This window comes from Cajanus cajan, chromosome 7 (assembly GCF_000230855.2).
Source record: "Cajanus cajan strain Asha chromosome 7, NIPB_CcT2T_4, whole genome shotgun sequence".
Classification (NCBI taxonomy): Eukaryota; Viridiplantae; Streptophyta; class Magnoliopsida; order Fabales; family Fabaceae; genus Cajanus; species Cajanus cajan.
The window spans coordinates 12,758,447-12,830,535 of record NC_138523.1 but is presented as its reverse complement, the minus strand read 5'-3'; the positions used below and the strand labels follow the sequence as shown (position 1 = coordinate 12,830,535).

Below are 72,089 nucleotides of genomic sequence, written 5' to 3'. Positions count from 1 at the left end.
GAAAAACGACTGAACGCCATATGCCATGGTCAAGCCTACCAAAGGAAGATCAAAAAGGCTTTTGACAAGAAAGTCCATCCTCGAATCTACCATGAGGGAGAGCTGGTGATGAAGAAATTGCTACCAGCTCAAAAGGACAAAATCGGAAAGTGGGCCCCAAATTACGAAGGACCATACGTGGTGAAGCGAGCTTTCTCCGGAGGAGCATTGATTCTCACAGACATGGACGGAGAAGAACTTCGATACCCAGTCAATGCTGACGTGGTAAAGAAGTATTATGCTTGAAGACGTTGCTTGCATCAGCCCGCTAGGATGAAAACCCAAAAAAGGGCATCCTAGGCAAAAGTTAGGGCAAAACGAAAAGCCCGCCAGTACAAGGGTACTAGGCAAAACAAAGGCAAAATTATCCCCGCTAGGACATGTCCTAGGCAAAAAATTAGGGGCAAAAGAATAAAATGCAAAAAGTAAAGCAAGCAACGATCACTTGAACCGAAAACCGAAAGGCGGTTCAAGTGATAATCTTCTAGAAGCAAGCGTCTTGCAGTATCTACACTCCTAGCTCAGGCATCTCACCCGAAACAACTAGGGAAACGGGAAGAGCGACAATTACAAATATAATTGTTTAAGCCAAAAATGTATAGCCTACCCTGGCCAGCCATTCTTCAGAAATTTCCTTCTGTATATCTTTCTGTAAAAACACTTGTGAATATCAATAAAAATATCCATTTGTTTCTCTTCTTTCTTGACCATGTGATTATGCCTCTGAATTGGTTTTTCATAAAAATTGTACGAAATTCCATTAATAATCGGTCAATAAAAGAAAATTGGAGGGGTTCCTGTAAAATCCATAATCTCCTGCATAAAGGCTCACAAAAATACTCCCTCGCGTCAATGACAGAAAGTCCTCCAAGAAGAAGAGGATAGGGAGAGCCACTCACTTTTCTAAATAAATGAACAAAAATAAAAAATTGTATTGCATTTGTGCATCACACACACATTAGTTGCACATTCAAAGACCTTATCATGAGGCAACTGCATAAAATAGAAAAATAGAAAATTGCTTGTGTATGACAGCAGCAAGCAAAATACAAAGATTCAGAAAATCAACAGCATCATACAGAATAACTGAGCCTGGAGAGGCTCGCCGAAATAATACTCTCTCAGAATAATTGAGCCTGGAGAGGCTTGCCGAAAGAATACTCTCAGAATAATTGAGCCTGGAGAGGCTTGTCGAAATAATACTCCTTCAGAATAATTGAGCCTGGAGAGGCTTGCCGAAAGAATACTCTCAAAATAACTGAGCCTGGAGAGGCTCGCCGAAATAATACTCTCTCATAATAACTGAATTTAATTTCTTTAGCACTTTTAATTTCTGTACAGCAAAAGCCAAAAACATAAAAAAAAAAAAGGCAAAATACAGAAAAAGCCAAATCAGAAGAAAAGGAAAAATACGGAAAAAGCCGAAAATGAAAAAAGGCAAGGATATAGAAAATCCAACAAACAGTTTGTACAGAATAACTAAGCCTGGAGAGGCTTACCAAAATAATACTCCACATCCTCCACAGTATGCAGAATAACTGAGCCTGGAGAGGCTCGCAGAAATAATACTCCCCAGAGGGAACCTCAGCTCAAGCTCACGGGAAAATCCCCAGCGAGAGCTATCAAAGCAAAATCGACGCAATCCCCAATGGAAGTGCGATCATCCAAACAGTATATACAAGTCAAAGGACTTAACACTTCCTCAGTGAAGATAGCTCTCCAACTCAAGTGTCGAGTGAGGCTAAGCCTGTAGAGGCTTCCTAAATAATACTCTGGGATACATAAGATCCCCAAATCCCCAGTCGCCTACTCAAGAGGCATCCCTGCAAAAGGAGAAAAATAAAAAAAATCAATAATCATTCCCCAAGTGGAATCTGGCTCTCAGCCAATCATTGAACGTCAAGCTGATATGCCTAACAGAAGAGGCTAATCAAAATCAACGACAAAATCCCCCAGTGGATAACAGCCTACACAGAGGCAGCAAAATCAGAAAACCAAAAGAGACACCCGAACAAGGATAACCGGGATACTCCACCAACGTCGAAAGGACGTCAGCCAATCATAAGGCACCGCTCACATCAGAAAGAGCATCTTTGTGTCTGCACCCCAAAGGAATCAGAAATTCCCCAGTGGGCACCGACTACGCAATGAAAAGTTGGGGCACAGGAACCTGTGAATGACTGCACATCCCCTAGACGGATCCCTGCGTTATCCAGCCCTCAGTGGCACAAAATCAGAAACAACCGTCGAAGCAGCATCGTGGACTGTGGAGACAAAATCATCACAAATCCCTGGAAAGGAGATATTCACGCTACCCCGTCGTCACAAACACGGAGGTATGCAGCTTCCGGCTCGGGCAATGAGCGAAGCTATCTCTGGAAAGGGGGTACTCACCGTTCACCGTTGTCACAAAGGTACTTAGCTTCCGGCTCGAACAAAGAGTGAAGCTAAGCCTGGAGAGGCGGGTACTTACAGCTTCCAGCTTGGGCAACAAGCAAAGCAAGGCCTGGAGAGGCAAAACTCACACTGCTCACCGTCGTCACAAAGGTGCTTAGTTTCCGGCTCGAACGAAGAGCGAGACTAAGCCTGGAGAGGCGAAACTCACACTGCTACCGTCGTCACAAGGGTACTTAGCTTCCGGCTCGAACAAAGAGTGAAGCTAAGCCTGGAGAGGCGGTACTCACAGCTTCCAGCTTGGGCAGCAAGCATAGCAAAACCTGGAGAGGCTACTCGACAATTTTCCACCGGAAGACGCTACAAGTCAGAAGGTCGGCGCATCACCCGGACAATTGGGTCAACTCCTTTACTTGTCGGCCGGTATACCAAAAGGCCGTCCGACTAAGTAAAGGGGGGGCAGCTGTAGACCCCTAAAATTGTCCGGGTCGGAAATAAAGCTTGAAGACTCTCGAAGACTGAAGTAAAATCAGCCAGAAGGACTCCTGGAAGGCCCTAGGAGGGTTCTCTGTAGGTCTAGAGGTCTTAGAATAGCTCAAAATAAGGAAGTGGAGGGAATGAAGCCCAATACGGCCGTACTGAACTTAATACGGCCGTATTGAAGCTTCAATACGGCCGCAGTGAACTCAATACGGCGTATTGAAGTTTCTGAAACTTCAATACGGCCGTACTGAAACCAATACGGGCGTATTGAAATTTCTGAATTTCAATACGGCCGTATTGAACTCAATACGACCGTATTGAAGTTCAAAAATTTCAATACGGCCGTATTGCTCCTGTAGGCCGTATTGCGCCTATTCCCTATAAATATGACGTCAATTGGACGTCATTCCACACTTTTTCACATAGTTTTAACCCTCTCCTTGAGTATTCTAGGGTTTTTGAGCAGTGTTCTGCCCTAGAAATCACTCGGAGAGTTGATCCGACGAAGTTCTTGAGCCCCGAGCCATTTTGCTTGAGGATCGAACCTAGTCGAAGGGAAATCCTCCGGATTTCCATAGTTAAAAGTTTTTAGAAGGAGCGGGCGAGCTTGTAGAGCGAGGGAACGCCAAAAAGCTTCCCAGTTTTACTCAATATATAAAAGCGCGCTTCAAGAGGTTTCTTCTTAAATCCTTCCTTTTACTGCTTTCTGTGTGCATATTTAAACTGTCATCATGTAGATAGTTAATTTATAATTGCTTAGAATAAATAGGGGTAATTTAGTAATTTTACGCTGTTATTTTAGAAAATAATCTGTCATAGGGAACCCGAAAGGGGCGCTGTGGGGTGCTAACACCTTCCCCACGCGTAACCGACTCCCTTACCCAACTCTGGTTGTAATGGCCAAAGTTGATTTATAAAATCAATTGCCTTATCCCTTTTTCCAATGTTTTGAGTAAAACATTGGTGGCGACTCCACGAACCCTCCTTTTACGAAAACCACTAATCCATGGAGGGTCCCGCTTGGGATTAATATGGATTGGTGAGCCTTTTAATAAAATTGCTCGTTTGACGAGGTCTCAGTTTGAGAATAAGTCATTCTAGCAATCCACATTTTTAAACAAATAAACGAGTCCAACCATCCTTCGCGAATGCCGAAAGCCCGCTTCGGGCCGGTGGCGACAGTCATTAGTGTGGGGAAACACATCGCAATCACATTCTTAATCATGTCCACACAACATCTCATCTCATATCACGATTCCTTATCACATACACAATTTCATATCACATACTCAACAGATAAGTCTAACGAAATAAGGGTTTCATACACCTCAAGCAATTCACATATAAATCATCAATTTTTATCAATTGATATAACAATAATATTCATAAATTAATATAATACTCAACAGAATTACCAATTTAATATAATTTCAACATAATTGTAAAACCCCCAATTGTTCCAAAACCTGGCTCACAGACACGTTTCTACAGTTTCGTTCTCCCTCTCAGATCATCATTCTTACAAAGTAAATATATATTTCTAATCCTCAACACATACAGAATCTAATGGGATCATCAATGCCTCAAACAGAAATAATCCAATTTTTCCAAAACCTAACCTACAGGCACTTTTCTATAATTTCGTTCTCTCTCCCAGAGCATCATTTTTACAAATAAATCATATATTCATAATCCTAAATTCATACAGAATCAAATAAGACCAATAATTCTCCAAACAGAAATAATTATAAAATTGCTCATAATCCTAAGGGATTCTTCCTCTACCCAATTCCCTCATGTAACTCTTACATACAAATAATTTCATTTTCCCCCGTACCTGGATAAACAACAATTGAACTAAAACAGAGATCTCTTGGTCTCCTCCTCTAAGTGCCCCTTGGTCTTCAGAGAGAAGAAGAGCGAAAGAAGAGAGAACAGAAGATAATAGGAAGAGAGAATGAGAGATGTGTGAAAAAGACAGGTGAGGGGCGCTATTTCTAGGATTTCAGGCTCACCTACCGGAACGGCCCGTTCCAAAAGTGGAACGCCCGTTCTGGACCCTTCAAACCTACGCAAATTTCTCAACTGGAACGGCCCGTTCTAAAACCGGAACGGCCCATTCTCAAACCCAGCAGAACGGCCCGTTCTCCCTCCTGAACGTCCCGTTCTCCCTCCAGAACGGCCCGTTCTCCCATCCAGAACGGCCCGTTCTCCAAACCAGAACTGCCCGTTCTCCAATTGGAACGGCCCGTTCTCCCACTTCATTTTCTAAGCATTTTCTTATTTCGGAACGGCCCGTTTCACTTTTGAAACGGCCCGTTTCGGGCAACGAATTGGGCCCTTGGCCCAGCGAAAAATTGGGCTGTTACATGCTTGACTTGGAGTAGTACAAGGATGGGTGACCTTCTGGGAAGTTTCCCAAAAATTGCACAAGTAAGGATAAAACACGCTAAACAGTGAAATATCATGAAATAGAACCCTTGAGAGGCCAAATATGAGGATTGTTACATTAATAAATTTATTAAAATTAAAATAAAATTATAATTTCCGAAGGGTAAAAAAAGGGTCGTAATATTATATTAGAGGCAGTTGGTGCGACAGTTGATGAAAGGGTCGCAATGTTAATACAGAGGCAGTTAGTGCGTCGGGTGCTTCAGGGGTCGCAATTCCAATTTTGCGACGGTTTGTGCAACGGTTCTGATATCCGTCGCAAAATTGCCTGGTGACGGACAATTCTACGACGGTTCCCCAACCGTCGCAATGTTGTCTTTGTGGCAGTTCTAACCGTCGCAATGTAGGCCATATAACCGTTGCAAAATCGTCATTTTCTTGTAGTTCTTCTAAGATGGGTTTAGGAGCGGGAGTGTTAATGCAAGAGGGTAAGGTTGTAGCTTATGCCTCTAGAGAGTTGAAAATCTATGAGAGGAATTACCCTACTCATGACCTTGAGTTATTAGTTGTAGTGTTTACACTTAAGATCTGGAGACATTACTTGTATGGTTCTAAATTTGAGGTGTTTAGTGACCAGAAAAGCCTTAAATACCTTTGTGACCAGAAAGAATTGAATATCAGGTAAAGAAGATGGTTAAAGTTCCTTAAGGACTATGATTTTGACCTTAACTATCATCCGAGCAAAGCCAATATGGTGGCCGATGCCTTAAGTAAGAAATCCCTCTATGTGTCTTCCCTTATGATTAGAAAGATGAATTTTTTGGCTTAGTTTAGGGATTTAAGTTTGGCTTATTATAAGGTTACACCTTGTAGTGTGAAGTTAGGTATGACTCGAGTGACAAGTACATTATTGAAGGAGATTATAGAAGCAGAGTTGGTTGATTCATTTTTTATAGCAAGGTGTGAGGCTATAGGACAAAATAGTGGAGGGGAGTTTTCCTTGGGTGGAGATGGAGTAGTGAGATTTAGAGATCGGGTATGTGTACCTAGTGATCGTACGCTTAGGCATGTGATTTTAGAAGAGGGTCATAGAAGTAAGCTTAATTTTCATCCAGAAGTAACTAAGATGTAAGAGGACCTGAAAAAGATGTTTTGGTGGCTTGAGATGAAAAAGGACATAGCAGAGTTTGTTAGTGCTTGTCTTGTTTGTCAAAAGGCTAAGATAGAACACCAGAAGTAAGGAAACAACCAAAAGTAAGGAAATTCCTCAAGTCAAGGTGATTTAGGGAGGAGTTACACCTGAGTGTGTTACTTGGGAGTTAGAGAAGAAAATGAAGGAGTCATATCCAGTCCTCTTCATTCAAGTGATTCGGGGACGAATTTCTTAAAGGGTGAGAGGAGGAGAAATTATAACATCCTATTTTTTAATAATAATATATTGTTAATATTATTATATTATAGTCAGAAGAATTATTTATTTTTACAATAGGGAAATTATTTTATTATATTTATTTATTTATTTATTCTAGTTAATGGGAGAAGGGAAATGAGTTGGGTTGACCTAGTTTAGTGGACTTTTAAGAGAGGGGTTAGGTAGAGTTAACCCATCTGCTTTTTTTTTTTTACATTCTTAATGATTAAGAGAGAAAAGGAAGAGAAGGAATGAGCTTTGAGGAGAAGTGCTCAAAATCATCTCAAACTGCATCAGACTAATCTTATCAACAGAATAAGGTACGGGGAGCAAAACAAGTGATTCATGTGTAGGATTACAAGAGAGAATGGGTAGTGGGAGAAATCCCTAAATTCTTAAGATTCTTCCATTTTCTTTTTGAAGCTGAAATTGACGATCCAATTAGATTTTATATTGAACTGTGAACTTGTTTACTGTATTATTTGGTGAAATTAATGTTCTAATAGATAATTGAATCCCATTGGAATGTATCTGTGGGTTAGGGTTTGGTGAGGGATTTGAGTATTGTTAATTGATACGTGATTTCATGAAATTAATGTTGTATGATGTGTTTTTGTATGAAAATAAGTGTTTTTGACGGATTGAATTAGTAAAAGGATGATTGTATGATTGATCTTAAGTTTTGGGATGTTCTATTTGTACTGCATTTTTTTGGAAAACGTGTTTGGCGTCAGATGTGAGTTCTTGGCATTGGGCTTGAATTCATACTGATGAATGTGAAACCCAAGCAAAATCACATCGGGCATGATAATGTAGTGAGCTCTCTATGGCTTCTTAGCATCAGGCATGATTTCTTGATGTTGGGTGCGGGAGTGACCTGGTGCTTTTTGTGGTTCCTTAGCATTGGGAAAAATTATAATTTCCCCAAGCATGGAATTGTGTGTGTGCTCTTTGTTGTGCTTAAAGCCAGGCGTAGCTTAGTGAAGCCTTGCGTAGTCTATAAATATGTTATGAGTAGTGATGTGTTTGATGTTGATTGTGAGTTGTGTTATGTCCATAGATGGCTATTGTGTGATTAAGTATGGATGGTGTTTGTATGGATGAATTGATGTACGAATGTGGTCAGATGTGGCTTATTATTATTAATTGTGCATTGGCATGGATAGAAAGAATGAAAGTATGAGGTGACATGGCATAAGCATTGTTGCATGTTGCATGCACATTTACCCTCGCTATAAGTGGTGATTAACAGGGGATGTATCTTTATATATTGGTTATAAGTGGTGATTAATAGTGTGACATCGGTCATAAGTGATGTAAATGATTTTGGATGCAATTATTTATACACCAGCCATAAGTGGTGATTAACAGTATGACACCGATCATAAGTGATGTAAACGATGTTGCCATGCACGACGGTGCTTGATGAGATTGATGAAGTTCGCCCATTGTGCGACATTCTGAGTTAATGCTTCTTAGGAGGTTGCATTGCATATGCATTGATGTGAGCATGAACATGACATTGTTGTGATTGAAACGTATGTGGATAGACTATATGTTGGGTGAAATTATTTTCTTGTGTTTTGTGTAACGAACCGCTATGGTCCCTACACTTAGTGAAATCTCACTCTTAGTAGTGAACTAAGATAGATAATAAAATTGGATAACTCATAAATAGAGAAATATGGAAAATATATGAGAATAATTTAGTTTTTAAATACAAAGTATTTGTACAGTTATCCAAAACTAATATCTCTTAGTGTCGGTCAAGCACAACAACTGTTACCCAAGGTGGTAACTCTAACACTAGAAACCAAAAATTCCACTTCTAGCAGTGGACGCAGCCAAGAGCTCCAACCTAGCCTTGATCTTCTCCCACACACAGTAAGATCATGGCACTCCATCCACATGGAAAACAGAAGGATAAGCTAGAGTTCAATAAACTACCATACAAGTATAGGGTAATGTTATACTACTCATTCATCTAATCATCATCACGTCTAACATAGAAGACAAACAACACATGTACTACACATCTTAACATCATTTCAACTTAGTTCAACACATCAACACAAATCAACACAATATGAACACCTCAACGCAACTATTCGACAACTCATCATAATAGCAAGAACATTTTCAACACATCGTACTTTACACAAATTGATCGCTTGTAATCGGTATAGCTCGGCCTGGCCCCTATACCGTGGTTAATTCATACACGTGTGCCTCGACCTTGCCCACACACGGGACCTACTAAGTCCTAGAGGAGAACAACACATCAATCACTCCAAGAGACTGTTGCAACCCAAAAATTTTTGATCTTGCGACCTATGGTTTCAACATCCTTTTAAAGGTCTCATCAATTAAGGAATGTCCAGACTCCAGACTAATCCTTAATTAATGGTTTTTGAAAATAGGTTCATGGAGTCGCCACCAATGTTTTACTCAAAACATTGGAAAGAGAAAATATTGTTAAAAGGTCCAATAATGGCCTTGATAACCAGAATTGGGTTTGGGGGTCGGTTACGTGTAGGGAAGGTATTAATCACCCCTACAATGCCCTAAATCGGTACCCTATGATGAAGTTAACGTGATAATAATTAATAAATTAAATATTTAATCCCCTTTATTATTTACATGATTGAAATTTAAATTACACAATTGATTCTAAAATGTCTACATGATTATTTTTATTAAAACAAGATTTATAAAAGATAAGAAACAAAAGGAAGAGAAAAGAGTGAATGAAATACCTCTTGAACGAGCTCTATTGAATCTTCAATATGGAGATTTTTAGACGCTTTTTGGCTACCTTTCACACTACAATATGCCTCACAAAACTCAAGAAATACAATAGGAGAGAGAGAGACAGAAATTTTGAGCTCTAAGGAGTCTTGGACGAAATTTTGGGGCCCCGAGAACTGTGCCCTAACTGTCTATTTATAGAAATCAAAAAGTTTCCAGAATGGCCCGTTCCAAAATCGGAACGGCCCGTTCTGGATCCGACCATTCTGTGTTAACACTGGAACGACCCGTTCTGAAACTAGAACGACTCATTCTAGAGATAAGATTAACACATAATTGGCTAGGCTGGAATGGCCGTTCCAAACAAGGGTTTTTAGGCCTTTTTCATAACTTGGAATGGCCCGTTCCAGTTTAGGAACGACCCGTTCCAGTTAAGGTTTTAATCTTTTTTTAGGAGCTTGGAACGGCCCGTTCCAGCTTGAGAACGACCCGTTCCATTTTAGGAACGGCCAGTTCCAAACTAGGTTTTAGGCCCTTTTAGGAACTTGGAACGGCCCGTTCCAAATTGGGAACGACCCTCTCCGATTTTGGAACATCCCGTTCTGGGCTACTAAAACCAACTAATTTGGGCTTTAGGCCTTTTGATGTCATGTCCTATTATTTCCATGCTTGGGAGCTCCATTTCTTTGATGATAGACGTCCATTTCATTGCTTTTGTTGGTCCGAACGAAATTGGGTGTCTACAGCTGCCCCTCTTTACTTGTCCTTTGGAATAGCTATGTGTTGCTTTTCCAAAGGCAAGTAAAGATGTAGACATTTTGTCCGGGTCTTCTCTTCATCTCTTTGGTGCTGGTGCTTCTGCGTTGTTTCCCTTGGATAGGTGTATTTGCTCGTATCCTTGCCATTTAGAGCAGTTGAGTGTTGGTTGAATACTCTATTAGGTAACAAGGCTGACAAACTGTACACTTGATCTTCAGTCTTCGAGTAGAAGCTCCATTGTTTCTCTTGTAATAGTGAGGTGAAAACTCAGATCTTCACTCTTGTTTTGACAATAGATACCTTCACGTTGTTTCTTTCGGGTAAACGGTGTTCCCTATATCCTTGCCCCTTGGAGCAACTAAGTGTTGGGTTGTATACTCTGTTGGGTGTCAAGGATGGTAAACCGAAACATTTAGGCTTCAAGATCCATGTGAATGCCCTATGTCGCTTGCTGTGTGATGAGTCATTATTTTCCCTTATTTTCTTACCTTTCTGTACTTATTTTAATCTCTGATTTGTGCTTAATTGTTGATATTCTGCACTGTTTTCTATTTGGGTTTTAATTGGACCCGTAATTCATATTTTAGCTAATCTGATTTTTCTGAATCTAATTATTCCAATTTTTATTTTTAGGGCAGTTTAATAATTATCTGGGCTTGGAATTAATTTTTGGACTTCAAGAGGAGCTGCCACGTCATCTGCCATGTCAGCGCCACATCAGCAACATACTTACATTTTTGTTAACCTTGTATTATTCATTTTCGGGCCAAACACATCCAGATGGGGGCACAATTTTGTTTTAGGTCATAGGAGTCTAGGTTAGGGCTGACTTGGCAGCCACTAACATAAACATCCTGATGTGACCACGTTTGGGTGCTGGCTTCCCTTTTGTTGTTTTTACGTTTTTTTCTCCTTCTCTGTTCTGTATCTCCATTATTATTCACGTTTTCCTTCCCAGCCACGTTTTTGGGTTTTGCTGGTTGTATTTTGAGACTGGATATTGAATGAGATTATTAGTTTCATTTTCTTCTCCTTCTTCCTTGCATTTTTGTTTTCATTTCTATTGAATGGAAAGCTAAAACCCTTGGGTTTGGCTCCTTGAGTAGATTGCAATCTCTATTTGAGGTTTTATTCATATTTGTATCTGTGTTCTGCTTGGTTCTTCTTCATTGAACCTATGAAACATTTTTAACACCTATTCATGCTTAATGAATCAAGTGCTCACATGTTGCTTAATATTGTGGGGGGTTTGATTTTGTATACGTTTACTTAATTCGTGTAGGGAAATCCTGAGTTAATCTTCGCTTAGTTGCTTCACTCAGATGAAACAAGGATTAAGTTATGAACAGAGAAATCTTTTGAGAACCAGGGATAAAAGAGTTGCAATCTGAACAGGGAGCCAATCCGTTTTTTATTTGTTGTGCTACCTGCGTTTTATTGTGTTATAAACTAAAAAATCTGAAACAAACCCCCCCACTTCGTGTTTAAGACTTTGATAGAGAAAAATGGTCCTTGGGAGACGACCTAGGACAACTTCCTAGTACTGCATTTAATTATTTTATTTGACCGGATACGGCTTTGATCACTGTGTCTGAATCTTTTCCTTTATTTCAATAGTGTAGATGCCCCCACACCATTTCCTTCGGGTAGATGGTGTTTACCTGTATCCTTGTCCCTAAGAGCAGCTGAGTGTTGGTTTATATGCTCCGTCGGGTGATAAGGATGGTAAACTTGTACCATCTAGGATTCTGGCTTTGATGTCGATGCATCCTACTACTTCTACTTGCTTCATGATAGTTTGTTCCTTTATTTGTAGCTTGTTAAAAAGGAAGTATATTCTGAGCTCAGCCTTTCTAGGCTGGACTGATATTTAGGGCTTCAGCTGGCCTACTACTAGTTTTGGGGTCTAGCAACCCTTACTGATCTTGTACTAGTTTTGGGGATCTGGCAACCCTTACCGATCTTGTACTAGTTTTAGGGATCTAATAACCATTACCGATCTTGTACTAGTTTTAGGGATATAGCAACCCTTACCAGTCTTGTACTAGTTTTGAGGATCTAGCAACCTTTTCCGATCTTGTACTAGTTTTGGGGATCTAGCAACCCTTATTGATCTTGTACCAGTTTTAGGGATCTAGCAACCCTTACCGATCTTGTACTAGTTTTGAGGATCTAGCAACCTTTTCCGATCTTGTACTAGTTTTAGGGATCTAGCAACCCTTACCGATCTTGTACTAGTTTTAGGGATCTAGCAACCCTTACCGATCTTGTACTAGTTTTGGGGATCTAGCAACCCTTACCGATCTTGTACTAGTTTTGGGGATCTAGCAACCCTTACCGATCTCATACTAGTTTTAGGGATCTAACAACCCTTACTGATCTTGTACTAATTTTGGGGATCTAGTAACCCTTTCCGATCTTGTACTAGTTTTGATATATGATCTAGCAACCTTTACCGATCTTGTACTAGTTTTTGGGATCTAGCAACCCTTTCCGATTTTGTACTAGTTTTGGGGATCTAGCAACCCTTTCTGAGCTTGTACTTGATGTCTTCTGATTAGTGTTGTTGGATGAAAAATTGCTCCCAAAGATGATGGGCAAGAGATGCTTGATGTGCCCCTGTGTTGGTGGATGCAAAAATTGCTCCCAAAGATGATGGGCAAGAGATGCTTGATGAAAAATTACCTGATGTTGCCCCCTGCCACAGTGAGTATTGTGATGCCTCTCCAGGCGCTGATCTTGTGGTAGAAATATTTTTCTGAACTTTATTTTTTTAGCTTTGGCTTTTTCATGATTGAAGCTTGCCTTTTTTTGTTATTTTTTTTTAAAAATCTTTCAGCTTTTTCAACATTTACGAAGCTTGACTTTTTCTCGTATTTTTTTTGCTCTTTATTGTCATCATTTGTGGAGAGATCTATTCCCATGATGTTATTCACTGAATCTTTATTGATAAGTATTATTTTGGAAGCCACTCCTGACTTTGGTAAGGAAACCATTCCTGATCTTGGCATTCTCTTGAATCATCCTTCATTTGGTTAAGAAGTGAGGCGTGATGGCCTCTTTCTGCTTACAGACTTGTTTATTTGGTTGATTCCATTCTATTCCACTGTTGATGATATGTTTTCCTTAGTGGCCACATAGAATCACTTAGGGTTTCCATTAGACATCATTCGGCTCATGCTTAGCTATTTAGCTTTTACGAGTACCTTATGTTGATGACTCCTTTGACCCAATAAAATGCATGGATGTATGGATGTAATAAAAATGCAAGACAGGAATGATTTTATTATTTATTCCCTTTTTTTAGTAACACCTTTTCATATGCCCCTACCTCATTTGCATGCGATGCAATTTATGCTCATGTGTTTGTTCCTAAAAATGCAATTTTTTTTTTCTTTTTTTATGTTGGGAAATTAACCTGTACGCATTAAGGTTAATAATGACGATTCCTTTTTATCCATGCCATTTTTGATTATTGTCGAGATGTGTTCCTTTGAACCCAAGCTTTTAGTGGCTCATTGATTATCTAGTCGATGTGTAGTCAAGCGTCCCCCAACTCTATTTGGGGACATCTCGATCTTTTCTCTGTGAGTATTCACTGTGCATTCTCTGTGTATATTTTCGGTACCATTTTAATGCCATAAAGGTCAAGAGAAAAGAAAGAAGGGATGTTTGTATTTTTTTAGAAGGGTTGTTAGAATGGATGTTTTTTCCAAAAGGGTTTTTTAGAAGAATGGCTGGCCAAGGTGGGCTTTGGTGTTTAGGGTTATTAAAAAAAACGTATTTACTAAAAGGAAGTTATCATTGTGTTTTAATCCCTTTTGGAAAGTCGAGTGATGACTTGGGCTTGTGCTCTGATTGAATGATCCCTCCTGAGTCGCCTTTCGATTTTCAACTCAGGTTGCTGCTTTAACATCCTAACTTTTGCCTAGGTCACTTTGGATGTGTTTTCTAGTAGACATTTTTCTTTTGATTCTTACTTTTTCCTAGGTTTCCCTTTTCGTTTGTGGGCCATTAACGGATCTTGCCCTAATTTTGCGTAGCCCTCCTTAGTGGATTTCTACTGGGCTTTCATTTTTGTAACGTTTATATGGGACACCCTATTTTTATTAAACCCAGTCATGTTTAGATTCCTGATTGTTCCTTTGTTATCCTTTCCATGCTATTATTGAGTAACATCTTTTTCGCAAATACATCTTGTTTATTAAGGGTTAATGGATGAGGCCTAGAGTGAATATTTAAAGGGAGAAGAGAAATGAAAGAATGTTATGGCATTTAAAACAGTACTTTCAATTTATACATGTCCCTATAGCAAAGCTCGGAGGCCCGGGCATGCCCCGAGTTCGTGATTCGTACACAAAGAGATTAACCGAGGTTGCCCCCTAGAGAGGCATGGTTGAAGATTGGTTGAACTACGTTAGGAACACATTCCCACTTACTTGAATGTGGGTGTTTCGACTTCGGAGTGAACCTTTATGAATTCTTGCTTTCTAAAGGGAATACTCAAGCCGCCTTTCAGTTTTCAACTTGAGCAGGCATTGCCTTTTATATATATATATATATATATATATATATATATATATATATATATTCCTAACTTTTGCATAGGATCTATCCTATCAGGATTTTGATTCCTTTACCCTAATTTTTGCCTAAGACGCCCTTTACAAGTTTTCGTCCTAGCGGGTTTTTGTCATGCAATGCCCTTATTCTTCAATTGAGTTTTGTCTTGTAATTCCCTAGAAGCAAGGATTCATCCATTCTTGATCATTCCTCTTATCCCAACAATTGTCATTTCCACATGGGGAACTCTCGATGTTTGAATCATCAATTTAGGAGTGTTATGCCCCACAGTCTTCTTGCGTAATTACTGGTTTCTTAAGTGTTTCCAATTTGATGTATCGAGTTTGCACTTGATTACCAGTGATCTCATTATTTGATTAACATGCACAGGTTAGGTTTCCCTTTTTGTTCTTATTTATTATTTACTAGGAAGACATGTTATCTATATGAGTGTCGCCACCGGCCCGAAACGGGCTTTCGGCATTCGCGAAGGATGGTTGGACTCGTTTATTTGTTTGAAAAATGTGGATTGCTAGAATGACTTATTCTCAAACTGAGACCTCGTCAAACGAGCAATTTTATTAAAAGGCTCACTAATCCATATTAATCCCAAGCGGGACCCTCCATGGATTAGTGGTTTTCATAAAATTGAGGGTTCGTGGAGTCGCCACCAATGTTTTACTCAAAACATTGGAAAAAGGGATAAGGCAATTGATTTAAAAATCAACTTTGGCCACTACAACCAGAGTTGGGTAAGGGAGTCGGTTACGCGTGGGGAAGGTGTTAGCACCCCACGGCGCCCCTTTCGGGTTCCCTATGACAGATTATTTTTAAAAGAACAGTATAAAATTACTAAATTACCCCTATTTATTCTAAACAATTATAAATTGACTATCTACATGATGACAGTTTAAGTATGCACACAGAAAGCAGTAAAAGGAAGGATTGAAGGGAAACCTCTTGAAGCGTGCTTTTTTATAAAAAAAATGAACTGGGAAGCGTTTTGGCGTTCCCACGCTCTACAAGCCCGCTCCTGGCTCTCCTAGAACAAAATTTTAACTAAGGGAATCCAAAAGATTTCCCCTCGACTAGGTTCGATCCTCAAGCAAAATGGCTCGGGGCTCAAGAACTTCGTCGGATCGACTCCCAGAGAGTTTTCTAGGGCAGAACACTGCTCAAAAACCCCAAAATACTCAAGGAGGGAGTCAAAACTGAGTGAAAAAGTGTGGTTGGACGTCCAAATGACGTCATATTTATAGGGAATAGGCGCAATACGGCCTACAGGGCCAATACGGCCGTATTGAAATTTTTGAACTTCAATACGGTCGTATTGGAGTTCAATACGGTCGTATTGAAAGTCAGAAATTTCAATACGCCCGTATTGAGTTCGCGGCGGTCGTATTGAAGTGTCAATACGGTCGTACTGACTTCAGTACGGCCGTATTGAAGCTTCAATACGGCCGTATTAAGTTCAGTACGGCCGTATTGGGCTTTTTCCCTCCACTTCCTTATTTTTAGCTATTCTAAGACCTCTAGACCTACAGAGAACCCTCCTAGGGCTTTCCAGGAGTCTTTCTGGCTGATTATCCTTCAGTCTTCGAGAGTCTTCAAGCTTTATTTCCGACCCGGACAATTTTAGGGGTCTACAGCTGCCCCCCCTTTACTTAGTCGGACGGCCTTTTGGTGTATCGGCTGACAAGTAAAGGAGTTGACCCAATTGTCCGGGTATTGTGCCGACCTTCTGACTTGTAGCGTCTTCCGGTGGAAAAATGTTGAGTAGCCTCTCCAGGTGGGTGCATACCTCGGCGCTTTTGACATCCTTGGTAGCTGAGTTTACCTTCTCTAAGGTCAACTTCACTCGACGCTCGAGCTGGAAGTTGGACATCAACGCGCCTCTGATGACGCTGATGGTTGAGTACCACCTCTCTAGGCTTAGCTTCACTCTTTGTTCGAGCCGGAAGCTAAGTACCTTTGTGACGACGGTGAGCGGTGTGAGTTTCGCCTCTCCAGGCTTAGTCTCGCTCTTTGTTCGAGCCGGAAACCAAGCACCTTTGGGACGACAGTGAGCAGTGTGAGTTTTGCCTCTCCAGGCGGGTGCATACCTCGGCGCTTTTGACATCTTTGGTAGCTGAGTTTACCTTCTCTAAGGTCAACTTCACTCGACGCTCGAGCTGGAAGTTGGACATCAACGCGCCTCTGATGACGCTGATGGTTGAGTACCGCCTCTCTAGGCTTAGCTTCACTCTTTGTTCGAGCCGGAAACTAAGTACCTTTGTGACGACGGTGAGCGGTGTGAGTTTCGCCTCTCCAGGCCTCGCTTTGCTTGTTGCCCAAGCTGGAAGCTGTAAGTACCGTCTCTCCAGGCTTAGCTTTACTCTTTGTTTGAGCCGGAAGCTAAGTACCCTTGTGACAACGGTAAGCAGTGTGTACCCCTTTTCCAGAGATAGCTTCGCTCATTGCCCGAGCCGGAAGCTGCATACCTCCGTGTTTGTGACGACGGGGTAGCGTGAATATCTCCTTTCCAGGGATGGCGATGATTTTGTCTCCACAGTCCACGATGCTGCTTCGACGGTTGTTTTTCGATTTTGTGCCACTAGGGGCTGGATAACGCAGGGATCCGTCTAGGGGATGTGCAGTTACTCATAGGTTCTTGTGTCCCAACTTTCCATTGCGTAGTTGGTGCCCACTGGGGAATTTTTGATTCCTTTGGGGTGTAGACACAAAGATGCTCTTTCTGATGTGAGCGGTGCCTTATGATTGGCTGACGTCCTTTCGACGTTGGTGGAGTATCCCGGTTATCCTTGTTCGGGTGTCTCTTTTGGTTTTCTGATTTTGCTGCCTCTGTGTAGGCTGTTATCCACTGGGGGATATTGTCGTTGATTTTGATTAGCCTCTTCTGTTAGGCATATCAGCTTGACGTTCAATGATTGGCTGAGAGCCAGATTCCACTTGGGGAATGATTATTGATTTTTTTATTTTTTCTCCTTCTGCAGGGATGCCTCTTGAATAGGCGACTGGGGATTTGGGGATCTTATGTACCCCAGAGTATTATTTAGGAAGCCTCTACAGGCTTAGCCTCACTCGACACTTGAGTTGGAGAGCTATCTTCACTGAGGAAGTTTAAGTCCTTTGACTTGGATATTCTGCTTGGGTGATCGTACTTCCATTGAGGATGTCGTCGATCTTGCTTTGATAGCTCTTGTTGGGGATTTTGAGTCCAAGAGCGTGAGTTGAGGTTTCTTTGGGGAGTATTATTTCTACGAGCCTCTCCAGGCTCAGTTATTCTGAAATGTGGGGGATGAGGAGTATTGTTTCGGCGAGCCTCTCCAGGCTCAGTTATTTTGAGAGTATTCTTTCGGCAAGCCTCTCCAGGCTCAATTATTCTGTATGATGCTGCTGATTTTCTGAATCTTTGTATTTTGCTTGCTGCTGTCATACACAAGCAATTTTCTATTTTTCTATTTTATGCAGTTGCCTCATGATAAGGTCTTTGAATGTGCAACTAATGTGTGTGATGCACAAATGCAATACAATTTTTATTTTTGTTCATTTATTTAGAGAAGTGAGTGGCTCTCCCTATCCTCTTCTTCTTGGAGGACTTTCTGTCATTGACGCGAGGGAGTATTTTTGTGAGCCTTTATGCAGGAGATTATGGATTTTACAGGAACCCCTCCAACTTTCTTTTATTGACCGATTATTAAGAGTTTCGTACAATTTTTAGAAACATCAATTTAAAGGTATAATCACAAGGTCAAGAAAGAAAAGAAACAAATGGATATTTTATTGATATTCACAAATGTTTATACAGAAAGATTTACAAAGGGAATTTCTGAAGAATGGCTGGCCAAGGTAGGCTATACATTTTTGGCTTAAACAATTATATCTGTAATTGTCGCTTTTCTCGTTCCCCTAATCGTTTTGGGTGAGATGCCTGAGCCAGGAGTGTAGATACTGCAAGACGCTTGCTTCTAGAAGATTATCACTTGAACCGCCTTTCGGTTTTCGGTTCAAGTGATCGTTGCTTGCTTTACTTTTTGCATCTTATTCTTTTGCCCCTAATTTTTGCCTAGGACGTGTCCTAGCGGGGATAATTTTGCCTTTGTTTTGCCTAGTACCCTTGTACTGGCGGGCTTTTTGTTTTGCCCTAACTTTTGCCTAGGATGCCCTTTTTGGGTTTTCATCCTAACGGGCTGATGCAAGCAACGTCTTCAAGCATAATACTTCTTTACCACGTCAGCGTTGACTGGGTATCGAAGTTCTTCTCCGTCCATGTCTGTGAGAATCAATGCTCCTCCGGAGAAAGCTCGCTTCACCACATATGGTCCTTCGTAATTTGGGGCCCACTTTCCGATTTTGTCCTTTTGAGCTGGTAGCAATTTCTTCATCACCAGCTCTCCCTCATGGTAGATTTGAGGATGGACTTTTTTGTCGAAAGCCTTTTTGATCTTCCTTTGGTAGGCTTGACCATGGCATATGGCGTTCAGTCGTTTTTCTTCGATAAGGTTCAATTGGTTGTATCGACTTTGAACCCATTCCGCCTCGGAAAGTTTTGCTTCCATGATTACTCTCAGAGAAGGTATTTCGACTTCAACTGGCAGAACTGCCTCCATTCCATAAACAAGGGAGAATGGAGTAGCTCCTGTGGATGTACGTACTGAAGTCCTATAACCATGGAGAGCGAAGGGTAGCATCTCATGCCAGTCTTTGAATGAGACAACCATCTTTTGTACTATCTTCTTGATATTCTTATTGGCTGCCTCGACTGCCCCATTCATCTTTGGTCGATATGGGGAAGAGTTATGGTGCTGAATTTTGAACTCTTTGCACAGCTCTTCCACCATCTTATTGTTCAAATTGGATCCATTATCAGTGATGATTTTATCGGGAATACCGTATCTGCATATGATATTCTTTCTGATGAAGGACGTTACCACCTTTCGGGTCACATGAGCATATGATGCCGCTTCTACCCATTTGGTGAAATAGTCAATGGCCACAAGGATGAACCTATGTCCATTGGATGCCTTTGGCTCGATGGGTCCAATAACATCCATGCCCCACATTGCAAATGGCCATGGTGAAGCCAGAACATTGAGTGGCGTTGGTGGGACATGAATATTGTCGGCATATGCTTGACACTTGTGGCATTTCCGGACGTATTGGTAACAATCCCTTTCAATGGTCGACCAGTAATATCCTGCTCTGAGAATTTTCTTAGCCATTGCAGGCCCGGGAATATGGGTACCGAAAACCCCCTCATGTATTTCTTTGATTACATTTTGAGCTTCGACTTGGTCTATACATCTCAACAAGACCGAGTCATAATTCTTTTTGTAGAGGGTTTCTCCAATCAACAGAAATCCCATGGCCCTCCTTCGGATATGCTTTTTATCATTATCACTAGCCATATCAGGATATTCCCCTTTTGACAGATATTGTTTGACGTCATGGAACCATGGATGATCATCAACAGCTTCATCTATCAGTAGGCAGAACGCTTGCTTATCGTGCCGCCGGATATTGATGATGGGCATTTCATGCTCCTTATCCAAGGCGAACATCGATGATAGTGTAGCAAGAGCGTCAGCAAACTGATTCTCCTCCCTTGGAATGTATTCAAAGACGACACTTTGGAAGAATTGTGTCAAATCTTTGATATGCTCAACATATGGTATCAGTTTAGGATTTCGGACTTCCCAGTCACCTCGTAGTTGATGAATGACTAAAGCCGAATCTCCAAATACTTTGAGCTTTAGGATACCATTGTTGATTGCTGCTTGGATTCCTAACGCGCAAGCCTCGTATTCGGCCATGTTATTTGTACAGTCGAAGTTGAGTCTCGCCGTTAGGGGGATATGCTTTCCTTGTGGGGAGATTAGTACTGTTCCAATCCCCTGTCCAAGCATGTTGGAGGCTCCATCAAAGTACATGGTCCATGTGTCATCTTTAAGCTCTTCATGTTGTAGATGCATTATATGCTCATCGGGGAAATCATCCTGAAGGGATTGATAGTCATTGGTCGGCCCGTGTGCTAGGTAATCAGCTAGGGTACTGCCTTTGATGGCCTTTTGTGTGACATGTATGATGTCAAATTCTGATAATTGCACTTGCCATCGGGCAATCTTCCCAGTGATTATTGGTTTGTCGAACACGTACTTAATTGGGTCCATTTTGGAAACCAACCAAGTAGTATGCCTTATCATGTACTGCCTGAGCCTTTGTGTTGCCCACGCCAACGCACAGCAAGTCTTTTCTAATGGCGTGTAGCGGGTTTCATAATCAAGGAACTTTTTGCTCAGGTAGTAGATGGCTTGTTCTTTCTTTCCAGTTTCGTCCTGTTGCCCTAGCACGGCTCCCATGGACTCATCAAGCACTGTCAGATAGAGGATTAATGGCCTTCCCTCGACAGGTGGCACCAATATTGGTGGATTGGCCAAGCACTGTTTGACCTTGTCAAAAGCTCGTTGACAATTCTCATCCCAAGTTTCGGAACGATTCTTGCGCAACAGCTTGAATATTGGTTTGCACGTGTCAGTCAACTGTGCGATGAACCTTGCGACGTAGTTCACCCTGCCGAGGAATCCTCTAATTTCTTTCTCAGTTTTAGGAGGAGGCATTTCCATTATTGCCTTTACTTTATCGGGGTCAACCTCTATGCCTTTTTCACTGACGATGAACCCAAGAAGCTTACCCGACCGAACTCCGAAAGTACACTTAGCCGGGTTTAGCTTAAGCTGATACTTACGAAGCCGATTGAATAATTTTCTCAAATATTGGATGTGGTCCATTTCGTCTTTTGACTTTGCGATCATGTCATCCACGTATACTTCAATTTCTTTGTGGATCATATCGTGGAATAGAGTCACCATCGCTCGTTGGTAGGTGGCCCCCGCATTTTTAAGTCCGAAAGGCATCACCCTGTAGCAGAAAGTTCCCCAGGGTGTAATGAAAGAAGTTTTCTCGCGGTCTTCTATATTCATCTTGATTTGATTATACCCCGAGTATCCATCCATAAAGGAATAGAGTGTGTTTGTGGCGGTGTGATCCACAAGTGTATCGATGTGGGGCAAGGGAAAATCGTCCTTTGGACTGGCACGATTCAAATCCCTATAATCAACACACACTCTAACCTTCCCATTCTTTTTGACGACCGGCACAATGTTAGCCAGCCATTCGGGATACTGGGATACAACCAAGAATCCCGCATCCAATTGTTTTTCTACTTCCTCCTTAATCTTTAATGACCATTCGGGCTTGATTCGTCGAAGCTTTTGCTTAATAGGTCGAAACCCCTCTTTTAAGGGCAACTTGTGTTCGACAATGTTGGAGTCCAACCCGGGCATATCATGGTACGACCATGCAAATACGTCCTTGTATTCCCTCAATAATTGAATTAATTGCGTTTTTATTCCATCACTGATACGGGTCCCAATATTGACCTCTTTCAATTCTTGACCCTGCCCCAAATTCACGGTCTCCAATTCTTCTTGATTCGGTTGGAGTAGACGAGCTTCTTGATCTAGCAGTCTTTGCAGATCCGGAGAGATGGTCTCCTCATCACTGTCCAACTCAACCCATTCACCCTCGGCTTTCAGATCCCGGTCAGAGCGAGCAATCACAGACATAATTATTTATTGGTTCTGTTTAGGTTTAGAGTTTATTAATGAGAGAGAGAGAATAGAACAAAATGAGAGAATAATGCGTGAAAAATGCCTTTTTATTGACATATGAGTGTAAAACTGTACAAAACCCTTTATTTACATGAAAAGGTCCTCATGATCTCGGGTACTGATCATGAGTCCCTAAAAGAAAAAATGTGGAGGGGCCCTATCATGGCTTGCCCTTCTCTCTACTCCTGCTGCGGTAGAGGATTCTTGCTCACGTCGGGCGCCGTCGAATCGAAAGTGACCCACCCAGCGTCGATAAGGTCTTGGACCTTATACTTGAGAGCTCGGCAGTTCTCCGTTGAATGCCCTTGTGCCCCCGAGTGGTATAGACATTTGTCTTGTGGATTGTACCAATCGGGGTAGGGTGGATTCACCTTCTTTGGTGGAATGTAAGCTATAAGACGCGCCTCCACTAGCTTCGGCAGGAGATCGCTATAAGTGGTCGGAAGTCTATCAAACTTCTTCACAGAGTTGTTTTGCGATTTTCCTGACTTCGAAGCGGAAGAAGACGGAGCAATGGTTACAGCGTTGACTCCTCCTTCTTTCTTCTTCCCGAAGGCCTTCTTAGCTTCATATGATTGGGAAGGCTTAGCCAGCTTCCCACTTTTAAGTCCTTGTTCCACCCTTTCTCCTATGGTGATGATGTCCGAGAAGAGTGTCGTTGTGTTCCCTATCATTTTATCGTAATAGGGACCAGTCAACGAGTTGATGAATAAGGACACCGTCTCCTTATCCGACAGCGGGGGCTCTATCTGTGCCGCCAACTCCCTCCAACGTTGGGCGTACGCCTTGAAGGATTCATCGTTCTTTTTACTCAAGGCTTGAAGATCAGACCTATCGGGTGTTAGGTCGATGTTGTATTTGTAGCGCTTGAGAAAGGCGTCGGCCAACTGCCTCCATGTATGTACTAGATTTCCGTCTAGCTGCATATACCAGTTGAGCGCGGTTTCAGCTAAGCTCTCTTGGAAACAGTGGATCAAGAGCTTTTCATTTGTGGCATATGCAGCCATCTTGCGACAGTACATGGTGAGATGACTTTTAGGGCAAGTCGATCCCACGTACTTTGGGAAATCTGGCACTTTAAATTTAGGAGGGAATTGAATGTCCCTCACTAAACACATGTCGGCGGCATCCTTAATGTCAAAGTCATGCCCCTCCATAGCCCTTAGCCGATCCTCGAGGGCATGGAATTGTTCCTTTGAGACCTCGGGCTCTTTTATTATAATTCCTGCCCCAAGGGGTACGGCGTTTGGAGGATCTTTTTCATGCTCTTCCTCCTCTCCCTCATGATGGGACCCATGATCACTATGATGAGAATCATGGATGTTGTGATGACGCATGAGTTCCATCATTTGCGCCATCTGCTCTTTAAGCTGTGAAAGCTCGGTTGTGAGCTTCTTGTTTTGCTCCTCCAATGCTTCCATTTTCTTGATTTTCCGTGCGCGCGTAAGGACAGAGAGATGACCAGCCACTTTCTAAAATGAATGTTTAGTTAGTTTATTTTACGGAATGAATACACTCTTTAACATGAGCTTGATAAACCTCCATCTTTAAGGCGCTGCCTTTTTAAGACGGAAGTTTACCACCCTTCTTTGTCTATGATTTCTCCCCAACGGAGAATCTCTATAGTCATGGGTCTCTTTCACTCATGTCAAGAGGTATTGGTGATCCTAAAATGTATGTTTTTATGAGGATGCATGATGTCTTATTGGTAATGATGTACATGCTTCTCACTTTTATTATATTTTCACACATGGTCTTTCCTCTCATGTCATGGTTTTTTATGCATGGGGATTATTTTTAGACCTTATCACGAGGTTATTTATTAATGCACAAACAATTGCACGTAAACATTTACACAAACAATTCACTCATCCACGAACAGTCACGAGCGAATCACGAGGTAGGGGTCTCCTGCAGAAATGGTGCATATTCAAGGTAGGTTCTAACTGTTCTCACCAGTCCAAGGCCCCCAAGGTGCCCCCATTATAGGGATCCAATTCCTCTCGTCGTAGGTCGATGGAAAGTTCCAACGCACCGTCGGACTCAAGTTCATGGTTATCACCTTGAGTGATGTTTTCCGACAACGGTCTACGGGCACCTATAGACCCATTCGACAACCGGCCGTACTAACATCCACTCCCTATGGTTAATCACTCATGCCCCCGGGTATAGAGGGAACTGTTGTGTGCAAAGGTTTGTGTACAGTTTTTATTTCAAACAATTGCGTAAATTTAAAAATACAACAGTTATTAAAGCCAAATAGATAAACATGTTATCATACAAGTGAGGGGTAATGAAGTAATTTTAACTATTATTTGTTAAAAATAATCTGTCACTAAATGGGACTGACTCTCGAGGCTTCCCCAGTGGAGTCGCCATCTGTCGCCACCGGCCCGAAACGGGCTTTCGGCATTCGCGAAGGATGGTTGGACTCGTTTATTTGTTTGAAAAATGTGGATTGCTAGAATGACTTATTCTCAAACTGAGACCTCGTCAAACGAGCAATTTTATTAAAAGGCTCACTAATCCATATTAATCCCAAGCGGGACCCTCCATGGATTAGTGGTTTTCATAAAATTGAGGGTTCGTGGAGTCGCCACCAATGTTTTACTCAAAACATTGGAAAAAGGGATAAGGCAATTGATTTAAAAATCAACTTTGGCCACTACAACCAGAGTTGGGTAAGGGAGTCGGTTACGCGTGGGGAAGGTGTTAGCACCCCACGGCGCCCCTTTCGGGTTCCCTATGACAGATTATTTTTAAAAGAACAGTATAAAATTACTAAATTACCCCTATTTATTCTAAACAATTATAAATTGACTATCTACATGATGACAGTTTAAGTATGCACACAGAAAGCAGTAAAAGGAAGGATTGAAGGGAAACCTCTTGAAGCGTGCTTTTTTATAAAAAAAATGAACTGGGAAGCGTTTTGGCGTTCCCACGCTCTACAAGCCCGCTCCTGGCTCTCCTAGAACAAAATTTTAACTAAGGGAATCCAAAAGATTTCCCCTCGACTAGGTTCGATCCTCAAGCAAAATGGCTCGGGGCTCAAGAACTTCGTCGGATCGACTCCCAGAGAGTTTTCTAGGGCAGAACACTGCTCAAAAACCCCAAAATACTCAAGGAGGGAGTCAAAACTGAGTGAAAAAGTGTGGTTGGACGTCCAAATGACGTCATATTTATAGGGAATAGGCGCAATACGGCCTACAGGGCCAATACGGCCGTATTGAAATTTTTGAACTTCAATACGGTCGTATTGGAGTTCAATACGGTCGTATTGAAAGTCAGAAATTTCAATACGCCCGTATTGAGTTCGCGGCGGTCGTATTGAAGTGTCAATACGGTCGTACTGACTTCAGTACGGCCGTATTGAAGCTTCAATACGGCCGTATTAAGTTCAGTACGGCCGTATTGGGCTTTTTCCCTCCACTTCCTTATTTTTAGCTATTCTAAGACCTCTAGACCTACAGAGAACCCTCCTAGGGCTTTCCAGGAGTCTTTCTGGCTGATTATCCTTCAGTCTTCGAGAGTCTTCAAGCTTTATTTCCGACCCGGACAATTTTAGGGGTCTACAATGAGGTGCAAAATAGGATGCAAAGATGATTGAGAAATTCAACAAATATCATTCTCATTGATTTGTTTGTTTAGAGAACATTCTTTGTACAAGATCTTTCAGTGCACTTTGATGATGTTGTTACAGGCTAGAGAAGCTCATGCTTGAATGATGTCCCTATAGACATGCTTGCTCGTTCGTTGATTAACAATTAGTCTTCGTTTCTTTTCAGATTCTCTTCTTGCTATTCTCATATGAAGTAACCGTCAATAGGGTCTTTGGGTTCCCCACTATTTTGGTGCCAAAATTTTCATCTTTATTGACGAGGTTGATGAGTCAGAGAAGAAAGATACGGCTTGGAGTGATTTGATAATAAATTGGAGGTGTAAGGGTGCTTATTATCAATTTTTTCAAACTCCCTAAGTTCATGCTTTCTCATTCTCATCGGTGTTATTATAACTCTTCTCATATATATATATATATATATATATATATAAGTAATATGTAATTTGAGCATTTGATAAATTAATGTACACAACTTGCAATTCTTAAAAAAAAAAAAAAATACAACAAACCATTACTTTCCTTAACTTGAGAATAACTCACTTTCCTCACTCACTCGAACAGATCGACAATCTTAAATTTTTTTTTCCAATTTTAAATTAATGTTCACTTCAGGTACTACCTTACGTTTTTTACTTTTACATGTATTCTCTATTTTCGAAAATGATGTTTGAGTTAAATAAAATTATCATGACTAATAAAATAATCTTTTTGAGTATTTAAGGCAACTTTTTATTTAAGATTAAAACTTGAGATCACTGTTAAGTTGAATAATTTCTTATCAGCATGTTGATTTACGTGTTCATAAATAATGAGACGATTGTTTAGTTATTTGGTATATTTATAAAATGACTTAATTAATTCTAAAAGAAAATAAGTTATGATAATTTTTCTATGATATAATCCTGAAGGCTATTATTATATTTATGATTTTTATTCTTTTTCTATAAAAGGACTTTCTTTCCAAATTGGAAAGAAAAAGTTTTGATGTGTGATTCACCATACTGTTTCCTTCCTTCTTTTCTTTTATACTAAATGAGGATTTTTATTTTTTAAATGTGTAATTCTTTTATTTATTTTTACTGGATGTGTAATCTTTCTATTCTTTTCTTTTATTTTCTTTTCATATGTTCGTGCATTTCAAACAAAGGCTACATTTATTTTTTTAACTATCTATTCTCTTTTATCTCTATCTCTAAATTAAAGTTCAATAGTTTTATTATTAAAATTTCTCTTATTACATGTAATTTTTCCTACAAATTTTTTATAAAAATTCGCAGGAAACGTTGTTCTTGCAAATTTTCCTGCGAAATTTTATCTGTAGGTAATACCTTCGTGGATAATATTTTTTTGCAAATTTTAAAAATTTGCAGAAAATTTTCCTGTGAAATTTCTTGCGAAGAAAATTCGCAGGAAAGTTTCTTGCAAATTTTTCGCAAGAAATTTTGTAAGAATATTTTTTACGAAAAAATTAAAGAAATTACTATAAATTCTATCAATAATTTTTCAACTTTCAAATGCTCACAATGAATTCGTCCGAAGCATTTGTTTCCATGCCTCCAACATGTGATACATAATCTTTTAAATTCTAAGATTGTAGATTATAAGCCTAACACTCAACCATATAAATCAACTTGTAAGGTAAGTGTTATCCCAACTTATATACTCTTTAATTGTTTTATTTTCAATCGATGTGGGACTTGAAGTTTTTTTTAAAATATTAAACTTATAAATTTAAATATATATTTTTTATTTTTCTTGCAGATTAAAATTTGCAGGAAAAGTTACCTGCAAAATTTTTCTACCATTTAGTAAACATTACTTGCGAATTTATTTTTGCAAGAAAATCTGCAAGAAACAAAATAAAATTCTTACAATATTTTCTGCAAATTTTTACCATGGAAAAAAATTTCTATGATTATTAAAATTGTAGCAAAATTTGTAAGAAATATCTGTAAATTATTTTTCGCAAATAAATTTGCAAAAAATTTCTGCGAATATTTTTTTGCAGGAAAATTCGCAAAAAATTTCTGCGAATATTTTTTTACAGGAAAATTTGCAAGAAAATGACACTTTTCTAGTAGTAAAATATTAATAATTAAAATAAATTTATATCACAATTTAAATTATTCATTATCAATATAAAATATAATTATATATTTAAATATATTTATTTAATACGAATTTTAATTATAATATATACTAAAATATACGTTTATTAACTAATTAGAAAGTTTTTATCCATAATAAATCTAAATATCTTTATCAAATGTTTTCCGCGTTTTCATTTATTTAAAACATATTCAAGTGATGGAAAGAAGGCTCTTTATATATGCAAAAGTTTGAATATTTTTTATCTAATGCTATTTATGACTTTTTACTTTATCTTAAATTATTATAAGTAAACAATTTATAAATAAATTTCTTCTTAATCTTCGAATAATTTATTTATATTTAGAGTAAATCACACTCTTTTTTAATAAGAGATATGAATATTATATTACTCTCTCCTCTTATATTAAAAATTATAGTTCCCTTCATTAGAAATATATGACACTTTATCCAGGAGATGCTTGCCGGACGATGAGATTGACTCGGTCCTGCAGTTTTGTCATTCTTCTGCATCTGGTGGTCATCTTAGCATTCAGAGGACAGCTTGCAAGGTGCTTGACTGTGGTTTTTACTAGCCCACCATCTTCAAGGATGCGTGGAAGATTTGCAGCACTTGTGAGCAGTGTCAGAGAGCAGGAGGAGCCCTTTCTTAGAGACAGCAGATGTGTGAAGTCCCACATCGGTTAGGAAGGAGAACGAAGCATGCCATATATATGGGTGTGGATACCTTCCTTGTGTGGACGCGTTTTGGGGTGGCATGCGTGCCATTGCCAGAAGCAAAACCGTGAGGGCTGCGGCCAAAGCGGACAATATCCACATGCGGGTTGCTGGGGTGTTACATTTGGTATCAGAGCCGGGACCCGGGCCGGTGTGCCAGCGAGGGCGCTGGACTCCCATGAGGGGGGTGGATTGTGAAGTCCCACATCGGTTAGGAAGGAGAACGAAGCATGCCATATATATGGGTGTGGATACCTTCCTTGTGTGGACGCGTTTTGGGGTGGCATGCGTGCCATTGCCAGAAGCAAAACCGTGAGGGCTGCGGCCAAAGCGGACAATATCCACATGCGGGTTGCTGGGGTGTTACAAGATGCCTCAGCAACCCATGCTATTCTGTGAGGTCTTTGATGTCTGGGGTATAGATTTCATGGGTCCTTTTCCTGTCTCTTTTGGTTTTTCATATATTCTCCTAGTTGTTGATTATGTTTCAAAATGGGTGGAAGCCAAAGCCACCAGAACTAATGATGCTCGGGTTATTGTGGATTTTGTCAGATCTAACATATTCTGCAGGTTTGGAGTACCCAGAGCTATTGTTAGTGATCAGGGCACCCATTTTTGTAACAAATCCATGCAGGCTTTGTTCAAGAAGTATTGGGTTGTTCATAGACTCTCTACACCCTACCACCCCCAGACTAATGGGCAAGTTGAGATTTCAAATAGGGAGATCAAGAGGATCTTAGAGAAGATTGTGCAGCCCAATAGGAAAGATTGGAGCAATAGGCTAGAGGATTCTCTCTAGGCACATATGACTGCCTACAAAGCACCCATAGGAATGTTTCCTTATCGGGTTGTCTTTGGCAAGGCATGTCATTTACCTGTTGAGATTGAGCATCGGGCCTACTGGGCTGTGAAGACCTGCAACTTCTCCATTGATCAAGCTAGTGAGGAAAGGAGGTTGCAACTAAATGAGCTTGATGAGATCCGCTTGGAAGCGTATGAGAATTCAAAATTCTACAAGGAGAAAACCAAGAAGTTCCATGACAGCTTGATAGCTAGGAAGGACTTCGTGGTTGGCCAGAAAGTTCTATTGTACAATTCTCGGCTCGGACTCATGGGTGGTAAGTTACGATCAAAGTGGATTGGACCTTTTGTTGTTACTAATGTTTATCCTTATGGTATAGTTGAAATCAAAACTGAATCCACAGATAAGAGCTTTAAAGTCAATGGGCACCGACTAAAGCCATTCCTCAGAATCCTTCCCTGTTGAATGCAGTGGTAGAGGAGATGTCTCTTCTTGACCTCGCCACTCTCCCACCATGACTTAGGGAGTTTTCTTTTCCCTTCTCCTTCTTTACTTTTATTGCACTTGTCCAAATTTATTGATTGTTTTGATTGCTCTGATCTTCTGTTTGTGCCACATTGGGACAATGTGTGATTTAAGTGTGTGGGGGAACTGTTTTGGTTACATGCTTTTAGGGTTTATTTGTTATTCTAGGTTTTATGTCTAGTTGTTATGTACAGTTTTGCATGTTTCTCTTTGATTTCTGGGTTTTGATTGTTTGTAGGCACTTACTTCATTCTTGGATAGGAGTTTCTTGATACTATATGGTTCTGCACGTTATCTTATCTCATTTCAACGTTCAAATTTTCGTGTGTACTGTTCACTACATACTGTACATCTTCAAAACAAAAAAAAAATGAATGAAAAAGAGAAGTTGTTTGAGGCAAGAGAAAGAGGATTGATTATCATAGAGGTCATTAGAGGTTTCTGGGTTTGTTTCTTGTGCGTATTCTTGACTTATTCCCCATTGCTCCTCTAGTTCCTCTGGTTTGCAGTTACTTATCCCATATATTATCCTCTACCCTGTCCTTGGCCTCATTACAACCCTGAAAAGAACTTTTGATCCATATGTGCTTGTGTGTTGGGTGTTGATTTTAGAGGCTTGCCAAGTCTATCTGTTGCTTGTTTTTCATGAGTGCTTTGAGAGTATACAGTTTCCTAGACACTTGAGAGATACAGTGATACAGTGCATCTTGTGAGGTTCTGTTGCTTTTCATTCACCTCTTGAGCTGATTGACTGTCTTGCCATGTTTTGAAATGCTTGAATGATTTCCATAAGTATCTAGTTTCTCTGACTCTTTTTGTGTTGGATGTTGTCTACTCCTTTTCTTTTCCCAGGATTCATTGAGTATTGTGTAAATCTGTTTGTTTTCTTGTTTGTATTCTTGTTTCTGTTTCTTCCTTTTGTGTCACTCTCTTTGATGTCTTTGGAATTGTTCCTTGCTCTACTTTTTGATTTTTCCTAGGAGTGAAAAAGGCTAAGTGTGGGGGAATTTGATGAGTCATTATTTTCCCCTATTTTCTTACCTTTCTGTACTTATTTTAATCTCTGATTTGTGCTTAATTGTTTATATTCTGCACTGTTTTCTATTTGGGCTTTAATTGGACCGGTAATTCATATTTTAGCTAATTTGAATTTTCTGCATCTAATTATGCCAAATTTCATTTTCAGGGCATTTTAATAATTATTTGGGCTTGGAATTAATTTAGGACTTCAAGTGGAGCTACCACGTCATTTTCCACCTCAGCATCATTTTCCACCTCAGCATTTATTTTCAGTTTTTATTCTATTTTATGGTAGTTGGGTCAGACTTGTATTATTGGGGGCCCATTAGTTATTCTAGGTCAGACTTATCCTAGGGATTGCTGCCATGCAAGGGTAGCAGCCTCCATTATTTTCGTTTTGAGTTTTCAGCTTAGTTTTCTCTAGTTTTTCTTCTTCTTCCTTGTGAGACAAAAAAATCAGACCTATTCATCTATACAGTTTCATTTCATCTTCATTGCCTTGTTCTAATTTACGTTCTTATTGTTCTTATGCATGTTCATTTTTATGTTCTGAGTTGATCACTGTTCCATTCAATTGCTATCCTCCATTTTTCGTTTTCTTCAAGTTTTCCCATTTTGCTGCCTGCCATTTTCATTCTGCACTATTCTATTCGTTTTGATGTTTAGCATTACGTCTCTGCTACTGCGTTTTGATTTTATGGAAGGCTAAAACCCCTGGGTTGGCTTCTTGTTACGGATTGTATTCTCTGTTTGAGGTTGGGTATGTTTGTATATCTCTGTTCTGCTTTGTTCTTCTCCATTAAACCTCTGTGTCAATGTCTCCATGCTTAATGGGCTGTACTCAATGCCACAGTTGCTTAATCTGTGAAGAGGTTGATGGTGTATACGTTTGCTTAATTCGTGTAGGGAAATCTTGAGTTGATCTTCGCTTAGTTGTTTAACTAGGATGAAACAAGGATTAAGTGGTTAATAGAGTAATCTTTTGAGAACCAGGGATAAAAGAGTTGCAATCCGAGCAAGGAGCCAATCTATTTTACTTGCTGATTGATTGTCTTGCCATGTTTTGAAATGCTTGGATGATTTCCATAAGTATCTAGTTTCTCTGACTCTTTTTGTGTTGGATGTTGTCTACTCCTTTTCTTTTCCCAGTATTCATTGAGTATTGTGTAAATCTGTTTGTTTTCTTGTTTGTATTCTTGTTTCTGTTTCTTCCTATCGTGTCACTCTCTTTGATGTCTTTGGAATTGTTCCTTGCTTTGCTTTTTTATTTTGCCCAGGAGTGCAAAAGGCTAAGTGTGGGGGAATTTGATGAGTCATTATTTTCCCCTATTTTCTTACCTTTCTGTACTTATTTTAATCTCTGATTTGTGCTTAATTGTTTATATTCTGCACTGTTTTCTATTTGGGCTTTAATTGGACCGGTAATTCATATTTTAGCTAATTTGAATTTTCTGCATCTAATTATTCCAAATTTCATTTTCAGGGCAATTTAATAACTATTTGGGCTTGGAATTAATTTAGGACTTCAAGTGGAGCTGCCACGTCATTTTCCACCTCAGCATCATTTTCCACCTCAGCATTTATTTTCAGTTTTTATTCTATTTTATGGTAGTTGGGTCAGACTTGTATTATTGGGGACCATTAGTTATTCTAGGTCAGACTTAACCTAGGGATTGCTACCATGCAAGGGCAACAGCCTCCATTATTTTCGTTTTGAGTTTTCAGCTTAGTTTTCTCTGGTTTTTCTTCTTCTTCCTTGTGAGACAAAAAAATCAAACCTATTCATCTATACAGTTTCATTTCATCTTCATTTCCTTGTTCTAATTTACGTTCTTATTGTTCTTATGCATGTTCGTTTTTATGTTCTGAGTTGATCACTGTTCCATTCAATTGCTATCCTCCATTTTTCGTTTTCTTCAAGTTTTCCCATTTTGCTGCCTGCCATTTTCATTCTGCACTATTCTATTCGTTTTGATGTTTAGCATTACATCTCTGCTACTGCGTTTTGATTTTATGGAAGGCTAAAACTCCTGGGTTGGCTTCTTGTTACGGATTGTATTCTCTGTTTAAGGTTGGGTATGTTTGTATATCTCTGTTCTTCTTTGTTCTTCTCCATTAAACCTCTGTATCAACGTGTCCATGCTTAATGGGTTGTACTCAATGCCACAGTTGCTTAATCTGTGAAGAGGTTGATGGTGTATACGTTTGCTTAATTCGTGTAGGGAAATCTTGAGTTGATCTTCGCTTAGTTGGTTAACTCGGATGGAACAAGGATTAAGTGGTTAATAGAGTAATCTTTTGAGAACCAAGGATAAAAGAGTTGCAATCCGAACAAGGAGCCAATCTATTTTACCTGCTTTGTTATCTACGTTTTATTGTGTTATAACTGAATTCTGAACCAAACCCCCCACTTCGTGTGTTTAAGCCTTTAATAGTAAAAGACGGTCCTTGGGAGACGACCTAGGAGTCACTTCCTAGTACTACATTTAATTAAAATTATTTGACCGGATACGGCTTCGATCAATTTTGCAAATAAATGAGTTTTAATACGGAATAAAGTGCTCTGTGAAGATTGTGAATGAAATGTGATAATGAAATGTGATGATGAAATGTGATGACGAAATGTGATGATGCGATATGACCATGGGAAATGATAATGTGATATGAGAATGCATAGAGTCTTGATTGACATGCATCATTTGCATAAATGTCTTAAGGGTACGATATGGAATACACCGCCAGAGAAGGCCCCCTAGTGTAAAAGCTTTGGGGATTAGTCCTTGGAGATAGTTCGGTTTGGAAGTCCCAGTCTCGCCTATTGTGTGCATGGGATGTATCTTGCGCGGCTTAGCTATCCCGACGAGTCTCTGGTAGTATATCCTTCTAGTGAGAGTGTGCAGAGGGTGTGACCCGGCATGTACTCCTAGACTACTCTTCGTGTATTTCTAGCGGCAATATGCCATGTGATGTTTTACTGGCGCCACATGCATGATAATGTGAAGTCCGTGTCCATGCATGTGCATTCTTATTATTAAATAATGATAAATTACTATTTGTATGACTTGGATGATTGGATAAGCTATTATTGTTGATTGATCTATGAGGTAACTGTATTGTTTGTGTTTGGCAATTCGGTGTGCGTTCCTACACCGTGAGCCAGAGTGAGATGTTTCTCACTCCCTTCTTTTGTGTTGTTTCTCTTGTTTGATATACAGGAGACCATCAACAGCATGAGGCTGAGGATGTGGACGATGGAGCTTAGGCTTCTATGTGGGATTTTGCTCTGATAGGACATGTGACATCGGGACATAGATAGAATTAGAATATGATGTTGTTTATGTTTTATTAAAGTATATATTTTGGAAAATTCAATTTTTATTCTTTGTCAATTTATTTGTTATTTGGATTAAGTACATGAATGTGAATTCTCTACTCACATGATTATTGGATTTGTCATTTCAATTTTAAATAATTTTTTTATCCAATAAGATATCAATTTTTATTATTATATATATATATGTTGGGGTAGAGGGTGTCACAGAAACTCAAGAGACTAATAAGAGGAATCATACTCAATGCTTATGAAGAGCAAAGGTCTAAGAAACACCTCCTCTGTAGAAGCCTCCTCTAGCTTCCTAACCATGGACCTAGTCAAAGGTCCAATGGCCTTCATGTGTGCATCCTCCTTGGATGGTCCTCCATCAAACCTTGGGTTGCTTCAATTCTACAGGTGGCTTGGAATAAGGGAGTAAGGATGTTACATGTGGAAGGTGACACTTAAGTTGTAATCCAATTTGTGACACCCTCTACCCCGCATATCATAACACATAATAATAAAATTTGAATAACATAACATTTTATAATTAAAATATCAAACGTTTTTAGATAGAGAGTACCACATCCATAACTTAACAAAATCAGCGGAAATTATAAAGAAATAAAACTAAAGTTTCCAAAATAATTTAATAAGTGAGACATCCTGATCTAATCCTATCTACGCCCCGATGTCACATGTCCTATCAAAGCAAAGCCCAACTATGAAGCCTAAGCTTCATCACCTACATCCTCAGCCTCATGCTGATAATCACCTATATAATGGTCAAAGGAAAACAACAAAAAGAAAAAGGAGTGAGAAACATCTCACTCTGGCTCATAGTGTAGAAATACACATCAGATAACCAAACACAAACAAGACAGGTATAGCATAGATATATTAAGAACAATATTACATCTCACTCATCCAAGACATAAAAATATCAATTTATCATATAACATTAAAAGTGCACATGTATGCACATAGACTACATATTATCATGCATGTGGCGCCAGTAAAACATCACATGGCATATTGCCGCCGCTAGCAATACACAAAGAGTAGTCTAGGAGTACATGCTGGGTCACACCCTCTACGCACTCTTACTAGAAGGACATACTACTAGGGTCTCGTCGGGATAGCTAAGCCACGCAGGATACATCCCATGCACACAATGGGCGAGACTGGGACTTCCAAACTGAGCTATCCCCAAGGACTAATCCCCAAAGATTTTACACTAGGGGGCCTTCCCTGGCGGTGTATTTCATATCGTACCCTTAAAAATATTTATGCAAATGATGCATGTCAATCAAGACTCCATGCATTCTCATATAACATTGTCATGTCTCATTAACATATCACGTCATCATGTCTCATTATCACTTTTCACATCATCTCATCATATTCATATAGTCTCTACAGAGCATTCAAAATCATATCAAAACTTGTCTATTTTAAAAAATAAACACATATTTATACATCTCATTCAATAAGGAATACATCAGAACAATCAGAAAACATTCATATTTTGCTTGTTTCTCATAGGGTTCTCACAGGAACCCATAGAACACTCTAATTCATACAATAAATATTTAAAACAATACAATTAACTCATACAATTACCTCTTCAAACCATCTCCTCTTACAATCACCAATGCATTCCCTTAGGGTTTCCCATATGAACTCATAGAGATCTCAGATCATACAATTAATTACATATAAGAAAACAATAGGTGAAATAGATATAATTGGGGAAAATCCCTCATACATGAGCATACAAAAAAATACAACAAACACAAGATTGGGGGCCAATCCCACTACCCAACAAATATTCCCACACACAAAGCAAAATTTCTCACTCCCGCTTACCTCGAGCTGAAACTAAAATCGGATCTTGTTGGTCTCCTCTGGGTTCCCCTTGGTCTTCGAGAGTGTAGAAGAAAAGAGGTCAGAAGTGAAAAAATGTGTTTTTGGAGTGTCAGAACGTTCTATTTATAGGCATCAGATGTGGCCAGAACGGCTCGTTTCAAATCCAGAACAGCCCGTTCTGGACTCATGCATCATACGTAAATTTCACATCCAGAACGATCTGTTTCAAAACTAGAATGGCCCATTCTGAAATTACATATTACCTACAACATCCATGTTTGCAACGACCTGTTCCTAAAGTGGAACGGCCCATTCTGGAATCGCGTATTACTTATAAAATCATGTGTTGGAACGGCCCGTTCCAGTCTATGGTTTAAAGGCCATTTTAGTAGTTTGGAACGGCCCGTTCTAGTTTGGGAACGACCCGTTCTAGGTTACTAAAAAAAATCAAAATATTATCAAAAATAATTTTCATAAATATTTATTATTAAAATACTCATAAATATTAAAAACCTTTAAAACATTCTATTAAACCCATTAAAATATGTATAAGAAAATAACCTCCATAAATATAAAAATAAACAATAATTAACTATTATACTAGTAGAAAATTCACGATGTTCCACAATTCGCGGGGTTAATCCTTGCCACCGCTATTGGTCAATGGTTCAATTTGTTAGGGATTGGATCTTAAGAGATTGGGATGTTGTTTTTGTATATGTATATACAGAAGTCAATATGGTGGTGGATCATTTGACATTGATCTTTGGCACACTCTTATAGTATAGACAAACATGTGCTAGAACTTCCTTCTAGAAGTTGTTTACCTTTTTTCTTAGAGATGTTATGAGTCTCCATATGGTCGGGTATGAGTTTGGCGGTGAGGTCTCTAACGTCATTAGGTCGGGCATGAGTCTGACCTTACAAGACGCCATGATATTTTTTCCCTATGATGTTTCTACAGATTAATTGATAATTGAAGATTTGAGAGGAGGGATCAAGACTGAAAACTAAAAGAATATCTTAATTGAATATTATTGTATAAATATTTGACTAAATAATGAAGTCTGATAAGGTAATGGTGATGTTGTATGAGGAGTTGTTTGGGATATTATATTATTGAATTGATGTTATGAAGTTGTATTGGGATGTGATGATGTATGTTGTGATGAATGTGATGAAGATGAATTTTTGACATGGTGTATATTAAGAGGAATACTATGATAAGATGAAATGAATAAGTCTAATGTTGCAAACTAACACTTAAGGAGATGAGTTATGTATATTGTGTTGTTGTGGTGTGTGTATTGAGTCCATGCATACATATTTTGTTTGCGGGATAGTGTGAGTCTATGCAGGTAAGATATCATAGGTCATCTATTTGTGCCTCGAGAGGTGTTATGGTGGGAAAACCTCTAACAGGAATGGGAGGCTACCATGGCCAACTATAACACTTTGACACGACCTTAATATACACTTCCTAATTGTGGTAGTTCAAGGGGATCACTATTGATAGGTGGTCTTTACACTATGGGGTGGTCTCGTTCCATGACTCTCAAGTTATTTTGTATTCTCAATAATGATGAGAAGATTAGTATCACATACATATACAATTAGAAATATTCATTTTAAGAGTCTTAATTTATAACTGATATATGTTTTGTGAATTACTAGTCATGAATGAAGAATGAATGTATAAATATGGTTATTGTAGATGTATGAAAGAATACTTATATCTATGTGAGATGTTATTAATGTCATAAGTGTATGTATACCTTTATGTCTTATATGTAAGATTTAACAATGCATTGACGACTGAAAATATTAGATTTAGAAGAGGAATTTGCAAATAAACTCTGAAAAGATGAAAGAGTCAAACACCACGAAGTAGACGATAACTAAATCGAAAGGACAGACGAACCGAATAAACAAAACAAATAAATCTCATAGACATTGAAAGTTTTTCAACTATCATCCATGGGATCAAAACCTTGGGCATAGGTTGGAAGGGGTAAAAACAAGGTATGCATGCCCTCAAAGATAATGCTTCATATGCTCTAGTTTCAAACATTGAGCCAAGGACTATAGATGAAGCCCTCAATGATAATGACTAGATCCTGACTATGGAAAAAGAACTCAATTACTTTGACAAAAATGATGTTTGGACATTTGTTCCAAGACTTGAACATCAAAGAATGATAGGATCCAGATGGGTGTTCAAAAATCAGCTAGATGAACAAGGTAAAATGATAAGGAATAAAGTTAGATTAGTAGCATAAGGCTACAATCAATAAAAAGGTATAACATTTACACCTATGGCTAGACTTAAATCTATTAGAATTATATTAGCTTTTACAGCTCATAAAGGCGTCAAACTTTTTCAAATGGATGTAAAGAGTGTTTTTCTAAATGGTATCCTAGAAGAGGAAGTCTATGCAAGACAACCTCTTGATTTTGAAAACCTATACTTTAAGGAAAATGTTTTCAATTTGAAAAAGGCTCTTTATGGTCTAAAGCAAGCTTCTAAAGCTTGGTATGAAAGATTAAGTAACTTTATACTTAACAATGGTTTTGTGAGAGACAAAGTTGACACAACTTTGTTTAGGAAAGAGTCAGGCTTAAATTTTATAGTAGTTCAACTTTATGTTGATGATATTATATTTGGTGTTACTAATGAAATTTTGTGTGAGAATTTTTCTAAGCTTGTGTAGAAGGAATTTGAAATGAGCATGATGGATGAACTTAAGTTCTTTTTAGAACTTGCAAATTAAACAAAAAGATGAAAACATCTTTATTCATCAATAGAAATATTCAAAATAACTTCTATTGAAGTTTAAGATGAACACTACAAGAAAAATCAACATTATCTACGGAAAAAATCCGTAGATAATGATGAAAATCCGTAGATAACTGATAATTATCTATGGAAAAAAATCCGTAGATAATAAGGTCGTAGATAACGTTATCTACGGAAAATTTTCCGTAGATAACATTATCTACGAATTTTATCTACGGATATAGAATTTATCTACGAATGCGTTTAGCTACGGAATTTATCTACGGATGCGTTTATCTACGGAAATTTCCGTAGGTAACTTATCTACGAAAATTTCCGTAGATAAGTTACCTAAGGAAATTTCCGTAGGTAACTTATCTACGGAAATTTCCGTAGGTAACTTACCTACGAAAATTTCCGTAGATAAGTTACCTACGGAAATTTCCGTAGATAACTTACCTACGGAAATTTCTGTAGGTAACTTACCTTTCCACACCAATCTTTATAAATAGTTTTACCTGGTTAGAAATATTAATAAAATCACTTCTCAGGGAAAAAAGCATAAGCAGAGAGCTGATACGAATTACAGGGAAAATAAAATGGAAATGAAGTTTGGCTAATGTTTCAATACATGCAAGCTTTAATTGAGGGACCAATTCCCTGTACCGTTCCAACACTTCTTCAAAACCATGACAAAATCTATCATCATAACAGAAACTAAAAACTTCCTGGTCATTTGTTGATGCTGCCAATACGAAACCCACACACAATATAACTCATTAGCACATTAGACTAGGTTGATGAAATAAAAATGACAATCAAAGCCAAGGTCAGATACAAAAAGAGCAAGAGAATATAATAAAAATGTTTTCACAATTAAGAAAAAAGTGATTTATAATATAAGGATTTATTAACAAATATTTTGTTAATCTCTCTTACTCTTCTGTTGTATTCACATTTGTTTTCACTAAACATCCGAGCTGCTTCTGAATTTGCTGGAGAGTTAGGATTTGGGTCGCAAAGCAACGACTGCAATAGGAAATCCAGTTTCATGTGAACAGAAAATATTCAGAACAATGCAAAAAAAATGCATTCTATCAAAATGCTTACTAATTTGTTGAGTGATGGAATTAAAAATGAATACAATAAATTCTTATGGTTTTCTATTTAAGAAGGAAAAAATCTGACATTACAAAACAATGAAGTTATAAAAAATAAGGCCATATGAGCTCTTTCATAACTTCACAGAAGCATAAATTCAATGCCAACATTAATAGTCTTAAAGCAATGTCAAAAGATAGAGGATAACTAGGACCTGAATTGAGGTAAGTATTGCAGCTACATCATAAATTGGGCTCCATTGATTTTGTAAAATGTCCAAGCATATGCTTCCATCTGCGTAAATGAACTAGTCAAAAGCAAATAGTACTATTCTCTTGCAGATACACTGATCCATTGGAAGAAACTACGAAACAATATTGAAAACCAAGAACAAACACAACCACTTGGAATGATTATGTAAGCCAATTTTTTTTTTTTTATTTTGGTGTAGAATGTAAGCCAATATATTATGCACAATTACCATTTCAAGTAGTTATTCTTCATTCATGGTAAATAATTTCACAGTAAGTTCCACATTAGAAAGTCTCCAAAACTATTTGTTATGAGTCTTACAACTGGCACCATGGCACAGAAGCTAGGAGTCAAAAACAAAGAAATGTAGAGAAATTTTGGGTATTCTTATGGGTTAGGAGTTATGAAATTCGAGGAACTCTACTTTTATTATAAAAATTTCCCAAACAGAGACGGGTATAGAGAAAAGGACCACTTCATTCTTTGTTCATGTTATCACATAAAGTTTAGCATGTATTTATTAGAGAATGGATTTTTTTAAATATTTTAAAAAATATATGTATAGCTTAATTTAAATCAGGACAGAAGTAAACAACAACATATGTTTTATTTCCTAAATAACTTCTCTACGAGATGTTGCAGGAAGACAAAAATTCACCACCAACGAAGTTCAAAAAATGTTTCTCCAGGGAATTCCCAAATCCAAATTGATTTGGTGGATTTAAATAATGATTTTCAGTTCTGTTTAAAGTTGGATAGTAACCCTTGGGTGCTGAAACATAAATAGTTCAAGTGGTTGGCATTTCAATTTCATTATGTGATTGCAGGGTCCTATACATTTTGGCTCATAAAGAAGCGTAAAGTTGTGTGTAGGGTTTACTTATATTTAGTGTAACACAAGGTTGATTCAATTAATTTTCATGAAACTCAACCCACCAAGCCTTTATTACATATTTTATCTAGAATTAAAGGTTACAACCCAGCAATGTCACAACCACTTGGGTTATAATGAATTCTTCATGTTAGAATTGCATGTATGCATGCAACGCTTGAGGATAGAAGCCACGCATGAACAAAATAAATTAATTATAAGTGCTATAGCATAGGTACTTGCATTAAGTACAAAGAAGTAGCCTCTTTACTGCACCAAATATCAATACTAGACAATACAACACAAAAATAACACTTACGCAATAGAGACCAATTCCTTCAATCTCTCTAGATCTACAGCTTTTTTTAAAGGTGTCATCCCATAACGCTTTTGTTCCCTGGAAGCAAGCTATTTAGAAAGAGTAACTAAAATAAATAATGTTAATAAACATTAATTAAGTATCACTCACTTAATTTCATTTCTTCGCTGAATATCCTCCTCCTTTTTTTGTAATTTCTTCACCTTTTCCTCAACAAAAAAATCAATGGCACTCCCAACATCTTGATTGTTCATTCGCAATGCTCTTTTTGCATCAAGTTCAAAGAACCCCATGCTCATAACAAGTGATAGGGCTTCATCTGGCACTTGCAGCTGCAACAAAAACAAGACATTGATTACAAGAGGAGAAAAGTACAAAATGTCTATTTGGCTGGACAGTTAAGTTCTTTCTCTTCCTTCTTTGAAAGATAAAAAGGGTGTAGGGGGCATACAAAAAAAAAACACAGTCTATTTCAAAAAACCTGAAGCCAGAGGGATTTTCAATATCTACCGGTAGTGGTGTCTTTAAAATTTAAAATTAGTAATGCTGAATTCTGAATGTTATAGGAGCTTGAGCTTGAGTTGATCTTTATCTCATTGAAGTGCATCTTGTAAGACTATGTTATATGTCACAGCGACCAATAACCATAGCAATGAAACATGGAGACCAAAAAATAGAACAGAAGCATAAAATTTTGACTTTCTTTCTTCTACCCAATTAATTTTTCAAAATATGCTATAATACTTTAATCACACCTGGACAAATTTTGCTCTTGCAAAGCCCAATGCTTTTCTTGATTTCTCCAACTGCCCAGTATGATATGCCACCACCCCTTCAAGCAGCTCTACTCTCAAATGCCTGTGAATGAAGGCAAATTAATCAGCTTACAAGTTGAAGAAGCTCTATAAGCTAAAACTAGTTTATGCATACATTAAAAATAAGACTTTGCAGAAGCTAATAAGAAAAATGGAACCCTAGGCCCGCTGAAGGACTCCACGGTGCTGCTCATGCCGCTGGTGGTGGGCCGGTTCACCTGGACCACGGGCTCGAACTTGGAGAAGCCGTGGGCCTGGTAGAGGGGAATCTGGTCGGACTCAGGCCCGCGAAAGGATGGGGCGGTGTTGTCGTAGGACGGGGCAGCATCCTCGGTGGAATCGAAGGTGTCGAGCCAGACGAGCGACTTCTTCCAGGGATCTCGAATCTCGACTGCGAAGCGGCCCCAGGGGCGCTTCTTGACGCCGTGAAAGCGCGTCTCCTTGGGCAAAGGGTGGTGGTGGGCGGCGACGGCTCTCCCTCAGTGCATCTGGGTGTGGAGGGTGCAGAGAGTGGTTGTTGGGAGGAAGAGCAAGAACCACCAGGACGGTAGGTTTATTGCTCTTCTACAAGAACCATCAGGATAAGAGGAATGGGTTTGGGTGATGTGGCAGAGGAAGGCAAGGGAGTCAGAGGGAGAGGCAGCAACGACGGTGTAGGAGTGGAGGAGGGAGTTGGGGAAGCGGGGGTTGGAGGAGGAGGTTTGGGGATTTGAAGAGAGGGAGAGGAGGAGGGGGTTGGTGTTTGTTTGGAGGGAGAAGGGGTTAGGGTTCGCGATTGCGGAGCGGAATGAATGAGTAGGGTTTTTAGTTTTTACACTCCATTTCTTCCCCTTATTTATTTATTTATTTATTTTACATTGTACATTACCCTTCTAGTACTGTAATAATTTTGATTGTTTAGGGCTAATACGTGGAAATAATTTTTCTTCCAGTAAAAAAATTATATGACTCTCTCTCTATATCATGTTAGGGATGAAAATAAGTTAATTCATACTTGGAATATATATATCTGATTTATTATTTATTATGAATTTTCTATAGGTCTAACCTTTTTAAAAATTTAGTCTATCTTAATAAAAGTCTATTATATATTAATGATATTAATAAATTTAACTTTTTAAAAAAATTAACAAATTTATTTTCAAATATATTATTACGAGTATTTTTTAATTTACGTGATAAAAATATATTTTTCCTCGTTATCATTAAACAGGTTTCCCGTAAACATGATCAAAACATTCTTATTTTATCTCTTTCTCATAAACAGGTTTTCCGTAGAAACCCATAGAGCACTTTAATACATATCAAAACATGATCATTCTCAAAATCAACCACATATCTACACATCACATCCAACAAGAAGCCCAACAGAATAATCAAAAGGCAAAATAGAAAACGTTCAGAACGGCCTGTTCCAAAACTAGAACGGCCCGTTTTAAAATCACATTTTACCTGCAACGCCCATATTTGGAATGGCCTATTCCCAAATCTAAACGGCCCGTTCTGGCTTCGCATTTTACTCATATAATCATGTGTTGGAACGACCCATTCCAATCTAATCTTTATAAGCCATTTTTGTAGTCTAGAATGACCCATTCTAGTTTGAGATTGACCCGTTCTTGGTTACTAAAAATCAAAATATTATCCAAAAAGTATTATAATAAATAATGAAATTAAATTAATTAAATCTTATAATGGTTATTAGTATCAAAGAAATTGCTCTAGATTTTAGATTTTATTTATTATGTTTTATAATAAATAAAATCCAATATTAAATCAAAAGATTATAACAATCATAATTCAAATCCAGGTAAATATCTTTCATAATCAAAAGAAATCTAATATTAAATCAAAAGATAATAAAAATTATAACTAAAATATTTATAAAATTTCTAATATTAAATTTAATATATATTAAAATTAATTAATTAAATATTTGTATTTAAGAAATTATTACAGATTTTAGATATATATTTTAAAGTTTCTATTTTATTAAATTAATTAAAAATTAATTATATTTTATCACTTTTTAATCAAGTGAGTGAATGATAATGAATTAACTAAAATTCTAAAATATATTTTAATTAAAAATAATATTTTGGTAAATACGGTAACTAAAAAGTATTATAATAAATAATTAAATTAAAAAAGAATAAATTTTATAATGATTATTTTTTTAATGATGTTAAATTAAATATTCTAATTATTTTATAATAAATAAAAATGAAAAGATAATAAAAATATGTTTTACCTACGGAATTTATCTACGGAAATTTCCGTAGCTAAGTTATCTACGGAAATTTCCGTAGATAACTTATCTACGGAAATTTCCATAGATAACTTATCTACGGAAATTTCCGTAGATAACTTATCTACGGAAATTTCCGTAGATAACTGGACATTATCTACGGAAAAAATTCCGTAGATAATATTCCGTAGATAACTAAATTTTATCTACGGAAAAAATTCCGTAGATAATATTCCGTAGATAATTAAATTTTATCTACGGAAAAATTTCCGTAGATAATATTCCGTAGATAATAACAGTTTTTCTTGTAGTGGAATGAGTACAAACCAATGCCTATCGCTATGAATCCGTCTGTGGGTCTAACAAAAGATGAATCAGGTAAACCAATATATTAGACAATCTATAAAGGTATGATTGGTCCACTCCTTTACCTGATGGCTAGTAGACCTAACATCATGTATAGTGCTTATTTAATATTCAAAGCTATAAAATGAATATTCATATATCTTTAAGGTACTACTAACCTAAGTTTGTTCTATGAGAAAAATAATTATTTCAATTAGTTGTATTCTATGATGCAGACTATTTTGGTGACATGATTGAGAGAAAAAGTACAAGTGGAGGATGTCACATTTTTGGTACGTGGTTTATTTCATGGGTAAGATATAAGAAAAAATTCAATAGCTCTCTCCACTATAGAAGTAGAATACATCTTTGGACCTAGTTGTTGCTCATATTTACTATGGGTGAAGTATCAATTAGAAGATTATTCAAGGCTTGAACATAATGTACCTATGTATTGTGATAACACTAGAGTGATTAATCTTTCTAAAAATCTCATACAAAATCCTAAAGCAAAACACATAGAGATAAGATATCATTTCATTCGTGATTATATACAAAAAAAGAGTTTTTGACATAAAATTTATTGATATTGATCACCAATGAGTTGATACATTTACTAAGGCTTTAGCTGAAGAACAATTCAAATTCATTAGAGATCATCAGTATCTAAAATCCATATTAGATTAAGCATTCATCACCTTACCTATATTTTTGCTACATTTGATGTAACAACCCAATTATCATAGAATGTACGAGGGTCCAAAAGCCCAATGAAGGTAATTTAGTAATTTACAGGGGTGTTTTAGTAGCCCAGAACGGGCCGTTCCAAAATTGGAACAGGCCATTCCAAGTTACTAAAACGAAGGTGATTTAGTGGCTCGGAACGGGCCTTTCCCAAAATGGAATGGGCTGTTCCAAACTATTAAATTTGCCTATGATTCTTAGTTGAGAATGGGTCGTTCCCAACTGGAACGGGCCTTTCCGGGTTTCAGAAATGGCCTTTGAACCTTATTGAGAACGGGTCGTTTTAGTTTCAGAACGGGCCGTTCCAAAATATGACCGTTGAGAGTTTTAATGCAAACCCGAGAATGGGCCGTTCTGGATGTGAATTTTACACATGACGTGAGATTTCAGAACGGGCCGTCCTGGATTTGAAACGGGCTGTTTCGCGAATCCTGATGCCTATAAATTGAGTGCTCTAGCACTCTTAAAATCATATTTTTTCAGTTCTGACTTCTTTTAGTTCTGATTAATTTCTTCTACATTCTCTTCTTTCCCTTCTACACTCTTTGAAGATCGAGGAGCACTTAGAGGAGGAGACCAAGAGATCTCTGTTTTAGATTATGTTGTGTTTTTCCTTGTGTGCTTTACATATAGATGTTTTCTTTTTTCACCGTGCAATTGTGGATGTTTTAGGTGAGGAAGATCCGGCTATGAGTGGCATCTAGAATGCCAACGGTTGAATTGTGGGTATGCTCTGATATTGTGACATCGGGGTAGAGGATTTCTAGGACATGAATTTTTATATGGATTTGGAGTTGTACTTATTACTTTAAAAATAATTTGTAAACTCTTACATTTTATTTTCCAATGTCCATTTTCAATTATTTTGGATATTGAAGAATATTTGTGAAGGTTTTTAATGTGAACCCTTTTATCAGTGTTCAAAATTTTATTTCCTTAATTTAATTACATTAGTATGCTTTATGTGTTGGGGTTGTAAGGGTGTCACATTTAGTGGTATCAGAGCAGGTCGATCCAATCGGCCGTGAGTTATGAGTCTACTATGCTTGTTTGGTAGATGAATGATGAAATGAATTGTGGAACTGATTGATGTGCTAATGATGAACAACTATGTTTGTTATTTATTTAATTGTGTGTACTCTAACAATTAATGTTTTGCTTTATGATGAAGATAATGATAATGAAGATGATGTTTCCCTTGCATTGTTAGTGTTGTGCTTGCACTTATATTGTTTTCTCATAGTTTGGCTAAAAGACATGATATAGCTTAGTTGATGCTATTCATGATTGCTTATTTGTTTTAATACTTCTTGCTTACGTAAGAAGTAGTGGTTGAGTGGTATCGCTCGTGTTGCGAGCATATGTGCCAGTAGTAGTGGACGAAGCCTTGTGCTAACCAACTAGAACTATTCACTACTACAAGATGCATATTTTACATCGGTTCTCTAAAGTCATTTACATCGGTTCTAAAACCGATGTAGAATAGAGCGACGTAAAAAATGTATACAATTTTACATCGGTTCTGAAAAACCGATGTAGATTTATGCTTAAATCTACATCGGTTCTCCAAAGAACCGATGTAAATTGTATTTTTTTTTTAAAAAAAAAATCATGCTTATTTTTGGATTATTTTTTATTACCTGTAATTAAATACAAATGTATGCTCATTACATTTCTTTGCTAATAGGATATAAATTTATAGTATACATAAAGCAACTCAATAGACTATTTCAGAACAAGAAAAGCAACAAAAATGTTCATCAATACCTGTTCCAAACCATCAATCTTGGAATTGATGATACATCTAGTTCTGACAAGACTTTGTCCACAACATTTATCTGCTGCTCAGCTAGGGGGTGATTGCAATTCAAAAAAATAATTAACGAAATCTAAAGTCAACACCACTAATTTCACTAACTTTCTTTTCTCTAAAAATAAAGTTCCTCACAGCAGTTTCACTTGTATGTATATAACCTGATGTCAACAACATGCACCAAGAGTGATGACTCTGCTATCTCCTCCAGTGTAGCTCTGAAGGCAGCAACCTACAAAAATCAGAAGGTGGTTTTCAGTGATTACTTCATAATTTGGGCTCTTGGACTCAACTTATTCAACATGTTAAGTTGATAGTAAACCATGTTTTAAAAAAAATAGAAAACTTCAACAGCATAATTTTTGTCAGACATCAGGGGAAAAATTGATTGTTAGAGAGTTATCTTTCTTACTAGTGTAGTAGGTAAATTCTGAATAAAACCAACAGTGTCAGTTAGGAGGAACTCCTATCCATTCTTCATCTGGATGAAAGCAAAGGAGCAAAGCACAGCATGTTACAATAATCATAATTTAAACCACACAAGATTTATTTTACTGCAGGATTTAGCTCCTTGTAATAGGGAGGGCTATAAAGTGAGAAAGTAAGGGTCTAATAACTGTTAAGTATTTTTGGAAAATTATCATATAGTTCTATCACTTAAAATGTAAGGGAAAAAAGACAGGAATAAAAATGTAAGCTATCATTAAAAGAAGAAGAAAAATAGGTTGCATGAAAGCTAAAATAAATTGAACATTATAATGTGCAACTAAATATTCGGAGAACAAAAACTATATATGTTACCAAACAAGTAGCAAAATTTATGAACGTAAAGGGAAATAAAAAGGTTGAAAAGAACAGAGAAGCATTATAATACAAACATTATTCTTTAACTCCAACTAAGTTATTACTTATTATTTATTCTCACACATCTCAGAAAGGAAATGAAATTTGAAAAATTAAATAGAAAATTAAAATTCTATGACAATATTAGACAATTAATTAAGTATATTAATATGAAATTATTAATTTTTTCAGCCACGGATATGTCAATCTCTAAGCAAAAAGGGCGGCTAGGTACAAGGCTTCCACCTAATGTGGTCTAGGAAGATGTAGTCTGGTGATAGATATACGCAACATTAGCCTCGCCAGCAGAGAAGCTATTTCCAAGATTTAAACCTGTGACCTCCAAGTCACAAGGAAACCTTACCTTTGCACACAGGATTACCCTTGTATCTATCTCCAAGCTACTCGACTAAAAAGCAAAAGGGCCCTTTAATTAAAATTGTGAAAATGATTAACTATCCTACGATAAATGAAAATGGGTTTTTATTTTTTTGCAATAATAAACTAATCAATATAATGGCTGCATAACAAAAGTGGTAAACTTTGTTTTATACCTGTCCAGCATCAATGAGAGCCAGCATTGCCCACCCAGTGTTCACCACACGAGACCTGTTGCCATTCAGATTTGAATACACCTGAACAAAGAAAAATTGCTAGGAAGATAACTCAAGAAATGTCATCAATTAAATCGCCAAAAGTAATCCAGTCAGTGTTGATTTAAAATCTTGATGTAAAAGTTCATTTCCAAGAACCAATTGTAAGAAATATGTTTCATTAATTCATCTTCTTGAATTGTGTTTCCACTGATGTTTTAGCATAAGATTCCTGATTGAGTTACATCATTACAATTCAAGCGACTTTCATACCAACAACTATATTTCACCAAAAGGAGGCTAAGAGTTTACATTTTGTTTTATTATATTCAATACAATTTACAAATACACGAAAAAAGTAATAGAAAAAAAAAAACCAATTTAGATCAAAACCTTGGCAACGTCGAGACTTTGGCAATCCATAGCAGCAACTGCAACCTTCTGATACAAGGTTCATTAAGTTTAAACAAAAAGATCTATAATTATGTTATTTTAATATTACCAGCAGGAAGTTTTTTCATTAAAGGCATTTTGTGGAAGAATTATTGCCAAAACTAATAATTACGCTGAAGTATTTGGTAGTTTCAACCTATCAAGATCAAGAATATATAACTATTAATGGCTATATTAGAACAACAATCTTAAATTTCAATTTGCACCGAGAAAAATAAGCAAATGGTTACCATAAAAGATAATGACATCCTGATTGAATCTGGAACCCAAAATGAAAATGAAATATCATATTCTGCACAAATCAGCTTTTGAGACCAGTAAAATTTGACTTAGTTGCCAGAAAAATTTAACATGCTAGACAGCACCATTCATAACTAATCATGCAGGCAGAAGGTTGCATATTCCATTTTATGCCTTGGGCCACACTTAGATTTAGAGCATATCGATTCAGCAAATTTTAATTTCCATTACAAGTATTCAAATTATGGACTAAAACAAATGGTTGAGCACATTAAAAATAAATAAATGAATACAAACTCAACCCAAACGAAAGGACCAATATAAATCATTTGAAAAGATAGTGAAGAATATTGAAATTATAATAAAAAGAGATGTATTGGAATAAATTTTGCATTCTGGTTCAATAATTAATATTACCTCTAGCCATACAGAAGTAGTTTCACTTCCTGTGAACAGGTATTGTCCAATAAAAATAATGTCCCCCTTCTTCACTGCCTATAAGCAATAAGAAAAAGATAAACATTAAGGTTAAAAACTAACGTCAAATATTGGTTTGAAACGTAGAAATGAGCCAATGTCTTATAAGAATTTTACAAATTTTGCAAACAACAAATTACAATTCAAATAAAAGACATCCAAAGATATTTCATGTCACAAGGAGAAAATTTTCATGTAGGAATCAAATAAACATCAGAGTAATTGATACTAAGACCTAAGCAGGATTTAAATTGTACATATTGATAAAATTTATAGCTAATTCAAGCCAGGAAATTTAGAAGAGAAAGACAAATTAACTCCAAGCATGCACTGCATAGGCAGTAGAAGTGTAAATAGTTAATCAGGAGAAATAATTGAGTTAATATTCCATGGAAACAATGTACATGCAAGAAAGTCACATCATACGATGCCAAGGCCAAAAATACCACCGAACCTTTGCCAATCCATCAAAATTGATGGGCAATATTTCTAAAGAGGCTTCTTGTCCCTGATCAGGAGTTAGAACAACTTGAGCATTTGCCTCAAGTGAGATTGCTTTCTCGCTTTTGTTAACAACCTGCATCTCTGCACCCACCGTGTCCAGCATAACCTGTCAAAATCAAATAACAAACTATCCTCAACATAAAACCTATAACACCTAGCCAAAGTAGACAGTAAACATACAAAGACAGTGCTTTCAATTTCTATTACTTAAAAACAAAAGCAACCAACTTCCAAAATGCAAAAAACAAAATTTTAAGCTGGCATGCCCCCTCTTTCAGCTACCTTTTGTCATTTTCCTCATAACCCTATACTCTCTGGTGCCAAGATAACAAAATATAACACGAGAAGCAACATAGAAGGAAGAAAACTCACAGCAAATAATTTCTTAGAACTCTTGACAGCAATCTTCAAATTCTCTAAAGTCTACTGGTGATACTCAAGGTCATGCCATGAAAAGTCAAAACGAGCCACTACACAACCACAAAAACATCAGAATAATACATCAAATAACCCAACAGAAGCCTAAAAGTGACATCAGCATCAGGTCCAATGGACTGCTCAGACTTGGCGAGCCACAGCTTGGCGTGTTCCACGCAGCACTGGAGTGCGTTCTTGTGCGAGAAGCTGGAATCGACCGGGCGCTGGAGCTGGAGTTCTCGGCTAGGGTTTCGGTGCCGCGGCGGGTGTGCGCGGTGGAGGCTTCGAGCTCCTCAGCGAGGGTGGAGGCGAGAGGCTGGCGGAGCTTCTCGAGCTCGTCGATGAGGGCAGGACGGAGGGCTTAGAGTGGAGGACCTCCTCCTGCTCCTTGTTGAGCGGCTTCCCTTGGGAAACGGAGTCCTCCATGGCGTTGATGCGGTTCAGCTTCTTGCGGAGGGCGCGAAGGCGCTTGCTAATTAGGCTCATCATGGGGCCGTCGACGACGTGTTGCGGTGGACGCCATTCGCAACCAAGCACCTCCTGTTGTTCGTGTTCCACTAAATCGAGGTTCGTACGGTGGTGGCGCCGCGGGGCAGCGGCGGAGGGAAGGGTTGTTTGGCGGCATGTGGTGTGAGGGGTTTGGTTGGGTGAGACGGCCCCGAGTGGGGTGCCTCCAGCGAGCATATGTGTTCTATGGAGAGCCCGCGAGAGAGGGTGAAGGGCCGCAAAAATTTGGCTTTGGTTTTACATCGGTTAAATGCAAAACCCGATGTAGATATTCTATTTTTACATCGGTCAGATATAGACCCGATGTAGAATGGTTTATATCTTCAATTTATTTACAAAACTGCCACCGTGTTTCTTATTTACATCGTTTATAGAGGAACCGATGTAAATGTAAAGATGTAAAATGGTAATTTTGTAGTAGTGATTAGAACCTTGAATGTAGGTGAGACATTGATTTATCGAGTGTATTAGGAGGTTACGATTGGTGGAATTTCTGAAAGCCATAGTTGTAGTGATTGAATCCAAGAGGTTATGTGTTGAGCATTAAAGCTTTGAGCATTCTTGATGAAAGGTCAAAGTTTTGGTGATTTCCTTAAGTTTTGATGCTTGCTTATTAACCTAGTTAGGGGTTAGGTTGCATGAGGATTTTACATCTGATATAAGTCTTTTGTGTGGAATATGTGAGTTGTTTTAGTTTAGGATTGTAGTGGGAAGCTTGAATATGAGTTTGAGGTGCAAAGGAGTGAGTTTGGAAGAGTTGAGGTATTTTTGTGGCCTTAGATATATTGATACACTATTGCTGTTTGGTGTAGAGGATATTTTTTCTGCAGTTTTGTTGTGCCAGTATGAGTACCTTATTGACAGATTTAGATTTTGTGGTCTTCATAAAAGTTGTAGCCTTGGACGTTATCTTTCCAACGGAACTAGAATCAGGTAAAAGGGAGGTATATAACTCCCGTTATAGCTACTTTGGTGATCAAAGGTCTAGCTGTAAACGCCGAATATATCTGCTGCGGTTTTTAAAATTTTTAGCTAAGAAGATGATCTTTTAAAATCTTATGTCTTCATAAGAGTTGTAGCTTATTCTCTTAGCTTTCTTTTGAGATAGGTTTAAGATCATTTGGATGAGTAGAACTCTCTAGGTATCATTTTCTTTGATCGTTGTTGAAGGGATATGTATGGTGTCATGATATTTTTGAATCGTTAGGCAACGCAAGAATAAAAATTGATTTTTGTCATGATTCTGAGATGTCATGATGGAATAACACTAAAGCCAAGAAGTCCAAGAGGTGATGTATTGAAGGAAGCAAAAGGAATGGGTTAGTGTTGAAAAACCATAGGAGGAGTGAGGCCACTTTTGGACCTTAGCTCTTAAGTTTTTATTAGCATAGCATTTATTTTATTCCTATTTTACCCTTATATTTGATTTCCTATTTTACCCTTGTATCTTGGGGTATTTTAGTCTTAGAATTTATTTTACTTGTATTTCCCATTTTACCCTTGTATTTTGGGGTATCTTAGTCATAGGATTTATTTTCTTTTGTATTTCCCATTTTATCCTTGTATTATGGGGTGCTTTAGATCATAGGTTTTTATTTTTGGGCTAAGGTACTTGATTAGGGTGGGAACAAAACCTAGACATATTTTTTGTGGCACTTGGACCTATTTTTGGTGTTAGAAAGGCTTAGGCTCAAGTGGAGGGCAAAGGTTGCATGGTCTTATCATGCACCTAGATGTAGCCTAACTAATCCCAAAGATTCCATCCTTGGCCACCAAGTTGCATCTAGGGTTCATTTGCATTTCATTTGGTGTGCATTTGGCTTGTGAATTTCGTCCATGCACTCTCCAAATGCAACCCTAGATGCCTCCCACTCCTATAAATACCATAGGCTATGCATCATGTAAATACTTTGGAATATATGAATTTGAGTGAGCATTTTTGCCTCAAATCCTCTCCTTAGTCACTAGGTCTATTCAGCCTACCTCTCTTATCTCCTCCTTAGAGTGAGTTTAGGGATACCTTGAATGGCCTTCACCTCCACTTAGTGAAGAGAGCCAACTAGAACACCCAAAACACCATCCTCCCTTCATTTCTCATATTCGCCCAAGCCATCACCATCTACGCCCACATTCCTTTTTGCCTCACCCTTGAAGGACATCCACCCCCTAAGGTCACTATCTTGGCCTTGGCATGGAGCTTCTCTTCACCATTGACGTTTGTTCATCCCCTTGGTGGAAGGAGTCCATCATTTGGTATCAAGAGCTTAGGTTATCTTCAAGGGTAACTAGCTTCCTTTCCATTTTCTTTGAGTCTTTATTTCTTGAGTCTTGATTTGCGTCATCTTTGTGTCTCCTTGTCATCCATGAAAGTTTTGCCATAAGGTCTCATCATATTATTCTATGGCATTCATTGTTCATAAGCCTCCTTTTGTGCTTTAGGGTTTTTCTTGAGTTTTAGGTTCTTGTGTGCCATTTTTGTTTTTACTCTTGTTGCTGGAAAAATATTTCAAGAACATCAAGAACATGTATTACATCTCTTTTTGATATTTTTACCTTTCAAGTTTTTTCAAAAGTTGTGTTTCTCTCACCCATCTCAAAAAGACAAATATCTTGATGTATGATGCACCCATTTGATGTATGAAACCATGAACATATGAAATGTATGTGTTTTTCCATGAGGTGGACAAAATTTTGCTGCACCATTTAGAGGTCATTCATGCATGTTAACTAGTCCTTGGCATGCTCCAAATTTGTGTTGAAATCTATGTGTTATTTCCTTCCTACACATACATGATTGGCCACCTTTCCATGCACATCATTACTTGATTATTCTTTTGTCCTTTTATGCACATGTGTGAGTGATAAGTTTTGTGTGTGAGTGCTGGAATCTTTGAAAAAAATCTGCTCCAAAAAGAAAATAGTACAAGACACACTCCACTCACAAAATGCTTCTATACCCACTCATGTGTTGCCACTTGTCTCTCTATTTTTGACTCCTTATATGTGCTGAATTTTTAATCACCCACAAGTGTAAAAACCAAGCAACATTTAAAAAGAAAATAGAAGAAAAATCTGGACAGAAAAAATTAAAAAAAAACGTGACCAAAAAAGACTAAAAGAAAAGAAAGAAAAACAAAAAGGACTTGTTGCTAAACTTGTGGATATTGACCTAATTACCCTTGCACATTGGAGTTGGACTTGGACTGAATTTTTGGACCTTATTGGACCCTCTTTGATGAAATAACACTAAGGCCAAGAAGACCAAGAGGTGATATATTGAAGGAAGCAAGAGGAATGGGTTAGTGTTGAAAAACCATAGGAGGAGTAAGCCTACTTTTGGGCCTTAGCTCCTAAGTTTTTATAGCATTTATTTTTATTCCTATTTTTGCCCTTATCTTTAATTTCCTATTTTACCCTTGTATTTTGGGGTGCTTAGGACTTAGAATTTATTTTCCTTGTATTTCCCATTTTGCCTTTGTATTATGGGGTGCTCTAGATAATTAGGTTTTTAATTTTGGGCTAGGGTGTTAATTAGAGGGTGATGCATGTTTTTTGGTGTCATTGGGTCTATTTTTGGTGTTAGAAAGGCTTAGGCCCAAGTGGAGGGCAAAGGTTGCATGGTCTTATCATGCACCTAGATATAGCCAATCTAAACCCAAAGATTCCATCCTTGGCCACCAAGTTGCATCTAGGGTTCATTTGCATTTCATTTGGAATGCATTTGCCTACTCCAAATGCAACCCTAGATGCCTCTCCTCCTATAAATACCCAACACCCCACACCTTGTAAATACTTTGGAATTTATGATATTAAGAGAGCCTTTGTGCCTTAATATTCTTCCGTAGTCCCCTTGGTCATTTCGGCCACCTATCCTTCTCATCTTCACCGTGAGTGTTCTCACCTTTAGGAGTGGCCTTCATCCATCAATGAAGTGAGCCAAAACCCTAGAGTACCACCTTAGCATTTCATCAAACACCTAGCCTCCATAAACACCATTCGCCCATCTCCATCTCCAAGGCTAGAAACCTTGAGTTCCATGATCCAAGGAGTCCGATCATCCCTCTTTCACGCTCTTAACTCAATCCATGCAAGGAGGGTTGCCATCACTCTTTGAGACACAAAAATGTGGCTGGACCTTTACAAAAAAGGACTTAAGTTTACAATTGCAAAACCTTTAAAGACTTACTCCATTCTAGTGCCATTCTAGGATTTTCTCTTTTGAGTGCTAGCCTTTTAATGTGTCTTAATTTTTGCTTGTCTTCCTTGGAATTCTTATGTTTGTCTCATTAATCTCTCTTTGAGTTTAGCTTTTTAATTGAGCTTTTTCAGTTTTTATTCCTTTGGCCTCCTTCTTGTTCTTGGTTGGTTTGTTGTCTTTGAGTGTAGGTGAAGTACTATCTCCAAGATACCCTTAGCAAAACTTCTTTGGGGGATTGAGTGGAGACTAAATCCGTGAGGTCCCAAGTGCTTTGGAGAAGAATACCATATCTCAAAGAGTGCAAATACCAAAGGAGAGGACTAACTTTGTTTGTTCCTTGTGAAGGGGAGCCAAATTGGAGGAGTTGAAGACTTGAAAATTTTGTTTTCCTAATTGTTTCTTTCTTGTGAATTTTCGGCCTTTTGTATTTTGGCCTTTGCTTTCTTTTATCTTGGTTTGTAATTGGCCATTTTTAAACCTCTTCATTTTGGTTTTAGTTCGTGTAGTTGAAGGTGATTTGAAAACCTTCACCTAGGACTTCGACTAGTATATGCTTGAAGTGTTTTTCTTTTGTATGTTTTAAAACTTTTAGTAGTATAATTGCTTAGGACTTTTTTTTGTCTCAATTTCCGTTTAGAAGGCTTGCTTTTGCCTACTAAGGGGAACGTGCACACCATACACTTGATTCTTGTGCAAAATTGTTTTTGTGAGAAAAGTGTGAAAAGGCTTAGTGATTTTTACTTGAAAAGGCTTGGTTTTTAAGTGATTCTTAGTAGTCCACCTCCCTTGATAGTTCACTTTGTACACTTAGGCCTTTTCATACCAATCTTGCATCTTGAAAACCTTTTTGTGAAAACCTTTTTTTATGACTCATTCTTTGTGAAAACCTTTTTACCAACCTTTTGAAAACAAATTTGTGAAAACCTTTTCTTGATCAAAGATGAGTGATCATTCTAGTGTACATGGTCATAATTCTTGTAGTACTAGGTCTAGTGTTAGAGATGAGATTAGAGAGTTAAAAGAGTACATAAGAAAAAAAAAGACGAGGAACACATAAAAAGAGAGGAAGAAATTAGAAAAAGGGAAAAAGAAAATGCAAGGAATAAGGAGGAAATAAAACAATTACTTGCAAAATTAGTTGAGGGGAGAGAAACTAGTGGATCCAAACCTAGGATTGTTCCAACTAGATCTCAAATAGGCAAAGAAGTTAGAGTCCCTAGGAGTATGCATGAGGAAGAAAATACAACAAGAGAGGTAGAACCTAGAAGAAAAGAAAAAGAAAAGAAAATAGAAAAGAAAGAAAAAATAAAGAAAATTATAGAAAAAGTTCAAGAGTGGTTAGAAAATGAAAAACAACAACCAACACTCTTAGAGAAGAGTAAGGAGGATAATGTTTCTTCCAAAGGACTTATGCTTGAAGAGAGTCACTTTCCCATTGAAAATGATTTAAAAAAGACTTTCTTCATTCATCAAGACCTTAACTTTTTCTCTCATGTTGCCACTAGTCATGAAGTGGAGATTCAAAAACAAATCCTTTTTAAAGAAAAAGAATCTCAACTTCAAGATTTAGTGAAGAAGAAGTGGACTTCACTTAGTCTCACTTCTTGTGCTACTTCCTTGGTGGTGCTTAAGGAAGATAAGCCTTCTTTCTTTAAGACTCTTTCTACTTTAGTTGTCCTCATAAAGCACCCAACTTTTGATTGTTGGTCCCTACGGTTAGAATCTAGAAGGGGGGGTTGAATAGATTCTATGTTAGTTTTCCTTTTCTTGTTTGCTTTCTAAATCTTTACCAAACAAATCTTGATTTAAAACAAACCTTTAAACATAAAAAGTAATTCAGAGTTATATATGCACAGCTTATCCAACAAGATTTGAATAACACAATTAATACAAGATATGTAAAGATTGAATTTATCAATTACCAAGAATCTTTAAAGTTCAGTTTCTGCAGATAATGTTTTTCTTCATACAACATTAATCAAGAAACTTATACAGAATGTAAAGAGTGTAAGAGTTAAGAAAATCATGCACCAAGATATATACTGGTTCAGCCATCCAAAGGCCTACATCCAGTTTCAGATTTAGATACACCTCTAAATCCAGTCAAATCCACTATTGATATTCTTTACATGCACCCTGCACAAGCAATATCCAATCAATGAATTTAACAAGCAAATCTTGACACCCACAAGATTAACAAACCATTTCTTGACTCCACAAGAAACATATAACCCAAGAATATTGATCCCACAATATCCTACTTGAGAAAAACCTATCTCAAGATTTCTCTTTACACAACTCTTCCAGAGATTCTCTAATCTCAAGAGTTAAAACCATTCAAACAATAACAAAAGATCAGAAACGAGTACACCTGTTCGTGTAGATATGATCTTCAACAACGTAAACCAGTTTAGAATGAATTTTCTATATGAACTTCATCTTCTTGAATTGATCTTGCACACTTCTTTTTCCAAAAGTTGATTTTCAGCAGATATGTTCTTTCTTTCTTTTTCAGAAAATCTTTTTCTCTTTTGCAGTAATGTGTATTCTAAAAAAAAAGTCTCTCTTGTGTGTGTAAGTATTTCTATTTCTTCCGTGTGTGAAAATTCTCTTTTAAAAGCTTCAGTTTTAATCTTATTTAAAGACAATTTTCATGTGCAAGGAAACAGTTATTTCAGTTATATTCATAACGGAGATAATCTATTACCTGTGATGGTAATCTATTACCACGAGTTAGAATAACTGAACTAATTATTTCAGCTCCTGTTTTAATCTATTACCTAACATGGTAACCGATTAACACGATGCCAAAATAACACAAAACTCACATTTGGAACAGAGGTAATCGATTACTTTAAAGAGATAATCGATTAACACGATCCTTTTTCCTCTTGAAATCATCAGAATCAGTTTGGTAATCTATTACCACACATGGTAATCGATTATTCCAGTATCAATCAGTTTTTCAACATGAGTCAGGTAATCTATTACCAGTTCAGGTAATCTATTCCTTAACTCAGAAAATTTCTGATGTTTTCAAGTTTTCATTTAAAGTCTCAAACACTCAGTAAATTAATACTTCATGTTCTCAACAATGAATGAAATAAGAAAAATGAGTATTATGATATTTTCACCTTCATGTTAATTACTAATTTTTAACACATAACAAACAAACACATACAAGCCTAATCTTTTAAACAATCAATACATTATCCTTTTGACATAGGCTTAAAATAAAAAGCAACATGAGCAAAACATCAAAACTAAAACTTCTAGGGAACATCTTCCAGATGTAGATTCTTCAATCTTCAACAATCTCCCCCTTTTTGGTTTTGATGAGCCAAACTCTTCATGTTGACTTTCACAATCATCATGTTGTTTTGTTTCACTTGTTTGTTTGAAATTTGAACTTGAATTTGAACCTGCATATGTCTAGAACAAAAACTTCCATACAAAGCATTATGCAGTTCTATTTCCATTTCTTTCTTATACAATACATAAACAACCATATAAACATTTAATCAGTTTCTCATGAATTTCTCCCCCTGTTTGGCTTAACCAAACCAAAAAAAACAGAGTAAACAGAGAAATAACATGATACTTATGCAACAAAAACAACAAGCACTTAATAAGACTTTCATCATATAAGCATTAAAAATGTTCAGAAGCATACAAATACTACAACTATTACAAACTTTAAGTCTGAAATATAAATCAAAGTATTTATGCAGAACAAATTAAAATGCAGTGCCTAAAATGTAATGCATAACTAAATTTCTTCAGGGTAGGGTATGTTCATCGCATCCAGTCGTTCAGATATAGATTCAAGACAAGCCTTCAGCTCTTGATAATCTCTTCTCTGAGTTTCTCTGATGTCATCTAGCTTTGCCAGAACAGATAGCTCAAAAGTAGAAAGAGGCTTGGGCTCTTCAGCTCCTTCCTCTTCTTCAGTTTGAACTTCAGGTTGAGACGGCTCTGTAGTCTCAGCAGTAGGAACATCTTCCTTTGCTATCCAACCAGCATCTGTTTTCACTAGCTTCATCATTTTCAGAGCTCGATCCTTGATATCATGAACATCTCTGGTGACCTCTCTTGCTTCACCAGTTAAGGGAACTTTATAGAACACCAATACCTTGCTTATGAACACAGCATATGGACACTTGCAGTCCATTAACCTCCTTGTCTTTAGCATTATGTCTTCTACCACATATACCCAATCAACTTGAATGTTGTTCTTAAAAGCTGCGAGCAGTGCCATATCTTCTTCACTGATTTGTGCGTGATTGCTCCCCCTTGCTGCCAGAATCCAAACAATTACATAATGTAGGAGTCTATCTTCCACTCGTAGACCTCCAGCATTATATGTAATTTTCCTCTTTTCTTTTCTTTTGTATTCTTTATTAGCCTCCCAGGCTGAAACATCCCTCAGCATACTCATAAAAAACGTATCTTTACCTATTGAGAAATTTTTCATCTTTAATTCATTGAAGGTAGGTTTAATACCATTTCTGGTTAATCCACCAATCTTCAAAAATACATCAGCAGATAGAGTAACTTTTATTCCTTTAACTTCTGAAACCAAAGCACCATTTTCATCTCTTCCCAAATTTGAGTAAAAGACCCTAACAAGATCAGGGTAGTACAGTCCACTTAACCCAACAAATTTGCTAACTCCTTGACAAGATAACAGAGAAGGAAATGTAAAACCTTGCTCTATAAGCCAAGACGAGTAGAGTACCTTTGGAGCCACAATGTCTTTGCAAGCAAAAGACTCATTGAAAGTTTCCTCTTGAGACTTCCTTGTGAACCACGAATGAGAATATTCTTCTTCAGGTTCTGGACGAGAGGACTCTTGTTTCTTCTTTTTAGATGTACCTTGACCTTGAGTAGTAGGACGAGGGTAATCTCTGTTGGCTTTGTGCTTTACACGCTTTCCTTTGCCAAGACTTTCCATGAATGGGGCTTAGGGTTAGGTTTTGAAAGAGATTTTGAGATAGAAAAGGGAACCAGGGGTTTCGTTCGTTTTAGTTTGAAGCAAAAATGGAGAGAGTTTTGAATTAATTTGAATTCGAAACAGATTTAAAGAGGGTTTTTGAGTACTAAAAAACACAGGGGTTCGCGTCAGGTAATCGATTAACCCAGTTGGTAATCGATTATCTCGCAACTGAAACAGGGTAATTATGCAAGTGAGTGAGTGGTAATCGATTAACCCGCATGGTAATCGATTATCACAGTGGGTATGCATCAGAAATTGCATCAAAGTAGCAGAGGTAGTCGATTACTGAAAATTGATAATCGATTACTGCTGTTGATTTTTCAGCAATTTCTTCATTTCTTCCAATGGTAATCGATTAACCCGATAGGTAATCGATTATCACAGAGAAATGTGTGCAGATACAGGGCATACTGTGTTTTGTGTGATTTCCTATTATGAGTGCACATACATCAAGTTTAAACCTATAAGTGCTTAGCAATTTCATGCATATTCACACAATCATACTTTAATTATGAGATTTAGGATAGATTGAACTCACTAATGATACCAAGATTGGTTCTTAGCTTGAAAAATCTTTCCTTTGGTAGAGGCTTTGTAAAGATGTCAGCAAGTTGATCTTCTGACATTATGAATTTGATGTCACAGTCTCCTTTCTCTACATGATCTCTGATAAAGTGATGTCTAACTTCAATGTGCTTAGTTCTTGAGTGTAGAATAGGATTCCTTGAAATGTTAATTGCACTTGTGTTGTCACACTTCAGTGGTATGTGATCAATCTTCAATTCAAAGTCTTGAAGTTGATGTTTAAACCAAATTGACTGAGCACAGCAGCTTCCAGCAGCTATATACTCAGCTTCAGCAGTTGAGAGTGCTACACAAGCTTGTTTCTTGCTCTGCCACGATATGAGACATTCTCCAAACGTGTGGCACGTTCCACTTGTACTTTTCCTATCCAATTTACAACCAGCAAAATCGGAGTCAGAGTAACCAGTTAAAGATGGAGAAGTACCTTTAGGATACCACAATCCAACATTGATTGTGCCTTTCAAATACTTCAGTATTTTCTTTACAGCCTTCAGATGTGATTCCTTTGGTTTTGATTGGAATCTAGCACATACACATACACTGTACACGATGTCAGGTCTGCTAGCTGTTAGATACAGAAGAGATCCAATGATCCCTCTATACATTGATTCTTCAACATCTTTTCCTGCAATATCACTATCTAGATAACAATTAGTAGACATAGGAGTATTTGATATCTTACAATTCTCCATATCAAATTTCTTTAACAGTTCTTTGCTATATTTAGTTTGATGTAGAAAAATTCCATTTTCCATTTGTTTGACTTGTAGTCCTAGGAAGAAGCTTAATTCTCCCATCATAGACATATCAAACTCCTTCTGCATATTGGAAACAAATTCTCCACAAAGAGATTGGTTAGTTGATCCAAATATTATATCATCAACATAAATCTGAATCAGCAGAATATCTTTTGATTTTCTCTTTATGAAAAGAGTTTTATCAACATTACCTCTTTGAAAGTCATGAGTTAGTAGAAACTTACTCAGCCTTTCATACCATTTCCTTGGAGCTTGTTTCAGTCCATACAAAGCTTTCTTGAGCTTGTAAACATGCTTAGGTAATTTGCAGTCAACAAAACCAGGTGGTTGAGCTACATAAACTTCTTCATCAATTAAACCATTTAAAAATGCACTTTTCACATCCATTTGATATAGTTTGAAATCAAACACACAAGCAAATGCAAGTAAAAGCCTAACAGCTTCTAATCTAGCAACTGGAGCATATGTTTCACCAAAGTCTATACCTTCCTGTTGATTGTATCCTTTGGCTACTAGTCTAGCTTTATTTTTAACTATAACACCTTCTTCATTTAGTTTGTTTCTGAAAACCCATTTTGTACCAATGATATTCATATTCTTATTGAAAGGAACTAAAATCCAAACATCATTTCTTTTGAATTGATTCAGTTCATCATGCATGGCCATTATCCAAAATTCATCTTTTAATGCATGTTCCACACATAATGGTTCAATTTGAGAAACAAATGCCATATCATCACTTAGAAGATTAAAAGAGTGTCTAGTAGAAACTCCCTTATTTATATCTCCAAGAATGTTATCCAGAGATAGATCTTTGGGTTTCCTCCATTCTTTGGGTAGTGATGTGTCTTCAGATGGTGTTTTCTGCTGTAGTTCCAGTTTTTCTTCTTCTTGTGTAATACTGTCACCTATCTCATCTTCATCATTAAGAGATTTTCCTTTTTCAAGGATGTTAGTTTCATCAAAAGTAACATGTATAGATTCTTCAACAGATAAGGTACTTTTGTTAAAGACTCTATATGCTTTGCTAATTGCAGAATATCCAATAAAAACTCCTTCATCAGCCTTAGCATCAAATTTTCCAAGAGTGTCTTTTCCATTATTCAGAACAAAACACTTACAGCCAAACACTTTAAAATGTGAAATGTCAGGCTTTCTTCCTTTGTAAAGCTCATATGGTGTTTTCTTTAAAATAGGTCTAATCAAGATTCTATTTAGAACATAGCATGCAGTGCTTACTGCATCAGCCCAAAAGTATTTTGGTAAACCATTTTCATTTAACATGGCTCTTGCTAGCTCTATTAGAGATCTATTTTTCCTCTCTACAACTCCATTTTGTTGAGGAGTTCTAGGGACAGAAAAATTGTGATTAATACCATTTTCTTCACAAAAAGTTTGAAAAGATTCATTTTGAAATTCACCACCATGATCACTTCGCAAAGATTTAATTTTCAAGTCCTTTTCATTCTGAATTCTTTTTGAAATGATTCTAAAGGCTTTAAAAGCATTGTCTTTATGGGATATAAATGCAACCCATGTGAATCTGGCGTAGTCATCAATGAGAACTAAAGCATAAGTGTTTCCACCTAGACTTTTGGTTCTTGATGGTCCAAAGAGATCCATGTGCAAAAGTTCCAGCGGTCTAGAGGTTGACATAACTTTCTTTGATTTAAAAGAAGCTCTAGTCTGCTTTCCCTTTTGACATGCATCACAAAGTCCTTGTTTAGAGAACTTGATCTTTGGAAGACCACTAACAAGATCTTTAGATGCAAGTCTATTTAACTGATCTGCATTTATATGTGCAATGCGTCTATGCCATAACCATGTTATATTATCATGTGATGTGAGACAAGAATTGGATGATGAATGCTCTAAGTCTAAGATGTATATGTTATTGACTCTTTTTCCTATAAGCAGGACTTCATTTGATTCCTTATCACAAACCATACAGCATTGATTATTAAAAGAGATATTGTAATTTTTGTCACAAAGCTGGCTAATACTAAGCAGGTTATATTTGAGACCTTCTACATACAGGACATTTTCAATGAGAGTATTGGAATTGTTACCAACACTGCCTGAGCCTAGTATTCTGCCTTTGTTGTTATCTCCATATGTTACAGATCCTCCTTCTTTTTCCTGTAATGAGATAAATTTGCTTTTATCTCCTGTCATGTGTCTTGAGCAGCCGCTGTCTAAGTACCACATTGATTGCTTTGCTCTCAAGCACACCTGCAACACAAGTTATTTAATTTGATTTTGGTACCCAATGGATCTTGGGTCCTGGAGAATCAGTGAGTACATAATCTAATTTCTTAATCCATTTATATTTTCCACTAGGAATGCCAAATTTCCTTATCATGCATCTGTAGTAGTTATGACCAGATTTCATACAATAGTTACATGAGTGGGAATTAATGGATTTCATAACATTAACATTCTGTTTTTCTTTATCCTTTGCTTTTAATGCAGCATACAATGTTTCACAGTTCTCACATGGTGACTTTAGTTTAGAGATATCTGAAAGTAGTTTCCTGTTATCATTCTCTAAATCAGAAATTTTATCTCTCATGTGTGTCATTTTCTTTTTGTAAACATTATTTGATTTTTCTAATTTCTTTGCTTCAGCATACAGTTCAGCAAATGCATTTTGCAATTCATCATACGAGTCAATAGATGAGTCAGAATCATATACCTCATAATCTGAATTATGTTTGGTCATGAGACAGAGATTTGCTTCCTGATCCTCATCACTATCACTTGAAGTTGTTGAGGCATTCTCTTCCCATGCTATGTATGCTTTCTTTTTCTTTGATCTGAACTTTTGTTTCGTCTCCTCATTCTTTTTCAGGCTTGGACAGTCAGCTCTCATGTGTCCAGCTTTTCCACATTCAAAACATTTGAACTTTGGAGATGAGTTTTCATTCTTCTTGAAGGATTTCTTCTGACTGGAGAATCTCTTATTGTTGTTCTTCCTTCTCATGAATTTTCTGAAATTCTTCACCATTAGATTTAATTCTTCTTGTTCAGAACTTTCATTGCTGCTATCCTCTTCATCACTTGAGGATTCTTTTACCTTTAAGGCCAGACCTTTTGCCTTTTTATCTTTTTGTTCTTCATCAGCAATCCTTGACAGATCCATCTCATATTCTCTTAGCTTTCCAAATAACTCAGCACTTGTCATCTGAGCTAAGTTCTTTGACTCTGTAATTGCTGTGACAGTTGGTTGCCATCTTCTGTTTAGTGACTTCAGGATTTTGACATTTACTTCTTCTTCCACGAAGTCTTTCCCTAATCCTTTTAGGTGATTTATTATGTGAATGAACCTCTTTTGCATATCCATGACAGTTTCACCTTGATTCATTCTGAAGGTTTCATATTCCTGAATGAGTGTGTTCTTTCTAGCTCTTCTCACTTCTGGAGTTCCTTCATGTGTTACTTGGATTAAATCCCAAGCTTCCTTTGCTGTAGAACAAGCTGAAATTCTAAAAAATTCATCAGAATTTAGTGCAGAATGTATGATATTTAAAGCTTTTGCATCATTCTCTGCTCTTCTAATTTCACTTTGATCCCAGCTATCATATTGTTTCTCAATTTCTTTTCCTCCCTCTATCTTAGTGGGTATTTTGTAATCTGTGATTACAGCCTGCCAAATATTTCTATGAACAGATTCCATGAAAATTTTCATTCTAACTTTCCAAAAGGGATAGTTATCTCCACAAAACAATGGGGGTCTGTTTATAGAAGCACCTTCAGCAAACGGTAATTGATTACCAGCCATCTAACCTTTCTAAAGATCTAGTCTTGAATGTTTTACAAGATACAGCTCTGGTACCAATTGTTGGTCCCTACGGTTAGAATCTAGAAGGGGGGGTTGAATAGATTCTATGTTAGTTTTCCTTTTCTTGTTTGCTTTCTAAATCTTTACCAAACAAATCTTGATTTAAAACAAACCTTTAAACATAAAAAGTAATTCAGAGTTATATATGCACAGCTTATCCAACAAGATTTGAATAACACAATTAATACAAGATATGTAAAGATTGAATTTATCAATTACCAAGAATCTTTAAAGTTCAGTTTCTGCAGATAATGTTTTTCTTCATACAACATTAATCAAGAAACTTATACAGAATGTAAAGAGTGTAAGAGTTAAGAAAAACCAAGATATATACTGGTTCAGCCATCCAAAGGCCTACATCCAGTTTCAGATTTAGATACACCTCTAAATCCAGTCAAATCCACTATTGATATTCTTTACATGCACCCTGCACAAGCAATATCCAATCAATGAATTTAACAAGCAAATCTTGACACCCACAAGATTAACAAACCATTTCTTGACTCCACAAGAAACATATAACCCAAGAATATTGATCCCACAATATCCTACTTGAGAAAAACCTATCTCAAGATTTCTCTTTACACAACTCTTCCAGAGATTCTCTAATCTCAAGAGTTAAAACCATTCAAACAATAACAAAAGATCAGAAACGAGTACACCTGTTCGTGTAGATATGATCTTCAACAACGTAAACCAGTTTAGAATGAATTTTCTATATGAACTTCATCTTCTTGAATTGATCTTGCACACTTCTTTTTCCAAAAGTTGATTTTCAGCAGATATGTTCTTTCTTTCTTTTTCAGAAAATCTTTTTCTCTTTTGCAGTAATGTGTATTCTAAAAAAAAAGTCTCTCTTGTGTGTGTAAGTATTTCTATTTCTTCCGTGTGTGAAAATTCTCTTTTAAAAGCTTCAGTTTTAATCTTATTTAAAGACAATTTTCATGTGCAAGGAAACAGTTATTTCAGTTATATTCATAACGGAGATAATCTATTACCTGTGATGGTAATCTATTACCACGAGTTAGAATAACTGAACTAATTATTTCAGCTCCTGTTTTAATCTATTACCTAACATGGTAACCGATTAACACGATGCCAAAATAACACAAAACTCACATTTGGAACAGAGGTAATCGATTACTTTAAAGAGATAATCGATTAACACGATCCTTTTTCCTCTTGAAATCATCAGAATCAGTTTGGTAATCTATTACCACACATGGTAATCGATTATTCCAGTATCAATCAGTTTTTCAACATGAGTCAGGTAATCTATTACCAGTTCAGGTAATCTATTCCTTAACTCAGAAAATTTCTGATGTTTTCAAGTTTTCATTTAAAGTCTCAAACACTCAGTAAATTAATACTTCATGTTCTCAACAATGAATGAAATAAGAAAAATGAGTATTATGATATTTTCACCTTCATGTTAATTACTAATTTTTAACACATAACAAACAAACACATACAAGCCTAATCTTTTAAACAATCAATACATTATCCTTTTGACATAGGCTTAAAATAAAAAGCAACATGAGCAAAACATCAAAACTAAAACTTCTAGGGAACATCTTCCAGATGTAGATTCTTCAATCTTCAACATTGATTTGTATGATTTGTTGGATACATCTCATGGTGTCCTATTTTCTATTTTTGATCTTGAGGGAAGTTCAAACTTATTTGAACTTAACTTGGTTACTTCCCTACAAGAAAAACTTAGATTATATGAGTTTTCTAGACTCCTCTTAACACCTTTTTCTCATATATATCTAACAAATAATGCAATAAAAAGTTGTTTAGGTAATTGTTTAGTTAAGTTTTCTTTATTTTCTAGTACATACCTAGGTCACTACATTGGGTACCTCCAACAAGATATTTAAGTTTTTAGGACTAATGCATTAGTGTGCTATAGTTTTAGTCTTTTTACCTTTTTAGGTTTTGGTTATACATCTAGACTTCATGGGGAGGATCCTATCTTTCGCATTAGAGAGTCTAGTCCTTTTAATTTAGACAATCTTTTTAGCATTTTTAGTAGAACTCCTCTTAGGATACACTTTCCATTTCTATCAAATACTATTACCTCTAATGTTTATTTTTATGTTTTTGTAGGTTATGATGCCCACCATGAGGAACCTTTTGATTTGAGGTCAAATCCTTTTCAAGAGGGAGAGAATGATGGAATAACACTAAGGCCAAGAAGTCCAAGAGGTGATGTATTGAAGGAAGCAAAAGGAATGGGTTAGTGTTGAAAAATCATAGGAGGAGTGAGGCCACTTTTGGACCTTAGCTCTTAAGTTTTTATTAGCATAACATTTATTTTATTCCTATTTTGCCCTTGTATTTGATTTCCTATTTTACCCTTGTATCTTGGGGTATTTTACTCTTAGAATTTATTTTACTTGTATTTCCCATTTACCCTTGTATTTTGGGGTATCTTAGTCATAGGATTTATTTTCTTTTGTATTTCCCATTTTACCCTTGTATTATGGGGTGCTTTAGATCATAGGTTTTTATTTTTGGGCTAAGGTATTTGATTAGGGTGGGAACAAAACCTAGACATATTTTTTGTGGCTCTTGGACCTATTTTTGGTGTTAGAAAGGCTTAGGCCCAAGTGGAGGGCAAAGGTTGCATGGTCTTATCATGCACCTAGATGTAGCCTAACTAATCCCAAAGATTCCATCCTTGGCCACCAAGTTGCATCTAGGGTTCATTTGCATTTCATTTGGTGTGCATTTGGCTTGTGAATCACGTCCATGCACTCTCCAAATGCAACCCTAGATGCCTCCCACTCCTATAAATACCCTAGGCTATGCATCATGTAAATACTTTGGAATATATGAATTTGAGTGAGCATTTTTGCCTCAAATCCTCTCCTTAGTCACTAGGTCTATTCGGCCTACCTCTCTTATCTCCTCCTTAGAGTGAGTTTAGGGATACCTTGAATGGCCTTCACCTCCACTTAGTGAAGAGAGCCAACTAGAACACCCAAAACACCATCCTCCCTTCATTTCTCATATTCGCCCAAGCCATCACCATCTACGCCCACCTTCCGTTTTGCCTCACCCTTGAAGGACATCCACCCCCTAAGGTCACTATCTTGGCCTTGGCAAGGAGCTCCTCTTCACCATTGACGTTTGTTCATCCCCTTGGTGGAAGGAGTCCATCATGTCATGTGGATTGAGAGGTTGTTTAAGGTTGTATGATGTTATGTGATAAATTTGGTTCATGTACATGCTATATGGAGTAAACGGTGATTAATTCGTACATGCTCAGGGATGGTATATATGAAGGTTGAAAGTAGGTATTCTAATATGATTTGATATGCATGTATGTTGATATTGTTAGAAAAGAATGGCTCAATCCAAGAGGGGGGTGAATTGGATTCTATGACACTTTAAAAATTTTCAGAGTATTTAGGATCTTTATTTCAATTAAACTTTTCTAAAAATGAATTTTCAATGAAGTTTCTTAAAGACTTGTTATAGAAGAATGAAACCTATATGTTTTCTTGATCACTCAATAATGAGGTTCAAAGTTAACACCAATATGTAATGCTTTAATTCAGTTTAAACCATTATTCATGCACACATGTTAATCAAGAACAATCTTATTTAATGCACAATCAAGATATTACACAAAGTAAAAGATAAGGGTAAGAGAAGATTGCACGAGTCTTTTATCCTGGTTCAACCACTCCACATGTGACCTACATCCAGTCCTCAATCATAACCTGATCAAGATTTGTTCCACTATCTTAATGAAGAAGGTTTACAAGCATACACACATGCATATACTCCTACATTCAAGATAACCACTTTCTTGACCTCAAGAAAGCACCCCTTGTAGAAACCCACTACAAGAATTCCTTACCACTTGAGAAACCCTCTCAAGATTTACAAGTATTCACAAAGAATTAAGGAACGAATTCACCTGGAATTCAGAAGCAAATCTTAATCTCTTCCCTTTCAAGAATGTGATGATGATGATGATCCTTTCAAAGTTTTTCACAAACGTTTTTCTTCTTGGATTCACAAAGAAAACTCTGCAAGATTGTCAAAGAGACTTCACAAAAACTCTTTTCTAATTTTGATTCTCAATTCTAACTCTGTTCCAAAGTTTCAAAATGTTCAAACTATTTATAAAAGTTTCAGAACCAGATAATCGATTATTTTAAAGAATAATCGATTATTTTGTTCTTTAGGTTTTCTGGAAACCAACCAAGAACAATTTAATCGATTATTTTGCTGGATAATCGATTATTCCAAAGAGTCATTTATGGGATAATCGATTATTTCACAAATAATCGATTATTGCAGCAAGGCATCTCTTTTTGCCTGTTGCTGGAATAATCGATTATATTTAATGATAATTGATTATTTTGAGTTAGTTTTCAAAACTTTTTTTTAAGTCTCAAAATAACTTCTTAATCCTTTTAACTCATCATCATACACTCCCTAATCAGATTAGATATAGATTTAGCTTATGCACACAGCACACACAAAAGATAAACTCAATCAAAACAAGTTTATACACTATAAACTATTTCCTATTACATAGCACTTTCTTTTGACTTTGTTTTTGACTTCTAAGTTGTTGTTGTCCTTGGCACACATTTGTTATCATCAAAACTCTTCAATTCAGAGGTGATCTCATCAAGCTCAGGCTCCCCCAATCTCAACAATCTCCCCCTTTTTGATGATGACAAACCAAGCTTAGCTTTAACCATTTTGCTTTTGTTTTTTTTCACATTCAACACCTGCAAAACACAAAACCTGCAAAGCACACACACACAACCTATCTCCCCCTTTGTTCACAACACACAATATAAACCATATGCATACACCTTATATGCTCATAACAATACCAAAACTGGTTTAACATATCATAGGTATTGGTCAACAAACAAACTTTGTGAACTTCGAACTATAATATCCAAGTCAGAACCAAATATCAATTTAGATCAACAACTCAAGCATGAATTGGTCAGCCAAAAATTACAAGTTATAATCCATAATTCAAAATTTCAAAATCCAAAAACATTATCAATTTAGCTCACCAAATATCAAATATCAAAATATCAATGCTCAAGAAAAAAACAGAACATCATCATGCTAAAAAACAGAGCGTCATAGCATCAACCAACCAAATCAAAGTTTTTCACACCATCCAAACCAATATATCAGCAATTCAAACTTCAAATTCCATCAAAAATTAAATTGTTCAGCATATTTAAAGCATTAAAATTGTTCCGGAATTAAAATGATTACAACCAAATTGAAAATTAATCATCCAGGCAATAATAAAAGAAATCAAACGGGAATTTTTCTTCATACCTCCCGCCAAGGATTTGTTGTAGTTGGTGGTCTCAGGATTCCTCTAACAATCTCTGAAGTTCGTCAGCTCCTCAAAATCACCAAAGTTGAAGGGTTGGGGTTTTTCACGTCCTGTGCTACTCAGCCCGGCAGCTGCCTTCAAAGTTGGCCTGTCAAGCTTAATCAGCTTCCCCTTCACCACTGATTTCATAATGCCTTCATTGCTTGTTGCAAAGCAGAGAAACAACCTAATCAACTCAGGGTAGTAGGGTCCCTCCATTTCCAAAAACTTCCCAAGTTCTTGGTGCTCCAGCAGGGTTGGAAAGCTAAAAGCCTTCATTCTTGAACCACTCCAACTTTAGGGTCTTGGGAGGGATGATTCTCCGACCCGCATACCACTCGAAGTAATATTCCTGGGTTTTCTCATCCGCGAACCATTTGGAAATCAGTTGCCTTGAGGGCAGAGGGCGCTTGGTCCCCCCCACTTCCAGCTTCTTGGGTCTCTTGGAGGAAGAAGCCATGAATGGGTCTTGGTGGAGAAGAAGAGAATGAGAGAGATGAGGAGGTTAGGGTTTGAGGGTTTGAGAGAATGTGAGAATGTGGAGAAATGAGAGGTTTTGAGGGTTCTTATGCCCTAGCACG

At 37.3% G+C, this 72,089-nt stretch overlaps 1 protein-coding gene across 19 annotated transcripts; it reads right to left on the bottom strand.

Annotated features, from left to right (window-relative positions):
- Window positions 1-39,802: 39,802 nt before the first annotated feature.
- Window positions 39,803-52,001, bottom strand: LOC109792757 (pyruvate kinase 1, cytosolic). Of its 19 annotated transcripts, none has more exons than XR_014428231.1 (10): window positions 49,117-49,542; window positions 48,132-48,200; window positions 47,881-47,951; window positions 47,674-47,755; window positions 42,510-42,612; window positions 41,905-42,086; window positions 41,755-41,832; window positions 40,527-40,619; window positions 40,151-40,240; window positions 39,803-39,956 (listed from the first exon to the last, which is right to left on the bottom strand). XR_014428231.1 is itself a non-coding variant. In XM_083061095.1 (10 exons), exons 4-9 carry the CDS (start codon window positions 47,894-47,896, stop codon window positions 40,550-40,552), a joined length of 531 nt encoding a protein of 176 aa, XP_082917221.1. In that variant the 5' UTR covers window positions 47,897-47,951; window positions 48,132-48,200; window positions 49,117-49,171; window positions 49,549-50,259; the 3' UTR covers window positions 39,803-40,240; window positions 40,527-40,549. The 19 variants fall into 19 exon arrangements, 12 of the variants coding, with proteins under 12 accessions (XP_082917221.1, XP_082917223.1, XP_082917220.1 ...); XR_014428232.1 differs by having other exon boundaries at window positions 40,527-40,606; XM_083061095.1 differs by adding an exon at window positions 49,549-50,259 and having other exon boundaries at window positions 39,803-40,240; window positions 49,117-49,171.
- Window positions 52,002-72,089: the final 20,088 nt, after the last annotated feature.

Excerpts from the sequence above, each read along its gene's own strand:
- LOC109792757 (XM_083061095.1), bottom strand. Across the intron at positions 42,613-47,673 it reads AGATTGATGGTTTGGAACAG|GCATTTGAGAGTAGAGCTGC; the intron begins GTATTGATGAAC and ends CTTCATTCACAG. Across the intron at positions 42,087-42,509 it reads CAAGAGCAAAATTTGTCCAG|CTGCAAGTGCCAGATGAAGC; the intron begins GTGTGATTAAAG and ends TTTTTGTTGCAG.